Source organism: Heterodontus francisci, chromosome 27 (genome assembly GCF_036365525.1).
Source record: "Heterodontus francisci isolate sHetFra1 chromosome 27, sHetFra1.hap1, whole genome shotgun sequence".
NCBI classification, from domain to species: Eukaryota; Metazoa; Chordata; class Chondrichthyes; order Heterodontiformes; family Heterodontidae; genus Heterodontus; species Heterodontus francisci.
In genome coordinates this window covers 54,342,373-54,414,247 of record NC_090397.1, presented here as the reverse complement: position 1 = coordinate 54,414,247, position 71,875 = coordinate 54,342,373, and the positions used below count along the sequence as shown (strand labels likewise).

Here is a 71,875-nt window from a genome sequence, read left to right as displayed (position 1 = left end):
GCAAGGTTGAACAACCTGCCCCCTGATCTTGTGTGGAGGAAAATTCCTTCTTCAGAGGATTTGAACGCATGTGAAAGCAGCAGGGAGAAGAAAATCCCAAAAAGTGTGGGTGCGAGAACACAGCCCTGTTTCACACCACTCAGGATAGGAAAGGGCTCTGATGAGGAGCCACCATGTTGAATTGTGCCTTTCATATTGTCATGGAATGAGGTGATGATACTTAGTAGCTTTGGTGGACATCCGATCTTTTCTAGTAGTCTGAAGAGACCACGTCTGCTGACGAGGTCAAAGGCTTTGGTGAGATCAATGAAAGCAATGTAGAGGGGCATCTGTTGTTCACGGCATTTCTCCTGTATCTGACGAAGGGAGAACAGCATGTCAATGGTCGATCTCTCTGCACGAAAGCCACACTGTGCCTCAGGGTAGACGCGCTCGGCCAGCTTCTGGAGCCTGTTCAGAGCGACTCGAGCAAAGACTTTCCCCACTATGTTGAGCAGGGAGATTCCACGGTAGTTGTTGCAGTCACCACGGTCACCTTTGTTTTTATAGAGGGTGATGATATTGGCATCGCGCATGTCCTGGGGTACTGCTCCCTCGTCCCAGCACAGGCATAGCAGTTCATGTAGTGCTGAGAGTATAGCAGGCTTGGCACTCTTGATTTTTTCAGGGGTAATGCTGTCCTTCCCAGGGGCTTTTCCGCTGGCTAGAGAATCAATGGCATCACTGAGTTCCGATCTGGTTGGTTGTATGTCCAGCTCATCCATGACTGGTAGAGGCTGGGCTGCATTGAGGGCAGTCTCAGTGACAGCATTCTCCCTGGAGTACAGTTCTAGGTAGTGCTCAACCCAGCGGTCCATCTGTTTGCGTTGGTCAGTGATTATGTCCCCCGATTTAGATTTGAGGGGGGCGATCTTCTTGATGGTTGGCCCAAGAGCTCTCTTCATGCCATCATACATTCCTCTGATGTTTCCGGTGTCTGAGGCCAGCTGAATATGACTGCATAGGTGTTGCCAGTAGTCGTTTGCGCAACGCCTAGCTGTTCTTTGTGCAGTACTTCTGGCTGCTTTAAGTGCTGCGGATGTTAAATCGCTGGGGGCTTTCTTGTAGTTCAACAGTGCAATGCGCTTAGCAGCTATGACAAGTTCCAGCTCTTCATTATGAGATTGAAACCAGTCTGCATTTCTCTTCGCACTTTTGCCGTAGGTGGTCAAAGCTGACTCATAGATGGCGTCTCTGATGTGGGCCCACTTGGTCTCAGCATCCCCTGTGGGAGTGTTTTGAAGGGCTGTTACAAGTGAGTTTAGAAATTTTTGTAACAGCTGTGGGTGAAAAATTCTGCTCGTGTTGATGCGCGGGTGGCCCTTCTGCTTGGAATGATGCAACTTCTTTGGTCTGAGTCTAACCTTGCTGCACACCAGGGAGTGGTCGGTGTCGCAGTCCGCACTGTGGAAGCTGCGTGTGATTTGAACACTGTTTAAGGCGGCTCGCCTTGTGACAATGAGGTCTAGCTGGTGCCAACGATGCGATCTTGGGTGCCTCCATGAAACCTGGTGACAGGGTTTAGTGTGAAAGAACGAGTTGGTGATGCAGAGGTTATGATAGGTACACAACTCAAGCAGTCTCTGCCCGTTCTCATTCATCCTTCCAACGCCATAACGCCCAAGGCAGGAGGTCCATGAGTCATGGTCGGGCCCAACCCTGGCATTAAAGTCCCCCAGCAGGAATAGGTGTTCGGTGTTGGGGATGCTGCTAATGATGTTATGGAGTTGTTCATGGAACTGGTCTTTAGCTTCAGGTGGGGAGCAGAGTGTTGGAGCATAGATGCTGAGTAGGTGTACTGGACCAGAGGTGGTGAGCAGTCGGATGGACAGTATGCGTTCCGAGCCATTTGAGGGAGGCTCTATCATGCTGAGCAAGGAGTTTCTGATGGCGAAGCCCACTCCATGCTGTCTTGGTTCTTCAGGATCCCTGCCCTGCCAGAAGAAGGTGTAGTCTTGCTCTGCTAGAGAGCCACTCGCGGGGAGGCGAGTCTCCTGAAGTGCTGCAATGTCCACATTGATTCTACTGAGCTCGTTGTTAATGATGGCGGTCTTGCGAGAATCGTTGATTTGTGTAAGGTCTTCCGACAGGCCAGGACACATAGTTCTGACGTTCCAGCTTGCAAAGCGAAGGGCTGGTACCTTCTTTCCTTTTTTCATGTTGTTTGGTGCGGTGTATCAGTCCACCTTTTGGGCAATGACCCTGAGCTCCAAGCACCCATTGAAGCAGGCAGACTGTGGCGGGACAGAACCTTATTGACCGGGGGCTGCCCGGTTTGAGGCGGGCGGTAGCTGTCCAGTGAGTTGCAATGACCTCTCCCACCGACAAAGGCAACCCGTGGCGCCCAGTTTCTACGCCAATTTATCTGGACTTATAACCCGTAACTGCTGCCTTCCGTGTTGTTTTAGTCGCTGTGAGGCAACTATGGAGTGACCTCTCCATGGCGCATGCCTGGGCAAATTTATGGAGGTTGAGAGTTGCCCAGTCATCAAAACCCCCCTCTCGGCCTTTCTGGTGGAGTCCAAAGGAGTGCACGACACGACGTTTGGCACCAGTATGGCTGCAGGAACTGCCAGAAAAATGCCAAACGTGACACATGACCGCCTACGGGGTTCCGCTCCGGATTATCTGTTAGGGTTTACTCCCTTAGCCTTGGTCTCTCCCGAGACGCCCACAAGGCAGTGGGGTTGTTGGGGCCCCTACGCAGGTGTAGGATGGTGCCGGTGGGAGGAGGGGATGCAAGGGGGAGGGGTAGAGGGAGGGGGTGGGGGGGTGCAGGGGAAGGGGGTGCGGGGTGAAGATGGTGCGGGGGGGGGTGCGGGCTGGGACGGGGTTGTGAGGGGGTGAGCAGGGAAGGGGACGGGGGGGTGGAAGGGGGGTAAAGGGGGGGGGGAGTGGGGGGAAGCTGGTGCAGGTAATAAGCCATTTCCTCAGTGCCCACCATCGACGTCCGGAAAGCTCATCCACGTCCTTCGGGAGGTGAAGCATCATTTGGCAGACTTAGAGGTGATTACATTTGCTAAGGGTTTTTTTTTTTTGCAGTGGTTTAAATAAAGGCATGCAGCATTGCCGACAGTGCGCTGCAGATGCTCTCCGAGCCATCTCCCGCGGGCGCTTTGAAGTTGCAGCCGGGGGGGCCGTTCGTGGATTTTTTGGGTGTTCGGGGCACCTTTTCTCAGGACTTCTCTCGGGTCCCGCTGCTCCTACTTCACCTCAATGGACTTACCGCACGCCGTGGCTGCAGACACTCTGGGCGGTGAAGACAGCAGGATCGGAGATTGAAGAATCGGCAGCTGTGCTCGTCAGTTTCATCCGGATCAATTTCATTGAGAAAACAAAGAGCAGGTGTGGCTGGGGGAGGGCAGTGGGCCCAGGTAACATACACTAAACTAACTGTCAGCCTTTAGATAGGGCTAAAATGAACTGATTTAAAGAGCCAGGGGAATTTAAACAGTTTAAGAGGGCAGATTGGGGGAGAAAACGTTAGGGATGGGAGCAGATGGCCATGGATAGAGTTGAACAGCTAGGGAGCTTCCAGCCCAGGAGCCATCGCCCAGAATATTGGGGGAAGAACTCCCACGTCCTTCATCAAATAGTGTCACGGAATGTTTTATGTCCACCAGAGTTGGCCGATGGGGCCTTGTTTTAATGTGTCCTCTTTTTAATTGCCAATTAAAATGAGTGTGTCATCAATCAGCTATCATTTTAACATAAAGTGCCCCCTGTTAAAAGGGCACAAACAATAAACCCAAATTATAATTAAAACAAAAACATACTTATCAAAGTAAAACGTTGGCCATGTTAATTATGCCGCAGAAGGCCTCAATCATGCCAGTGGACACAACATGCTTTCCTCTCCAGGGACACCCAGGTGCAGACATAGCCAGGAAAAAGCAGACAGTTGGACCAAATAACCCCACTGAAGTGGGACCAGTAGGGCAACATTAGTAGATTATTTAGCATTTGGATACATTAACAGTCTTAGAGGGAATATGGAAACACTGTAGTTGTGGGGAACCAGGGCATGATGGGATACTTGGATATTGTTCTGGGAAAGCTGTACAACCCAGTACCTAATTCCCTCACATCTGTGTAAACATGCTGTCCTTGCTTCACGATTCAAAGAGATAAGGGTGCGACTGGAGACGGGACAGGATGCCATAAACTATGGGAACTGACAGCGTCAAGGCTGGGGAGGAGATGGCAGGAGAATGTTAGTGGGGCAATACAATCCAGTTTATTGATCAAGCTGCAGACCTGGAATGTGTCAGGGTAGTCTGAACAAATGAGTAATGGTGACTGTATCCTATAAATGTGTGTTTCAAATTCTGTTTCTGAGAAGCCTCTAGATGAAGAAGGGTCACTGATGACTCTGCTTCTCTCTCCACAGATGCTGCCAGACCTGCTGAGTAGTTCCAGCATTTCTTGTTTTTATTTCAGATTTCCAGCATCTGCAGTATTTTGCTTTTATTATACCAGATACTTCTCCCTTGCACCATGCTTGAATTAAAAACCTTTATTTACTTTAATCCCGTGGACACGAGAGTAGTTATTTTCTCCACAACACCGTCAACTGTGTTCTGCCTGAACCTGTTAATGGCCAATTTAATATCTCAACCGATAGACTCTGACAATGCACCCTCACTAGTGCACTGGAGTGTTAGTCATCTAGATCAGTATTTTGCCTCAGTTTTCACGATGGAGGACACTAGTACCATCCCAATAGTAACAAGTAATGCAGAGGGTATAGAAAGAGTGGAACTTAGAAAATCATCATCACTAGGGAAAAAGTACTGAGCAAACTATTGGGATTGAAGGCAGACAAGTCCCTAGGGCCTGATGGCTTCCATCCTAGCGTCTTAAAGGAAGTGGCAGCAGAGATAGTGGATCCATTGGTTATAATATTCCAAAATTCCCTGGATGCGGGAAAGGTTCCAGTGATTGGAAAAAAGCTAATATAACCCCCTTATTCAAAAAAGGAGGGAGGCAGAAAGTAGGAAACTATAGACCAGTTATTTTAACATCTGTCGGGAAATTGTTAGACTCCATTATTAAGGAAATAATAACAGGACATTTAGAAAGTCAAAACGCAATCCATCAGAGTCAGCATGGTTTTATGAAGGGTAAATCGTGTTTGACTAATTTGCTAGAGTTCTTCGAAGATGTAACAAATAAAGTGGATAATGGGGATCCTGTAGATGTATATCTGGACTTCCAGAAGGCATTTGATAAGGTGCCGCACAAAAGATTAATACACAAGGTAAGATCACATGGGGTTCAGGGCAATTTATTAGCTTGGATAGAGGATTAGCTAACCAACAGAAAACTGAGAGTCGGGATAAATGGGTCCTTTTCTGGTTGGCAAGATGTAACTAGTGGGGTGTCACAGGGTTCGGCCCTCGGGCCCCAACTATTTACAATCTATATTAATGACTAATGCAGGGATAGAAGGTACTATAGCCAAATTTGCAGATAACACTAAAATAGGTGGGATAGTAAGTTGCAATAGAGAAATAAGACATTTACAAATGGATATGGATAGGTTAGGTGAATGGGCCAAAATTTGGCAGATGGATTTTAACGTGGATAAGTGTGGGGTTATCCATTTTGGTCGGAAGAACAGAAAGGCAAATTATCTAAATGGAGAGAAACTTCAGAGTGCTTTGGTGCAGAGGGATCTGGGTGTCTTCGTGCATGAATCGCTGAAAACTAGTATGCAGGTGCAGCAGGTAATAAGGAAGGCAAATGGAATTTTGGCATTTATTGCTAGAGTATAAAAGTAGGGAACCGTTGTTGCAACTGGACAAGGCATTAGTGAGACTGCACCTGGAGTATTGCGTACAGTTTTGGACCCCTTATTTATTTAGAGATACAGCACTGAAACAGGCCCTTCGGCCCCCCGAGTCTGTGCCGACCATCAACCACCCATTTATATTAATCCTACACTAATTCCATATTCCTACCACATTCCCAACTGTCCCTATATTTCCCTACCACCTACCTATACTAGGGGCAATTTATAATGGCCAATTTACCTATCAACCTGCAAGTCTTTGGCATGTGGGAGGAAACCGGAGCACCTGGAGGAAACCCACGCAGACACAGGCAGAACTTGCAAACTCCACACAGGCAGTACCCAGAATTGAACACGGGTCGCTGGAGCTGTGAGGCTGCGCCGCTAACCACTGCGCCACTGTGCCACCCTTGAAGAGGGATGTAGTTGCATTGGAGGCAGTTCAGAGGAGGTTCATTAGATTGATTCCCGAGATGAGGGGTTTGTCTTATGAAGAGAGATTGAGCAGTTTAGGCCTTTACTCTCTAGAGTTTAGAAGAATGAGAGGCGATCTAATTGAGGTATACAAGGTGATTAAGGGGATTGACAAAGTAGACGTAGAGAGGATGTTTCCTCTTGTGGGGAAATCTAGAACAAGAGGTCATAGTTTTAGGATAAGGGGTAGCAAATTTAAAACAGAGATAAGGAGAAATTACTTCTCTCAAAGGGTCGTGAGTCTGTGGAATTCACTACCCCAGAGTGTGGTGGATGCCGGGACATTGAGTAAATTTAAGGAGGAGATAGACAGATTTTTAATTAGTAATGGGTTGAAGGGTTATGGAGAACAGGCAAGAAAGTGGAGTTGAGGCTGAGATGAGATCAACCATGATAGTATTGAATGGCGGAGCAGGCTCAAGGGGCTGAATTGCCTACTCCTGCTCCTAGTTCTTATGTTCTAGATTATGGGCTCAGGTCACTGGATTGGGACTTGAACTCATGACCTTCTAACTCAGAAGCAAGAGTACTACCACTTGCGTTATGACTCACACTATATATACAAGACTACATACAAGACTCAATATATTACTAGCAGATCACCCATGGGATTGCTCATAGGAGATGCTAAAGTGTAACAGGAAGTATGTATGGCACTCACAAGAAGCATATGCTACAAGTAAGATAATATTGTTATAAAAAAGCATGAGTAGACAGCACACAAAATACTCCCTTTATACATTCTTTTCCCTTATAAGAGTTGACAGGGAGAGAAAGAAGCATTGACACACAAAAAAGAAAAGAAACCATTTATTATGCAACTTTCTAGTGTCAGCTGTGGCTCAGTGGATAACAGTTTCACCTAACAGAAGATTGTGGCTTCAAGTCCCACTCAAGAGACTTGAGCACATAATCCAGGCTAACACTCCGAATGGAGTACTGAATTGTCTTTCGGATAAGATATTTAACCTAGATTCCATCTGCCCTCTCAGGTAAAAGATCCCAAGGCATTATTCAAGAAGAGCAGGGGAGTTCTCCCCAGTTTTCTGGCCAATATTTGTCCCTCAACCAACGTCACTAAGACAGATTCTTTGGCTGTGCATCTCTGTTGTTTTTGGAACCTTGCCGTGCGCAAATTGTCTGCTGCAATTCCCTATATTACAACAGTGCACTTCAAAAATGACTTCATTGGCTATGAAATACTTTGGGATGTCCAGGTTATAAAAGTCACTTTTTAAATGCAAGTTTTTTCCTTTTTTCAAATGCAGTTTTAGCAACGGTGTTCCATTTGAGATCGGAGAGTTAGTGAGACCAAGAATATCAACAGATTTTTAAAAACAACTAAAAGTAGACCCACAAAGAAATGAGACATGAAGAAATTGTGACTTTGAAGAATTGACAAAAACAAGATTTTCTTTGCCCCATTTGCAGAGATACAGTATTTCAGCCATTGCAGTGCAGAGGAGTGGAAGTTGAGTGCACCAATGGCATATGACCTGAAGGAAATTTATGACTGTAAGGTAAAGATCAGCAGAAAAATGGATAGGGCTGGAGGAGATTATTATATGAAGTAGGCTCTATGTTTCAGGTTTTTCACTCTGCTTCAGGTCTGTGATCTCACTGTAAAAATGATGCACCCCCTGACAACTATTATGACACCTCCATCTGCTGTTATCTCATTAATTAACCCAATCTGGGTACTGCATGACTTTGACTGATATGCAGTTGGTCCCAGTTGGATGTAGCCTGATCCAATCGGAAGGTGTTTGATTCCTGGTGTCTGTAATCCTTTCAAGTGCGAGCCTCAGCTGTCAATTACAGGAGTGACAGCAGAGCTGAAATGGAACCCTTCATGCAGAACCAGTTCAACAGGCGCACAACAGAAGAATAGTAACTTGGAAAAAGAATTGCCCTGAGAATCACAAGGGGAACAGAGAAGGAGTCAAGATGGATCAGTCGATACCATATAGACGTGATTTCTTTACGGGTATTACAGAAGCCATTGATTCTGGAACTGGATCTACAAGACCCAGTCCTGCACAGCTTGGGGTGGAAGGTGGCTCTCTACACAAGCTCCTGCGATCCCGGGAATACAACCTCTTTGCTCAGTCCGCGGTTTTCGAAAGTGATTTTATTCAGGTACAAACATTCAAACAAGAATCCATAATACAAAACCTGAAGCATGTGAAAGTTCCCTGATGACAGGCCAGTGACCTGAAAGCTTAACTTTGTTTCTCTCTCCAAAGGTCCTACCAGGCCTGCTGAGTGTTTCCAGCATTTTCTGTTTTTATTTCAGATTTTCAGCCTCTACATTGTCTTTCTCTTGTACAAGAAACAGGTGTCAATTGTGGCTCAGCGAGTAGCACTTTCACCTCTGAGTCAGAAGATCATGGGTTCAAGTCCTGCTTGAGCACAAAATTTAGGCTGAATTTCCAGTACAATACTGAGGGAGTCGGAGGTCGCAGTCTTTCAGATGAGATTCAAACTGAGCCCCATCTGTCCTCTTCATTGGACATAAAAGATCCATCACACTATTTCAAATAACAGGGGAGTTCTCCCCATTGACCTTGTCAATATTTATCCTTCAACCAACATCACTAAAAGTAGGAGTCATTATCATGTTGATATTTGTGCGACATTGCTGTGCGCAAATTTGTTGTGATGTTTCCTGTATTACTATAAAGTACATAATTGGGTGTAAAGCCTCCTGAGGGTCTTGCAAGGTGCAATATAAATGTAAGTTCGTTCTTTCTATGTTCATTCTAGATTGAAATATGGCACAATAAAATGGATTAGATTTGCCTGATCCACTGATTGAGTGGATGGGAATCTATTGTGCTCATTGGGTTGATTCCTGTCACTGTTGGAAAACACTGTTTTCCACTCCAGGCACCCTTGATCAGCATCAATCAATTAGTTGGACTAGCAAAGCTCTCTCTCCATACTGCCACATCAAGCACTCATTGGTCAGGATTAACATTTTGTTTCATGTTTCTGTCACTGCAAGAGGCTACCAGGTCACTGACCTGAAACATTAGCTCTGCTTCTCTCTCCACAGATGCTGCCAGACCTGCTGAGTATTTCCAGCATTTCTTGTTTTTATTTCAGATTTCCAGCATCTGCAGTATTTTGCTTTTATTATGTGGAGAAGAAGCATCTGCGACGATGCCAGCCAGTTTGAACAATGTTGACATGCCCAGGCAGCAACCAAGTGCAAACAACGGAAGGAGCGTTTGGAATTTCCAGCATCCCATTCACTCGCCTCACCAAACATCACTTGCCCCACCTGTGGCAGAGTGTGTGGATCCAGAATTGGACTATTCAGTCACCTAAGGACCCAAAACCCTGGAATGGAAGAAAGTCATCCTTGTTCCCGAGGGACTGCCTAAGAGAAGAAAGCTCCCGCTACACTGTCCCATCAAACACTCCCAGGACAGGTACAGCACGGGGTTAGATACAGAGTAAAGCTACCTCTACACTATCCCATCCAACACTCCCAGGTCAGGTACATAGATTTTCAAAAATCATTTGTTAATGACCCACATTAAAAACTTGTAACAAAGGTAATGGCAGATAAGGTTATGTGCGATTGAACTACAAGAAAAAAGATAATTGGAGGGCAAAAAGCAAAGGGTAGAAGTAAAGGAAGCTTCATAGAATGAAAACTGGTGATCCAAAGGGATCTGTGTTGGGGCTGCTCTTTTATATTTACCATATAAATGTTCTGGAACAATACTGAAATCTGCTGATGGGACCATATTGAAGGTATGACAAGTTGTGACAAGAATTGTGAATGACTGCAGGTGGGAATAAATGGAACAGCAATATGAACAGATAGGTAGCAGATTACAGTTCTAAATAAAACATTACAGGTAAAAGTTTAAATGGTTACAGGGACCTTGGTGTGCAGGTCATTAAGGGATGGCAATGCAAGTATACAAGACCATGAAAAAAGGCAAATGGAATCCTGGTTTTGTATCTACGGGCAGAGAATACAAACGCAAGGAGGTAATACGACATTTGCAAGGTCACAGTTAAAATATTGTGCAGAGTTTGGGAACTTTTTTTTATTCTTTCATGGGATGTGGGCATTGCTGGCTATGCCAGCATTTACTGCCCATCCCTAATTGCCCTTGAGAAGGTGGTAGTGAGCTGCCTCCTTGAACCGCTGCAATTCTTGGGGCGTAGGTACACCCGCAGTGCTGTTTGGAAGGGTGTTCCAGGATTTTGACCCAGTGACAGTGAAGGAATGGCGATATAGTTCCAAGTCAACAAATTGTTGAAGCTGCAGGCTGACAAGTCCCCGGGTCCTGATGGACTTCATCCTACGGTGTTAAAAGAAGTGGCTAGTGAGATAGTTGATGAGCTAGTTTTAATTTTCCAAAATTCCCTAGATTCGGGGAAGGTTCCATTAGATTGGAAAATAGCGAATGTAACGCCTTTATTCAAAAAGGGAGGGAGACAGAAAGCAGGAAACTACAGGCCAGTTAGCTTAACATCTGTCTTAGGAAAAATGTTAGAAGCTATTATTAAAGATGTTATAGCAGGGCATTTAGAAAAATTCAAGGTAATCAGGCAGAGTCAACATGGTTTAGTGAAAGGGAAATCATGTTTAACCAATTGGACTTCTTTGAGGGAGTTACGTGTGCTGTGGATAAAGGGGAACCGGTGGATGTATTGCAGTTAGATTTCCATAAGGTGCCACATCAAAGGTTATTGCAGAAAATAAAAGCTCATGGTGTAGGGGTAACATATTGGCAGATAGAAGACTGGCTAGTGAATAGGAAACAGAGTAGGCATAAATGGGTCATTTTCTAGTTGGCAAGATGTAACGAGTGTTGTGCCACAGGGATCACAGCTGGGACCTCAACTTTTTACAATTTATATAAATGACTTAGACGAAGGGACCAAGGGTATGGTTGCTACATTTGCTGATGACACAAAGATATAGGTAGGAAAGTAACTTGTGAAGAGGACATAAGCGGGCTACAAAGGGATATAGATAGGTTAAATGAGTGGGCAAAGACCTGGCAAATGGAGCATAATGTGGGAAATTGTCCATTTTGGCAGGAAAAATAAAAAAGAAGCCCATTATCTAAATGGTGAGAAATTGCAGAGCTCTGAGATGCAGAGGGATCTGCGTGTCCTAGTGCATGAATTACAAAAGGTTAGTCTGCAGGTACAGCACGTAATTAGGAAAGTGTCATGCAGGCCCCCACCTACCAAGAATGAGGCACACATTATTTTGCCACATGAACATTAAAACATAAAATTGCTGCTGGGAAGAAAACAGGGCCAATCACAAGGAATTTCCAGGGCCCTCACTGGAAAGACATTGCCATAGTAACAGACAGCACTTGGAATGGACAAAGGGGCCACTCCCTGCTCCAATTTTATCCACACTGGACTTTTGATTACCAGACATTGTAGATGAAGAGGCTAGCATTCCAGGTTAACTGCTAAGATGGCCAAATACACAAACAGACGTGGTCAGACCAGTTTAGTCACATGACTAACTGTTGAAGTTTTTTGAATTTGAACTTGCCACAGAGAATTTGAACTCAGAAAGCTGTTTACTCCTGGACTGAAAAGACCTCTCTCCAGCCTGCTCTCATCTCTTTCTCACGGAACTGAAAACCATTGAAGACACATGAACCCCAAGAGAGAATAGTCTCCTACAGTGAACAAGGTTTAAGAATAATACATGGCCCCAACGAAAAGCAAGACCATATCTTTAATCAAGGACTACAGTGAGCTCGAAGCACAGTAACAAATACCTCTCCTCAGAGATTGCCTCAAACCTCTCTATTTTATTTTTCTTCTGCTCTTTTCTGTCTCTATTTGCATGTGCGTATCGCATATGCATACTAGCATGGGGCGCGGTGTGTATCCATAGGCGTAAACCGAATTAGAGTTTAAGTTTTAATAAATTTCACTTTTCTTCTTTAAACCTAAGAGGGCCTGGTGTGCTCATTTCTTTGCCTTATAATTGGAAAGCGGTGAACAAGGATTCACCAAGGGGGAGCTCAAAACACAGTCTGTTTAAAAATTAAACCCTGTTACAATAAGACCAGGAGAAGGCTGAAAGAGACCCCTAGACACCTTTCTCACCCTGGTCGTAACAAAAGCTAATAGAATGTTATCGTTTATCGCGAGGGGAATTGAATCCAAAAGTAGGGACGTTATGCTTCAGCTATACAGGGCATTGGTGAAACTACATCTGGAGTACTGTGTACAGTACTGGTCTCCTTATTTAAGGATGTAAATGCTTCGAAGGCAGTACAGAGAAGGTTAACTAGACTAATACCTGGAATGGGTGGGCTGTCTTACGAGGAAAGATTGGACAGGCTAGGCTTATATCCGCTGGGATTTAGAAGAGTAAGAGGCGACGTGATTGAAACATATAAGATCCTGAGAGGTCTTGACAGGGTGGATGTGGAAAGGATGTTTCCCTTTGGAGAATCTAGAACTAGGGGTCACTGTTTAAAAATAAGGGGTCGCCCATTTCGGACAGAGATGAGGAGAATTTATTTCTCTCTGAGGAGTTGTCTTCCTCAAAAGGCGGTGGAAGCAGAGTCTTTGAATATTTTTAAGGCAGAGCTAGATTGATTCTTGATATGCAAGGGGGTGGAAGGTTATCGGGGGTAGGTGGAAATGTGGAGTAATCAGTTCAGCCATGAACTTATTGAAGGGCAGAGCAGGCTCGAAAGGCCGAGTAGCCTACTCCTGCTCCTAATTCGTATGTACATATGTTCGTAAATCAGGATGGTGTGTGGCTTGAAGGGGAACTTGCAGGTGGTAGTGTTCCCATACATCTGTTGCCCTTGTCTTCTAAATAGTAGAGGTCACAGGTTTGGAAGGTGCTGTCGAAGGAGCCTTGGTGAGTTATAGAAAGCATTCAAAAGCCAGTGGCACAAATAACAGTAAATGATTAGATCTAATCACCATTACAGAGACATGGTTACAAGGTGATCAAGGTTGAGAAATAAATATTCAAGAGTACACAATATTTCGGAAAGACAGACTGAATGGCAGTCTGTGCCAAACCCTCTGTTCTTTTGTTTGTGTATCACACTCTCTTTTAAGTTGCTCACATGGGTTTCTCATTGTGATGTCTGTATCTCTCCATTTGTGTCCCAACATTTACATATTCTTTCTATAGTGCTGATCCTGCTACTCCCTCATTTCTCCTATTTGCCTCCCTTTGTTTCTGTGTGGCTTTCACACATAGACTCAATGTCCACAAGGTAGTCCTCCTCATTCAAACTAGATGAGTAGATATCCAGTATCAATATATCAAATAACATAAAGTGCATTCTAGATAAAGGAATGATGCACCACAGATGCTGTTACCTAGAGCCTAAGTGTTTTTCCAGCTCTGACTGTGGAGGACCGCATTTGTTCTCACTCAATATCCAAAAAACAATCTACAGCAGAGGATCATTGGCTAGCAATCAACATGGGAGGAATCCTGTACATTGTTTTTTTTTCTCTCCTCCTACCCTGGGGATATGGAAGTTAATTGTGAGGTCCCTGTTACTGCTCGGTTGAAATCAGCTAACTCAGCACCAAGCACGAGGCTAAGCAAGGCTCAGTGCCACACCAAAATGAGTCCACATATCCCCTGAGCCGGGGGAGAGGCAGTGTTTGATCCCGTATGTCCAATTTATAGTCATAGAGTCATTAAGGCACAGAAGCCACTTGCCCAACAAGTTGATACCGGCTCTCTGTAGAGCAATCCCGTCAGTCCCATTTCCTCGCTCTATCTACGTAGCCCTGCAAGTTTACTTCCTGGAAGTGCCCATCGAATTTCCTTTTGAAACCATTGATTGTTTCTGCTTCCACCACACTCATAAGCAGCGAGTTCCAGGTCATTGCCGCTCACTGCGTTAGAAGGTTCTTCCTCATATCCCCCTGCATCTCTTGCCCAAAACATTACATTTGTATCCTCTAGTCCTTGTGCCATCAGTTCATAGGAACAGCTTTTCTTTCTCCACCTTATCTAAACCTGTGATACTCTTATACAGCTCTATCAAAGCTCCCCTCAATCTTTACTCCAAGGAGAACAACCCCAGCTTCACCAACCTAACCTTGTGGTCAAATTTATATTTTAATATCACATACAATATTTTTGTGTGAACACAATGTCCTCCAAAAGATTGTATTTATCCAACATGGAGACCATTATATTCTTAACTGATCTTAATTTCATTTTACATCTTACCTTGCTTAATAAAACAATACAGATTACATTTTATCCGTGAAATAGCACCAGAGTCATGACTGACTGCACAATTTTTATGTCACAGCAAGTGCCCAGAGGCCACAGCAGCTCTCCCCATGACATCATAAAGCAGTCTTCAGTGATTGAAATACAAACATCAGAATCAATACATTTTTAAATTCACTATTCACCCCTAACACTGTGAACAGAACACGTGATGCTCCAATTACACTGCACCTACCTGGGTACCTAGTTGAAACCATCAACTGCAACCGAGTTATAATGTGGGCTGCGAACCATAATTCTTAATGGGCGGGAGGGAGCTCTATACGTGTTCATTCACAGAGATCTACTCTTGGTTGGTGAATTTTGAATGTTTTTTGAGCTCGGCTAGAAGCTAAAGTCTACCAAGTGTCCTTCAGAACAACTGAGTTACGCTCCAAGCAGTGTTACGGGTAGGAAATTGTAGCTGAGATCAGTAATACTGCCTCTTGACTTCCTTTGTGCTTGACATGCATTTGCAGGGGCATCCTGAAGTAAGTACAATCATAAATACGTACAAATTATAAAGGTAAGGAAAAGACCAACAACAAATCGAGAGTGCCTACAGTCACAGAATTACAGAAAATATACAGCTTGTGCTGGGTCACACTAATCAGCCGAGTCAGGAAAATCATGATTACTTCCCCAGGAGCCCTGCCCTCTCACCACAAGAAAACTGACAGTCCCATGGTGCTGATGCTGTGGGCGCAGCATGTCTGGTCTGAACGGTTCCACAGAGAGCAGAATTTTTAACCAGTTAGATGCCAGGGAAATCAAAGTTTAGTTTAGTTTAGAGATACAGCACTGAAACAGGCCCTTCGGCCCACCGAGTCTGTGCCGACCATCAACCACCCATTTATACTAATCCTACACTAATTCCATATTCCTACCACATCCCCACTTGTCCCTATATTTCCCCTACCACCTACCTATACTAGGGGCAATTGCTAATGACCAATTTACCTATCAACCTGCAAGTCTTTGGCATGTGGGAGGAAACCCACGCAGACACAGGGAGAACTTGCAAACTCCACACAGGCAGTACCCAGAATTGAACCCGGGTCGCTGGAGCTGTGAGGCTGTGGTGCTAACCACTGCGCCACTGTGCCGCCATCTGACTGGGGCACTTATGTGCTAAGAAAGCCTGGAGTTACCAATAGAGTTGTAGGAGATGTAGACTCTGATTTAGGTTTGCGTTCAGTTTTTTTTAAAATCCATGACTAGTTGATCTCTCATTGTGTTGCTGATGGACAAAAGTAAAAACAAAATGACTGCCGTTTCCTGTCTTTCATTCTAATTCATCTCCCTTTTTCCCTCTATATACCCTCATTGTTTCTTTATTCATCGGGTTGTCCCTAATTCTTTTTCTCATCATTCCTTTTTCTTGATTGTGCTCAACTACAAAACCCTCCACAGTTGAACAGTCTATAAACATACTTTTTTAAACAAATTCATGTGATCTTGCTGTGAGCCAGTTAGAACTACAGTGACAATGATCGTGATTGTTGCTGTAAAGGTTATAACACATATTCACAATTACTTTCCCTGATCTCATTTCTGATATTATATATGTAATAATACCACTCCCGCCATCAGGCCCTATACTCTACTTGTTACGACCGCGGCGGGAGCAATGCACTGTCAATTCAGTCCCATCACTCCATAGGTCTCAGCATATTATTTTAAGTTTTCCACCTAACCGGAGAACAGCCAAATTAAACACACTAGTAACCCCCGGAATAAAACAGACCAAACCAGGTATTTTTAGATGGCAACAAATCAACTATTTATTAAAAAACTAAATCTTAAACACTATGAAGATAAACCTATGTCTAAAGACCTTAGAACTTCTTATTTTAATCTAACTTCCCCATTCACACACATACACTCAAAAATAACGGTAGTTAACCTGTTTTAAAAGTGGTGATTTTAAAATTAGCTGTCCCTTAAGAATAAATAAAATAAGTAAGTCTTTGTGGGTTACGTTCCTGGTGGATGAGGCATTCCAATGCAGAAATAGTCAAAGGCTACTCGAAATCTTCACGTGGACCTGATACAGTAGTCGATTCTTAATAGACATTCAACTCTTCGGCAGCAGTGGGCATCAACAGTTCCTTCAGCAATACAAACAGTTACTTGAAAAAAGGCTTTTCTTTTTTAGGCAATTAACTCAACCCATAGCTCCCTATAGAATTTACGCTGGGAGGAAATAGCTTTCTTCTTTTCAGCAGCACGCCTTGTTGGAAAGTCTCTCAAAAAACGAACTGATTTTGACCGTTTTTTGCCAGTTTTACAGAGTCAAATCGAAACATCACACCATGTGAACTCTCTCTCCTGCTGTCGCCTAGGTAACAAAAATGTAGCTGCTGGCACATTGTGCCTTAGAAATTCCAGAATTTTCTCTCCCTTAAAGGTGCACTGTTTTTAACAGAGTCTTAAAGGCACATATTTGTTTTTAATCCAAGGAGAAAAATAATTACAAGTCAGTGACACACTATTCCGGCAATGCAGCTCAGTGTTTTGCTTTCTTAATCAATTTCTGCTCTGCAATAATTGGGGGTTGTAAATGTTGATTCTATCATTTCCAGATCTCTTTCAGCCACTCCCATAGCCAGTTCAACACATTCATTCACTAATTATGTCCTCCAGTTTTCCTCCAATGTGCAACATCTTGAACTTATTTACATTGAACATTATTTGTTGTTATTGCTCACTTGCACATTTTTTCCAAATCCTTCTTGTGATCCTTGGCTGCTTCATCAGACTCAACTATCCTCCCTAATTTAGTATCATCTGTCAATTTGACCAACTTGTAGTACACTTCTGAAAAGAAAGACTTGCATTTATATAGTGCCTTTTACGACCTCAGTACATCATAAAGAACTTTATAACTAATGAATTTTTTTGAATGGTAGTCAGTTAAAATGCAGGAAATGCGGCAACCAATTTGCACACAGCAAGGTCCCACAGACAGCAATAAGATAAATGACTATATATTCTGTTTCAGTGATGTTGGTTGAATCCAGATAATTTATACAGATTAGGAACAGGAGATCCAGCACCAAACCAAACGTATCATTACATTTATCAGATGTTTCCAATCCAGAACTCAGAATTCTGTAAACCTAATTATTGCAAGTTCTTTGTTTGTTCATGAGTAAAGTTATCCCTTTCATGCCGTTTCGGTAACACTTGGTTTACGCGAGTGATGAGCAGCTTTGAGAGTGGCACTTCACGTGTCTCAATCCACTGTTTGATACTGAAAGTAGAGTCCGGAGAAGGGAGAGAGGGAGGGAGGACCCCAACAAAAATATGGCATTTTGACAATTTAAAATTTGATTCAAATCCAGGTGACTAGACGAGGAAACCTCGTGGACATCCACAACATCCCTACACTCCTGACCCTGGGAATAACAGCTTCCGTTCCATTCTTACCCCTCCCAAATATCTTGATCATTGCCAGCAGAGATACTGAATCCAAAGGAACAGAGGGAGAAGAAGGATACATGAAGATAACCAGGTGACAGTGATATTTATGGTATTCCCAAATTACTGGCTCTCTGATGAGTCAATTGGTGAATGGATTACTCGGTGCAGAACTGAGCTGAGTGGATTAACAAGGTTCCAGTTCTGATTCTCCAGGGAATAGGTATGCTACAATTAGGCTCCTATGCTGTGGAGTGGGGCGAAATAAAATCATCCAGAACTCTTCCTCCTAATTGCTCATCTTTGGCTGGAAGGTTTGTGTGTGAGACTGTTCATATGTGTTTTACCAAAGGCTGAAATCTAGAATTATTTTGTCAAAATGAGCGGACGAATGCTGAGTGCTCTTGTTTGTCTATACTAATGTGACATTAACTTATTGATGCAAATAAACATAGGAATGGGAGTAGGCATTCAGGCCCTTGAACTATTTGTACCATTCAATTAGATCATGGCTGATCTGTACGTCAACTCCATTTACTCGCCTTAGTTCTGTAACCCTTAATACCCCTGCCTAACAGAAATCTAGCAATCTCAGTTTTCAAAATTTTCAGTTGACCTCCAGCCTCAACAGCCTTTTGCGAGAGATAGCTCCAGATTTCCACTTCACTTTCCAATGGGCTCTTCTGTTAAAACAGAGGAAATGAGGGGTATCATACCAATGTGCGCTCTTAGTATATATCTCTTGATTTAATAAATAATGTGGAGAAGTCCTCTACCGCCATTATGGCAAGGAACTTGCCCACCACTTTCGCCTACTCGTCATCCAGTCCCACAATCTGGGGACACAGCCATTTGAATAACAGGGACAGCTTCCTGTATGAAGCAACAGAAGCCCCTGCCCTGCAAAGTCACTGGAGTCTTGATTGGCACCCAGCCAGAGGCCTGGAGGGCAGAAGATTAAGTCATAGAGTCATTACGGCACAGAAGGAGGCCATTCAACCTGTCGAGTCTATGCCAGCTATCTGTAGAGCAATCCAAACAGTCCCATTCCCCACTCTATCCCCATAGCCCCAAAAGTTTGTTTCCTTCAAGTGCCCATTCAATTTTCTTTTGAAACTATTTATCATCTTCAGTTCCACCAACCTTGTAGGCAGTGAGTTCCAGGTCATTACCACTCTCTGCAAAAAAAAAAGGTTCTTCCTCACATCCATCACATCTCCTGCCCAAAATCTTATATCTGTGTGCCCCTGGTCCTTGTTCCTTTAGCTAATGGGAACAGCTTTTCTTTGTCTATCTTATCTAAACCTGTCATAATCTTGTACACTTCTATCAAATCTCCCCTCAATCTCCTTTGCTTCTCCAACCTAACCTTGGAGCTAAAATCTCCAATTATTTTTGCTTCTACAGGCCTGGAAGCTTGCTAATTTGTATGGTTCAATTCTGCACAGAGTATTGCATTTGCCAATAGAGTAAGGAACAGAAAGGCCGCTCTGTAATGGTAGTCAATCCCATAGTTAGATTGTTTAGTACTGGGACCTTTACTGTTCTCAGCATGCATAGTCTGGGCTGATCAAAGAGGCCTCGAGCAAAATTTCTAGGGTCGCCCAGAAATTGCCTCCAGACACCCTCAACGTGCTGCCCAATTAGCTGAGCTCTTAACTAACCTCATCTCTCCTACCATTTCCAACCTTCATGGTGTCATGCACTATGGCATTTGGCTGTTAGATTTGGCAAAAACAAAATTCCAGATTTTTAAAAAATGAACTGAAAAAGTATCAGAAGAAAGATCTTCGAAAAAGTTTCTTTTTTGTTTTCTTTGAAAGGATGCTTCCTATGAAGTTGGTCAGATTGAGTGTCCATGAAAAGGTCAGTCGATGTTTGAAGCTGGTCCTGGCTAATCGAAGCACCTTCTACCTCCAGCTCCAGGACAAGCACCCCAATCATGTCTTCAAGCTCTGGGAAGAACTTATTCACATCATTTACGCCGGACTCTCTATAACATTCAAAGATACTAACGTCAACCTCCCCAAGCCGTCCCTGTGTGACTCAAGGAGCTCCTCGACCTCGGTCATCAGCTCTGAGAAATTCACTTACGAGGCTCAGAAACCCTGTCGGAACATTCCCATCAAGAGCAATGTCACAGCAAATTCTAAAGTAGGACTTTGGAAAAGGAACCAGCTCTTGGTTGGGAAAGAGATTCGTGATGGCTCTGATGATGTTCACAGTACTGAATCGTCAGGAAGCACTCTCAAATCGCAGCCAACCTACGGAAAGAGCAACGTCAAAGCCATCAGGAACTGGTAAGAAAACCATAGAATAGAATGTTATTTTTCTCTGAGTCACTTAGAATCCTACAGCATATTCCTGGCTGATTTCAGCTTCAAATTCCCCAGCTAAGGCACCACCCGGCGTTGTCCTGAGTGACTGTTACAGATTTGGACTTAGTATTCTCGGCTTCAGTGGAGTCAGTCACTCCTTTAAGTGATCTGTACATTCAGCCGTTTCTTGATATCACCTGGAGTGAATCGAATTGGCTGAAGACTTGCATCTGTATACTGGGCACTTCAAGAGGAGGCCGAGATGGATCATCCACTCAGTGCTTCTGGCTGAAGATGGTTGCAATCAGCCTTTTCTTTTGCACTGACGTGCTGGGCTCCCCCATCTTTGAGGATAAGATGTTTGTGGAGCCACTTCCTCTGGTTAGCTGTTTAATTGTGCACCACCATTCACGACTGGAAGTGGCAGGACTGCAGAGTTTTGTTGTGGGATCAGTCAGCTCTGTCTATCACATGCTGCTTCTGCTGTTTAGTGTGCATGTAGTCCTGTATTGCAGCTTCACCAGGTTGGCACCTCATCTTTAGGTACACCTGATACTGCACCTGGCGTGCTCACCTGCACTCCTCCTTGAACCAGGGTTGATCCCCTGGCTTGATAGTAATGGTAGAGTGAGTGATATGCCGGGCCATGAGGTTACAGATTATGGTTGAGTACAATTCTGCTGCTGCTGATGTCCCACAGCCCCTCATGGATGCCCCATTTTGAGCTGCTAGATCTGTTCGAAATCTATCCCATTTCGCACACAAACTGATGGAGGGTATCCTCAGTTTGAAGACGGGACTTCTTCTCCATAAGGATTGTGTGGTGGACATTCCTGCCAATACTTGTCATGGACAGATGCATCTGTGACAGGTAGATTGGTGAGGGTGAGGTGTCAAGTAAGTTTTTCCCCTCTTGTTGGTTGTCTCACCAGATATGTCCTTCAGGACTCCATCAGCTCTGTCAGTAGTGGTGCTACCAAGCCACTCTTGGTGATGGCCATTGAAGTCCCCCACCCATAGTACATTCTGTGCCTTTGCTACCCTCACTGCATGCAGGAATGCTGATTCATCAGCTGAGGGAGGGCGGTAGGTGGCAATCAGCAAGAGGTTTCCTTGCCTATGTTTCATCTGATGCCATGAGACTTCATGGGGTCTGGAGTCAATATTGAGGACTCCCAGGGCCACTCCCTCCTGACTGTATACCACTGTGCCGCCACCTCTGATGGTGATGGAGGAGTCTGGGACGTTGGCTGTAAGGTATGATTCAATGAGTATGACTGTGTCAGGCTGTTGCTTGTCTAGTCTATGGGACAGCTCTCCCAATTTTGCCACAGGTCCCCAGATGTTAGTCAATTAGTTAGACGCATGGTCAACTGGGCAGGGTGTCGTTTCTGGTGTCTCGGTCGATGCCGGATGTTCCATGAGGTTTTATTCTTTTTTGACTTTTCTGTAGTGGTTTGGTACAAATGAGTGGCTTGCTAGGCCATTTCATAGGGCAGTTAAGAGTCAACCATATTGCTGTGAGTCTGAAGTCACATGTAGGTCAGACCAGGTAAAGACGGCAGATTTCCTCCCCTGAAGGACATGAATGAATTTGGGTTTTTATGACTATCCAGTAGTTTCATGATTATTAATGAGAATTGCATTTTATTCCAGATTTATTAATTGATTGAATTTAAAATCCCCCAGCTGTGGTGGGTGGGTTTTGAGCTTGTGTTTCTAAAGCATTAGTCCAGGCCTCTGGATTAGTAGTATAGTAACATTACCATTATGCCACCATTGCCTAAGTGCCTGAGGCAGTGTCCTGTTCCAAAAGCTAGACTGCTTCTTGATGTCTGTGTTCAAATCTTTAAAAATCATTGTCACCGTGTCAAAAAAAGCCTGTCCCTCTCACATTCCAACAGAGATCAAAGGGTTTTACAACACGATGATGAGGAGAGGCATTTTTTCTGAACATCCAGACAAACCATTGGTAGTGGAAACATTTGGTCGCCCCTGTTAATTAAGCCCTCTTTCTTTGGCTTGGCATCCATTTTTCCTCATACCTGTATGAAGCACCCTGGGACATTTTTCCACAAAGGAGCTCAAAAGATGCAAGTTAATTAAGTAAATAAACACTTACACCATGTTCACAAAAGTGCAATGCTAAATGGAGTTGACGTGCATCAACAGCTGCTGCTTAGTGCCTCCTCCCTCATGGAACTGTGGTCATTTGTACATAAAGCAGGTAATTAAACATGCCCATCAGTACAGAGAAGTAAAGTGCTTCTTGTGTTAAAACGGGAAAGCAGGCAGCAAACAACTCAACCAGTCTGACAGTGCAAAAGACGCTGCAAATAGCTGCCAACTTAACACTGATAAGCATTACAAATGGTGCCAATCTGTTAAGGTTTGCAAATGGTGCCGATCTGGTAGACATTGCAAATAGCTACCAATCTGGTAGGGATTGCAAATGGTACCAATCTAGCACCAATTGGTAGGCACTGCAAATGGCTACTCATTAGTATTGACGAGCTTTAATTTGAGAGAGCCTCACTCTAGACAAGTGTTGACAAAGTCTTCCTCAATCAATTTGAGACAGAATAATAATAGAATGTATTTCCATCAGGGTCACTGATACGCAAGAGCCTCAAAGAATACGGACAAGAATTGAACAATTGCTTGATGTGAAAGAAGAGAAAAGCCCAGGTATGTCTAAACTCTGCTTTGTGTTAATCAAGTCTGTGGGGGAAGGGTGCAGTCTAAATAGTTGTGTGCGTAGCTACAAGTCAGAAGCATACTGTTCTGATTTACATACTACTTTCCACCTTAACTTGTACTTTCCCAGGACCTCAACACTGTGCAACTTTTCACTGCTCTCCATCTTCTCTTCCTCCAACAACTTACAGACTTTTAACCTGTTAAGTTTATTATGTGTAAAAGGAACTGTGAATACATGCAAGGTTACTTAAATTCACATGTGAAGATGCTTATGAATGTACCCAAGAGGATGGGTGTAAGGGAATAGGTGTTTGTGTCACTTTCCATGTCTCTATAACTGTATTTATGACTCTATATATGTTGTGACACTGCCTGTCTTAGTCATATTCCACCCAGCCATGCCAGTACAGTAACGCCCTTGTATTCTTATTCCCAAATGCAGGGTAGTATCTTGGCTTCAATCTAACTTAAAATTTATGACATTACTGGCCATTGCGAAGGTGAAATGGGATAACTGTTTTGTTATATAAACTATGTTGACTCAATGGGCATTGTACATGGGTAGAATACTGAATAATGTCATCCGTTTGTTCCTCCAGTGTCTCAGTCAGTAAATGCCCAGTGAGATACTAAGCCATACATGCTCCGTCCAGTCCATGAGCTTAGCCAAGTTGGTACTGGGGGCACTCAATTTAAGAAAATGAAAAATTCAACCTGACTTGCTGTTCTTAACTACAATCCTTGAGCTTAGCTGGAAAGTGCATGTGTATGGGTGAGCACAGTATTGGGCTCTGCTATGATACTCCCTACAGTTCAAAAGCCTGCTGATATTCATCATTGAGGGTGGCACATGACAAGTAACAACTTCAGTATTAAGAAATTCAAGAGAAGTATCTTTACTCAAGACAGTGGTGAGAACGTGGAACTGGCAACCACATGGAGTAGATCAGACAAAAACATAGATGACTTTACGGGGAAACTAGATATGTACATGAATGAAAAAGGAATAGAAGGATATGCAAATAGGGTTAGGTGATGTAGAGTGGGAGGAGGATCAGGCAGAGCATAAACACCGGCAGAGATCTGTTGGGCCGAATGGCCTGTCTCTATGCTGTAAATTTGATGTAATTCTATGTATGTAATTCAAAGTGATACTAGAGGGGAGCAGGTGTCTTTGGAACCATGGCTAGCAAGGATCCATGTCTGGAGAGCAGCATAGAATGCTGGAGGCAAAAAATAATCTTTGTGTACATATAAGAATATATTGAAATATTATACATAATAGAATATATGGTGGTTATGAATTCTCCTGCTTGCCAGCATAAACTTTCTTCCTGCTTTACTGCTACTTCTGCTGCATGGCATGATTTACTGATGGTGGTTTATTATAACTGTTGTTGGATCGCTCATCTTGTCACATCACAACCACCATTACCTCTGAAGATTGTCCTGGTGATAATGGCAGACATTACAGGCAGGTTGGAGCTTAATTACTTTAATCCTTTATTGGTTCAATGTCAACATGGTCACGGTATGTTATTAAAACTGAGGTTGAGCTGGAGTAAGTTGTGAAATGTTACACAGTCCCAGGTTTGAGGCCACATTCACAAGCAACTCATTGCTTGTTCCTGTGGTTCATGATGTCCTCAGAACTTCTCCTCATGATAACATTCCTTGTAGCTTCCAATGGGCCAAATGACCTCCTTCTGTGCTGTAACCATTCTATGTATAATTTATTATAGTTCTGTACAAATTATTTAATGTTAACATTGAGCATTCCAAAACCAGATACAGCACAGCTTGGGTATAAGGTTAAACTTGTACATATCCACACACTGATAGTGAGAATTCCTGGTCCCATGCTAGTTCTTTGTCGGATCAGGAATTCCATGTTCAGTTTGCTTCCATAATAAAACAACAGAGTTGGATAGACAGGGTGACCAAGGTCATCCAGAACAATCTACCCTCCAACTGTCTCTTTCCTCTTTTTAGGGATGAGTCAAAACTTCAATCTATGTTATCTGTCCAGTCCCTCCATCACCCACCCCCACCCCAATAATATAGTCCTGATGGGGTGCTCATGGTGATTTCTAACACAAGCCTGAATGCTATCATTCTGTGGCAAGGAGTGTCCCCTTTACCAGCAAGCCATCCAAAACTGAAAATTTTCTTAATCAACAAGTAAAACAAATTAGAAATTGTTTTGCATATTATATAACAACAGATAGTGACTGTAATAAAATGATGAGCACAGGCATGCCAGTTTCACTGAGTCTTACAGTCTTTAGGGCTGTTCTTAACCTCATTTAGAATATCTCAACTTCCAAGCTTTTTGACTTTGTGGGCTGCATAAGCTTACACCTCTGGGGCTACATGTAAAGTTTCAATTCATGTTCTCATTAATTTGCATATATCTTAAGTTGTTAATATTAACAGATTTTTTATTAGGATTTATCCACCAATCAGGCAACAGCACTAAGAAGAGTCCTTTCCAAATCTCCAGGCCCACATATTCAAAAAGGACAAACTAATGAGTGAGAAATAATGAGTGTATCAAGGGTTAAGTTGCCTGAGCATACAAGGCCACGTACCTAGAGCTCAGTTGACCATATGTGACCACAGTCTGGGCTCCCCTCCCTTAAATGATTCTCTTTTTTGTGCTTGAATGTGAAGACTTATTTATTACTTTATGTATTCTGCCACTTTTTCTCCCAATTTGTTCCCCCTGTTCTGTCCTGAAAGTAGTGGCTGAGATGGGGTGCATGGTTCCACAGGCATTGGCAGCCCCTCCAGTACCTTGCTAAAGTGGACATTCTTCATGTGTGAAATTAAATATTGACCATCAGTCAAAATTGGACTTTGGCGAGCATTAAAACTGAGTCCAAACCTGCTTTCACCCAAACGTCATAAGCATGCACTGTCCAGTAGGGAATGACCAGCTAGGGTTCAGGAAATGGTGAACTGTGGCTGATTTTTCTCCTCCCAAACCTAATTGTAGATTCCTCATAGCTGAAATTGTCTAGCTCAGCAGGGACCAGGGAAGAAGCTGGAAGTTTTAGTCTGTATAGCTCAGTAACACACACATACAGTTATCCAACTGAACCATTACATGTTTTGTGCATGGGAGGGTTTTTAAAACTCAGCTTGGCGTCACTACTTCTTGAATTATATGGTCTTTTATCAAGCTTGCACATGGTCTTGGCCATTCACCTGGAGTTCTCAATAATAAAAATACCAATCTCATTGTTACTGATAAACTCATTTCCAGAACTAGGCATGTCTGTGATCATTGTATTTGTTAAGAGTTGGTAAGTCTAGGAAGAGAAATTTTAGTCAAAGCACTGTCTCTTGTATAGAAAAAGCTATATACTCACAAAAATCCAAAATTTATTTTAAAATGCTTCAGTTTTTGGAATCCCTGAGAAGCAATCCTGGCCAGGTCTTCCTCTCCACGACGGTGGTCCATGAAGGCACTCAGGATAGGGGTGGGGGGGTCAGTCACTGTTTATATACTGGACCACGTCCACTGAAACCAATAGTGATACTAATTTAGACAGGCAAGCAAAACAATTCTAGAGGTAGGGGAAACCACCCTACTGATTTGGGTTAATTGCATTTTTGGTCTATATAAAAAAAATGAGTGGAACGTTGAACAGAACACATCCTTCCCTAGACTTGCCTTCCCCTGTAATCACATTGCGTTCTAGACTTAAGGTGTTAATGAGGATGAACAATAAGGCCAGAGGCTCTAATATCTGACACTCGTGTGTTTCATGATGACATCAGTACGTTTTATGTGTAGGAGACGAGTGGGAACAGATAATTGAAAGATGCTCGTGTGACCACTGCAAAACGTGCAACCAAGTCCTGACACTACACACTCTACCCTGTAAACAGAAGAAAACTGGGTCTGGAGAACAAGAGGAGGAGGAAGAAGGAGGAGGAGGAGAAGGAGAGACTAACGCCTTTGAGGCAGATGAAGACTGCACGTACTTCGGACTCTGGGAACGTGACAGACCAACACTGATGCCACTTTCCAGGCTGAGCAGCCTCATTGCTGTTGGCCTCAGATAGTTTTGAATTTATGTTTTTTTGGAAGACAGATTCTGTTTGGTTTATATTAAAAAAAAATTATCTGTATCTGATATTTTTCATATATATTATATATATTGACAATTTTTTTCTGCCATCAAAATTAGTAGTTTCAGTGCTGGATATTTTTCCCAGTTTATCAAGCAATTCCAGATCACTAGATATTCAAGGAAGTTCCCTCCACCCTGTCCCATCAAGCACTCCTAGGGCAGAAACAGTATGGTCAGATACAGAGTAAATTTTCCTCAGGGGTTCTCTTGATCTACCCTTATAACTTTGGTGTAAGATCAATGTTTACATGGTGTATCTCAATTTTCACTGAAATTACAGTTGTCTATTGGGAGAACACCCAAGGAAATTCATGGTAACAGAGTAAAGCTCCCATCAAGCAGTTCCAGTTCAGCTGCAGTACAGGTTAGATACATAGTAAAGCTCCTTCTACACTATCTAATCAAACATAGTGAGAACAGCCTTGATCCTTTTTTTTTGCCAAGTACAAAACTGGACAAGAACAAGTAGTATCTGGGCAGGATGGATCAATGTTTGAATTCTGATAAAAATGTAATCAATTACCTTAATCACTAATGCCTCCACAGTCATATTTGTGAGAAAACTAGTTTCATTTTAAAACCAGGTTCTTTAATGTCTGTTTTATACATGCAAGGTAATGTACAATGGGGAAAATTGCAATCTGACCAAATTTTTCAAACATCTTAGATATGGAAGTTGTGCCAGAGTATTGGAGGTTTGTTAATGTAACACCTCAGTTTAAAAAAAGAGAAAGGAATAAACCAGGTAACTATAGACCAGTCAGCCTAACCTCAACAGTAGCTAAACTTCTAGAGGCCATAATGCAGGGAAAAGCATGATGCAGCTCTTTGAGGAAATAATTAAGTGTGCTGATAAAGGAAATGTAGCCGATGTGTTTATGAATTTTCAAAAGATAAATTTTCACGTTGAAGCCTTTTTGATTAAAATTAATGTAGATCATTTTCAGATTATATCAAAATGGAGGAATGGGCTAAAAAGTGACAGATGGATTTCAATGGCAGGAAGTGTGATGAGATGTGCTTTGGTTTAAAAAAAACAGCAGTAATTTGAATAGTACTCTGAACAGAAGTAGACTTAGTGCTCTGAGAGACCAGAGGGATTTGAGTTTACAGGTTCACAGAACAGGTTGTTAAGACCAAGTAAAAAGCTAATGGAAACTTAGATTTTATCTTGAGAGGTATAGAATATAAAAGTCAAGAGGTAATGATGAACCTATATAAAACCTTAATATGATCTTAATTAGGGTACTGTGTGCACTATTGGGTCCCTTCTTCTTTGGCCCCCTTGTCTCGAGAGACAATGGGTAAGCGCCTAGAGGTGGTTTGTGGAGCAGCGCCTGGAGTGTCTATAAAGGCCAATTCTAGAGTGACAGACTCTTCCACAGGCGCTGCAGATAAAATTGGTTGTCGGGGCTGTTACACAGTTGCTCTCTCCTTGCACTTGTGTCTTTTTTCCTGCCAACTGCTAAGACTCTTCGACTCGCCACTCTTTAGCCCCGTCTTTATGGCTGTCCGCCAGCTCTGGCGATCACTGGCAACTGACTCCCACGACTTGTGGTCAATGTCACAGGACTTCATGTCACGTTTGCAGACGTCTTTAAAGCGGAGACATGGACGGCCGCTGGGTCTGATACCAGTGACGAGCTCGCTGTACAATGTGTCTTTGGGGATCCTGCCATCTTCCATGCAGCTCACATGGCCAAGCCATCTCAAGCGCCGCTGACTCAGTAGGGTGTATATGCTGGGGATGTTGGCCGCCTTAAGGACTTCTGCGTTGGAGATATGGTCCTGCCACCTGATGCCAAGGATTCTCCGGAGGCAGCGAAGATGGAATGAGTTGAGACATCGCTCTTGGCTGACATACATTGTCCAGGCCTCACTGCCATAGAGCAAGGTGTACTGAGGACACAGGCTTGAAACACTCGGACTTTTGTGTTCCATGTCAGTGCGCCATTTTCCCACACCCTCCTGGCTAGTCTGGACATAGCAGCGGACGCCTTTCCCATGCGCTTGTTGATTTCTGCATCGAGAGACAGGTTACTGGTGATAGTTGAGCCTAGGTAGGTCAACTCTTGAACCACTTGCAGAGTGTGGTCACCGATATTGATAGATGGAGCATTTCTGACGTCCTGTCCCATGATGTTTGTTTTCTTGAGGCTGATGGTTAGGCCAAATTCGTTGCAGGCAGCCACAATCCTGTCGATGAGTCTCTACAGAGACTCTTCTGTGTGGGATGTTAATGCAGCATCATCAGCAAAGAGGAGTTGCCTGATGAGGACCCACACTCTAGAAATAATATTGAGACTTTAAAAAGGGTATAACGCAGATTCATAGGATGTTGCCTGGTAAACATAAAAAGATCTATGGCACATGAGGAGACCATTTGGTCCATTGTGTCTGTGCCAGCCAAAAAAGAGCTATCCAGCCTAATCCTACCTTCCAACTCTTGGTCCATAGCCCTGTAGATTACAGCACCTCAAGTGCACATCCAAATGCCCCTTAAATGTGATGAAGATTTCTGCCTCGATCACCCTTTCAGGCAGTGAGTTTCAGACCCCTTCCATCCTCTGAGTGAAAAAATTACTCCTCAACTCCCCTCTCATCTTTCCACCATTTACTTCAAATCTATGCCTCTTGTTTACTGACCTCTCTGCTAATGGAAATAGACCCTTCCTATCCACTCTATTTTTTTAAAAATTCTTTCATGGGATGTGAGTTTTCACTGGCAAGGCCAGCATTTGTTGCCCATCCCTAAGTGCCCTTGAGAAGGGCATATACAAACACGAAAAGTGGGCTCTTTTTTCATTGGAACAGCACAGATTACAGGGCAATATAAAAGTAGTTGTTTACAATTATGGAAGGTTGGGACAGGACAGTTAGAAGCAGACTGTTTCCAGTTGTTGGTCAAGGGAGGTCAAGAATGTGGGGCCATGGAGACAAGATTGAATGTAAGCGTAAGAGTGAGGGCTTGTCCCGATACCCAAAAACGCCTCGAGAGTCGGCTGTCTTGTAAAAATGAGCGGTCTTTGTTTACGAGCATGCAAGGAGAAGTCCTACTCTCATGAATGATTGTAGGGGTTCTGCTAGTACATTGTTCCAGTAGTCATTTTATACAGTTTTACAGGAGGTTTACTTGATAAACTGTTTCTTAAATACATCATCCGTCATCTATTGCCTTCCCTGATCTCATCCTGCCTTGGTTATATTATTCACCTCGTCAACCTCTTGATTACCCTATTCAGAGGATTCTGAGGCTACTCATAGGATTCGTGTGTCTCCCTCCTGAGCTTATTTCAGTTCCGAAGAAGGGTCACTGACCCGAAACGTTAACTCTGCTTCTCTTTCCACAGATGCTGCCAGACCTGCTGAGTGAATCCGGCATTTCTTGTTTTTGTTTCAGATTTCCAGCATCCGCAGTATTTTGCTTTTATTTCCTTCTGATTAGGTATTCATATAATTCGGGTGTTTCCCTCCTAGCCTCATTACCTTCTGATAGGTATTCATATAATTTGTGTCTAGCAGGCAAGCTTTCTCAAATTACAGGGACCTATGTTATGCCAGTCTCCCCTACAGTAAGAGAGTTAGTATTGAAGGCAGAGAGTCGTGAGGCTATGGAATTCACATCCAGGATTAGTAGCTAAAGCAGAAACTACAACATTCAAGAGTAGGAATGGATAGGTAGTTGAAGGGATGTGGGAACAGAGTAGGTATGAATATGATTAGGACTATTTGCTTGTGTGGAGGGTAAATGCGAACAGAGATTATTTTGGCTGAATGCCTTGTTTCAGGTTATATCTTGTATGTTTTTCTGTATATGCATTTTTCTCTGAAAAAACTATCCACTTTGTCCAATCCTCTATTCTCCCAATACCTTTTTCAAATTTTCCTTTTCAAATATTTAGACATTTGCCTTTAAAAACACTTATGGATTCTACTTCCCCCTCCTTCCCCTATTTCCACATCCTAACCACCTTCTCCATTTTAAAAAAAGTCTCCTAAACTCTCCCTTGATTCTTTTGGTGATGATCTTAAGTTTATGCCCTCTACATATCAACTTACTGTGTAGTGGAACTAGTTTTCTTTCCCAATTTACCTCTTTGAAATTTCATCTCTTTAACACCTCAGATCTCCTCTTAATCCACTTTACTCTAATGAAATGAGCCCCAAATTCTCTGCTGTTTGCTCATAACTAAAGCCCTGGTGTAATTTTAAGGATGAGCTTTGATGGATCCAATGGTCATGCTCTTAAGGCCTGTAGGGCTACACTGGATGGTGTCACCAGTTTAATCACTGGGTTGAGCCCTGTCAGGTATGCTGAGTGGTAGTTTGACGGGCCAAATAATTTTCATACACTGCCAGGTTAAAGAGCTGCGGGATGAAGGAGTGATTAATCACCATACTCAACCTTAACCTAAAGAACACCCTTATATACTTTCAATTAGATTCTGATTTGCAGGGAGAAAAGTAAGCAAATGCAGTAGATTGAGGGAGTGTCTACATCTGAATGCACCACAGAGTGACCAAATAGAGGTCATTAAAATTATGAAGGGGTTCAATAGGGTAGATGTTTAGAAAATATTTCCACTTACGGGAGAGTCTAAAACTACGAGTCGCAAAATACAAGATAGTCAATAACTCCGATAGTGAATCTAGGAGAAAATTGTTTAGCTAAAGAATGATGAAAATGTGGAACTTGCGACCATAAGTAGTTGAGGGGCATAATACATTTAAGGCAAAGGTAGATAAACACACGAGGAAGAGAGGAATAAGGTATGGCACGTTTATAGCATTAGGTGAAGGAGGACGGGAGGTTGTTGAGTAGCTGAAACGCTAGCATAGACCAGTTGGACCGAACGGTCTGTTTCTGTGCTGTAAATTCTATATAATTCTAATATTCCAACAGTAACCAATTAGCCAGTTATTACTCCAGCCTTAAAATAAATACAAATTATTTGCAATAAAAAAATTGCCCCTCATATATAGTCAACAACCGTCTTTCTCCGGGTTCTGATTGTCACCTCCATCGAAGGCATTGAACTCAGGCACCGCCCCCGTTTCGCGTGACGACCAACCATTGTCCGAATGGCTGACGTAATTACGCCAGCGCGTACACTGGGACTCGCGCTTGCCCACGTAGCGAGACAACTGGGCGCGCGACGTGGCGGTTTGCGACCAATGGCATCGCGTGCGATAATGGACCAATGGGGACCGATTGATGTGGCGTCAGAAGAAAGGCGGGAATTCGCGAGGCGAGCGGTGATTGGTTGTAGGAGTAGGTTTATTTCCGTTTTGAGGCAGGGGTGGGTAATTTCCGGTAGACCTCTTCAGAGTGAGTGGATAGAAGACAGAAGAAGGGGTGAGACGTTGGTAATGACATTTAATTTAGTTATATTTGATGCTTTTTAATATTTGTGTAATATTTAGCTATTCAATTATCTGAAAGCTAGTTGTGATCCTAGCAAATATAGGGTTAAATATTTCCCCTCAATGGGTGAAATTTCAATTTAATATTTACGAAAATAATTTAGCTGCTCACTATTCGTAATGAAACTTTTATTTGTCTTTTAATTTGCCATTGGGGATAAATTAGTAGTAAATTGTATTCTCGGGTGTCTTTGGGCAAGGGCTGCCTTTTGGGAATGTCTGTTGGAGGGTTGAACTTTGTGCATGGAATTGGGTTTCTCCACTTTTGATCTTTTTAATTTGAGGGTGGACTAAAAGCAAGTGAAATAGAACTTGAGCCAGTGTGGTTAGACAATATTTTTCTTTTGTTTTCTTTATTTCTAACTTCCAAGTTAGGTAATACAGCATGAAGAAAGAACTTACATTTAGTGTTTTTCATGACCTTGGGGTGTCCCAAAGTGGTACATTTTTGATGTGTAGTTATTGTTGTAAGGTATGTAAAGGCAGCAACCAGTTTGTGCACAATGCGGTTCCACCTACAGTGATCTAAATGACCAGATAAGCTGTTTTAGTGATGGAAAGATAAATATTGGCTTGAGCACTGGGTGAAGTCTCTTTTTGAATAAATCTGTGGGATCTTCTATGTTCACCTGAGGGGGCTGATGGGGTCTTGCTTTTATATCTTGTCCAGAAGACTTTGCTTTCCTGCTTCAGTATTGTACTAAAGTGTCAGCCTAGATTATGTGATCAAGTTTCTGGAGTGCGCTTGAACCCATAACCTTCTGATTTACAAGTGAGAGTGCTACTACTGAGCTGAGGCTGATGAGACTTTGAAAGCCAAACTGACACAGTCTGACAATATCAACTTCTATGTTGGAAGCTGGGTTTGCTTCTGACATTCAGGATATGCTGCATTGAAGTAGAGTGGGGGAATGGAACTGATTGGATTGTTCTTTTGAGAGCCAACATGGACTCAATGGCCTCCTTCTGTGAGAATGCCTCTCTGAGTTCACAACTCATGTTAATATTTACAGCATGTAATCAGAAAACTGCTGTAATTGCGCCAAATTAGAACTTTTGTTTTCTTATCCAATGCAAGTATTAGTAAATAATTCTGAATGTGAAGATTTATTTTTGAGTTGAGACCAGGCTACTTATGGAGTATGGGAGGGTGCATTCGGTTTTTCATAAGTCAGTAGCAACAATATGGCTATTCGAGGCATTCTCTAGATTGCTAGCTTTTAATGCTATATTTATTTAATTGATTTACTTAAATGTTAGTCTGCTATACGTGTCCTCATCCTTCTCTTGGAGAAGGAGACCAGATTTTAATTCAAGCCTCAACCTGTATTTGTACTTGGATGATGTGTTACTGGGTCTCGATTAATTGGAAGAATTTGTTGCCCAATACGGAACTAAGTCCAACAGGCTAGCTAGGTTTTGGCTTTGATCCTCTGCTTGGTTGCCTGATCTCTGTCAGGATTCTCTAATTAGCCACAGCATCCTTGAACTAGGGAGAGGAATCTCAGCCAGGTTTTCTCTGAGCTGTGGAGTGTGCATGCATTTTGTTGAGCTTGGCTGTGATGCCTTGATGCTGACGCATACGCATAAACGCAATAGACTCATCCCATGAAGAATTGCCATCTTGAGGTGCAGATTTAGTGTCTTTTGGGGGTGTAGGTGGTTGGGGGAAGGAGGAGGTGAATTCACTGGAAAAGGAGTTCTAATCTTACCACATGTATAAGATTATCCTGTTGACAGGCTTTTTGAGTGTGTTGAGGTCTGCGACCCCGCCCTTCTGAGTAAGATTGGTTTGAAATATGGATAAGTGGAATGTGTGTGAACAGTGTGAGACAATGGCTATTTGAGAATTAAGTACTTGGGTGTTGGATGTTGCATCTCATCCTTTAACATATTGTCACCACATAAATCCATAATTCAAAGGGTGAGTATGATAGAGAATTAGTATTTGTCAGTAATATCTGATAAGAGTTGTGAAAGTTTCCATGATTTTTATGGTTGGTCACCCAAAAGGTGGTATTGAGATGCAAGTGGTCCTGCTTGAACTCTGAAATAAATCCACTCGTGATCTTTATAATTGGATATAATAAAGAAAGACTTGCATTTATATCATGCCTTTCATGATCTCTGGGCATCTCAAAGCCAATGATGTACTTTTGAAGTGTAATCACTGTTTCAATGTAGGAACAATGACTAACGTGGCTTTAAAAAGCAGATGAAATGTTGTCAGCAATAATGAGACCCTACCCTGAAAAATTTCTAACCTCTGTTTATCACCCCAATTTTCTAGTAAAACAATGGTGAGCGTTTTGAAATTGATCACAAAGTTGGAAGCACACACACCAATGCGGTGTCAAAACTTGGGTTCTGGAGAGCATTGTAAACTGTGGCAGTGGGTTATGTACTGGTGATGGAAACAATTTGAAGTGATTTGAGTGTCCGAGGATAAACATCATATTAAAATGTGATGGTTTATATTCCCCCAGTTCATTGTGAGGCTAGCAACAGCATTAGGAATTAAAGATTATTCATAGATCCAAGCTCATCATAGAATGATGCTGGTTATTAATGTTTAGCACAAACCTTTTTGAAAAAAGTCTTTTTAGTTAATTGTCACGTATTTTGCACAGTGTAGTGATGCTTAGACACATTGGTGCTAAAGTAGCACAAGGAGCTGTAATTGCATTCTTGCTTTCCCAGGTACAAGATGCACAAAAATCTGAATGTATGTTATTGTGCCCATTGTACTTTGCTATGGGGCTGGGTCTTCTCCAAGCAAGATGTAGTAGTAAAATTATGTTGGAGTCCCGGAGAGCTAGGTTATGTATGAAGCTGCATCTCATACAGTTTATTATGAGGTAGCTGTAACGTTGTAAGGAGTGTGTTTGACTTTTGTAAGTTTATCAAGTGAGCAGTATATATTTGAGAGTTGCAGTCAAGATTGATCAAGCTATCCCAAGTTTTTGGAGCATGGTGTTGGAGTAACAGGTATATATCCCCAGTGTATTTGTAGACAGGGAATGGAGTAAACCACATGAAAGAACCTCATTGTGAGAACAGGGAGAAATGTGAATGAGTTTGAAAATGAAGTAATTTATACAAGAATTGCAGAGAAATGGCAGCAGTCCAAGAAATTTGCATGATGCAAACTGAGGAAATAGTTTTTGTGACAGGATGGGTATATGCAGGAGGCTGTTAGGAAATGGGTGACATTTTTAAAAAGTGACTGGAGTTTGGGAGGGGTGGAGCAGAGGAAAGATGAACAAAAGGAGAGTGCTCTTGTGTATGGAAGGAAGGAATGGTTATGTTCAGGTAACTTGTAATGATTGGGGTTTAATAGTCTGGAAAGATTTAAATCATAGTTAATAGACACTTTTATGCCTGTATTTGGCAGTAACGTTGAACATTTCAGTATTGAATCCTGGCGAATTCTTAACCATATTGGTATAGAGTTAGCTGCATTTTTTGAGCCACCTTTTGTACTAGCTCAGAGCTCGGAACCCAGCATTTGATTAACTTATTTGATTTGTAAAAACAAAAAAAAACCTAGGCTTTGGTCAATTTTTGATTTTCTTGCATCTCTTGAAGTTGAAAAACTGAAGCAAAGAACTAAAACCCATTCTTTAGTACTTAAAGCTTAACAGTAAAAAGAGGTAAATTGGGATGTTGTGGTGAGATGATGGAATAATTTGATTTAAATCTTGAGTCATATTGGAGCATCTAACGAAACCTATTAAGTACTTTCGCATGTCTGTAAAAGAATTTATAGTAAGAACACTCTGATCAGTGATTTTACAAAGAATTTCCTTAATTATTTGAGTTTTAAAATTTGGCTGGAATTGACTTGCATTTATAAAGTGCCTTCATGTCCTCAGGACATTCCAAAGCTTTTCACACCCTATGAATTACTTATTGAAGTGCAGGCACTTTTTTTTTGTCAGCAAATGTGACAGGCAATTGCATACAGAATGAAATGTATTGACCAGTTAATCTGTTTTTGATGGTGGAGGGATAAATGCTAGTTAGGACACCTGTAGAACTCCTCAGCTCCTCTTCAATAGCATCAAGGGAACTTCAAAATCCACCTGAGTAAACAGAGCCTCTTAACATCTCATCTAAAAGGCAACGCTCCTTTGGTATTGCACTGAAGTGTCAGCCTAAGCTGACGATGGAGTTTTGATGCCAAGCTTTATTTTCCTCCCTCCAATTTTCTCTTTCCATCTCCTGAAACTGCTGTCTCCTGTGGAACCCAGTGCCCATAGGTGCCATAGAACAGTGTTAACAATGGGAGGCATTGCAGCCAAAGCTGATCCTGACCACGACTATCATGATGTGCATGCTTTCTAGCAAGGGTTGGTTATTAGATGGTAATCAGGAGCTGGAATCTTTCTGAAAGTGTAGCTGACTTACAAGAGTTTTTGTTCCACATGACCAAGAAAGAAGACACAAGTGGATTTAAAACCCAGGCTGTTTTGTGTATCCTAATAAATCAGCTAGAAGATCACTGGCACAGGTACAGCATGACTGGCTACCTTAGTGCCAAGTGAGGTTTTTTTTATTCATTCATGGGATGTGGGCATCACTGGCTACGCTAGCATTTATTGCCCATCCCTAATTGCCCTTGAGAAGGTGGTGGTGAACTGCCTTCTTGAACTGCTGCCATCCATGTGGGGTAGGTACACCCACAGTGCTGTTTGGGAGTTCCAAGATTTTGACCCAGCAACAGTGAAGGAATGGTGATCTTGTTCCAAGTCAAGATGGTGTGTGACTTGGAGGGGAACTCTCAAGTGGTTGGTGGTGTTTCCATGCATTTGCTGTCTTTGTCCTTCTAGTTGGTAGAGGTCGCGGGTTTGGAAGGGGCTATCCAAGGAGCCTTGCCGTTGCTGCAGTGCATCTTGTAGATTGTACACACTGCTGCCACTGTGTGTTGGTGTTGGAGGGAGTGAATGTTTGTGGATGGGGTGCCAATCAAGCAGGCTGCTTTATCCTGGATCGTGTCGAGCTTCTTGTGTTATTGAAGCTGCACCCATCCAGGCAAGTGGAGCGTATTCCATCACACTCCTGACTTGTGCCTTGTAGATCGTGGACAGGCTTTGGGGAGTCGGGAGGTGAGTTACTCGCCACAGGATTCCTGGCCTCTGCCTTGCTCATGTAGCTGCAGTATTTATATGGCTACTCCAGTTCCATTTCTGGTCAATGGTAACCCTTAGGATATTGATAGTGGGGGATTCTGCAATCGTAATGCCACTGAATGTCAAGGCATGATGGTTAGATACTCTCTTGTTGGAGATGGTCATTGCCTGGCATTTGTGTTGTGCGAACTTAACTTGCCACTTAGCCCAAGCCTGGATATTATCCAGGTCTTGCTGCATTTCTACACTGACTGCTTCAGTATCTGAGGAGTCGCAAATGGTGCTGAACGTTGTGCAATCAGCGAACATCCATACTTCTGACCTTCTGATTGAAGGAAGGTCATTGATGAAGCAGCTGAAGATGGTTGGGCCTAGGACACTCTCTCCTGAGGAACTCCTGCAGTGATGTCCTGGAGCTGAGATGATTGATCAACAACCACAACCATCTTCCTTTGCGCTGGGTATGACTCCAACCAGCGGAGAGTTTTCCCCCTGATTCCCATTGACTTCAGTTTTGCTAGGGCTCCTTAATGCTATACTCAGTCAAATGCTGTCTTGATGTCAAGGGCAGTCACTTTCACCTCACCAAGACTGTAATGAGGTCAGGAGCTGAATGGCTCTGGCGGAACCCAAACTGAGCGTCACTGAGCAGGTAATTGCGAAGTAAGTGCTGCTTGATAGCACTGTCGTTGACACCTTCATCACTTTTACTGATTGAGAGTAGACTGATGGGGCGGTAATTGGATGGGTGCTTTTTGTGTACAGGACATACTTGGGCAATTTTCCATTTTGCCGGGTAGATGCCAGTGTTGTAGCTGTACTGCAGACCCCTTTCCAATCCTGAGTGGCGTGAAACAGGGCTGTGTTCTCGCACCCACACTTTTTGGGATTTTTTTCTCCCTGCTGCTCTCACATGCGTTCAAGTCTTCAGAAGAAGGAATTTTCCTCCACACAAGATCAGGGGGCAGGTTGTTCAACCTTGCCCGTCTAAGAGCAAAGTCCAAAGTACGGAAAGTCCTCATCAGAGAACTCCTCTTTGCTGACGATGCTGCTTTAACATCTCACACTGAAGAGTGCCTGCAGAGTCTCATCGACAGGTTTGCATCTGCCTGCAATGAATTTGGCCTAACCATCAGCCTCAAGAAAACGAACATCATGGGACAGGACATCAGAAATGTTCCATCCATCGATATTGGCGACCACGCTCTGGAAGTGGTTCAAGAGTTCACCTACCTAGGCTCAACTATCACCAGTAACCTGTCTCTAGATGCAGAAATCAACAAGCGCATGGGTAAGGCTTCAACTGCTATGTCCAGACTGGCCAAGAAAGTGTGGGAAAATGGCGCACTGACACAGAACACAAAAGTCCGAGTGTATCAAGCCTGTGTCCTCAGTACCTTGCTCTATGGCAGCGAGGCCTGGACAACGTATGTCAGCAAAGAGCGATGTCTCAATTCATTCCATCTTCGTTGCCTCCGGAGAATACTTGGCATCAGGTGGCAGGACCGTATCTCCAACACAGAAGTCCTCGAGACGGCCAACACCCCCAGCTTATACACACTACTGAGTCAGCGGTGCTTGAGATGGCTTGGCCTTGTGAGCCGCATGGAAGATGGCAGGAGCCCCAAAGACACATTGTACAGCGAGCTCGTCACTGGTATCAGACCCACCGGCCGTCCATGTCTCTGCTTTAAAGACGTCTGCAAACGCGACATGAAGTCCTGTGACATTGATCACAAGTTGTGGGAGTCAGTTGCCAGCGTTCGCCAGAGCTGGTGGGCTGCCATAAAGGCGGGGCTAAAGTGTGGTGAGTCGAAGAGACTTAGCAGTTGGCAGGAAAAAAGACAGAAGCGCAAGGGGAGAGCCAACTGTGTAACAGCCTCGACAAACAAATTTTTCTGCAGCACCTGTGGAAAAGCCTGTCACTCTAGAATTGGCCTTTATAGCCACTCCAGGCGCTGCTCCACACACCACTGACCACCTCCAGGTGCGTATCCATTGTCTCTCGAGATAAAGAGGCCAAAGAAGCTGTACTGGAACAGCTTGGTTAGGGGCATGGCAAGTTCTGGAGCACAGGTCTTCAGTACTATTGCCGGAATATTGTCAGGGCCCATAGCCTTTGCAGTATCCAGTGCCTTCAGTTGTTTCTTGATATCATACGGAGTTAATAGAACTGTGATGCTGGGGACTTCAAGAGGAGGCCAAGCTGGATCATCAACTCGGCACTTCTGGCTGAAGATAGTTGCAAATGCTTCAGCCTCATCTTTTGTATTGATGCGCTGGGGTCCCCCATCATTGAGGATGGGGATATTTGTGGAGCCACCTCCTCCAGTTAGTTGTTTAATTGTCCCCAACATTCACGGTTGGATGTGGCAGGACTGCAGAGCTTAGATCTGATCCGTTGGTTATGGGATCGCCTAGCTCTGTCTATCGCATGCTGCTTACGCAGTTTGGCATGCAATTCGTCCTGGGTTGTAGCTTCACCAGGTTGACAACTCATTTTGAGGCATGCCCTCCTGCATTCTTCATTGAACTAGGGTTGGTCTCCTGGCTTGATGATAAGAGTGGGGAATATGCTGGGCAATGAGGTTACAGATTGTGATTAAGTACAATTCTGCTGCTGATGCCCAGTTTTGCATTGCTCGATCTGTTCAAAATCTATCCCATTTAGCACGATGGTAGTGCCACACAACATGAAGGAGGGTATCCTCAATGTGAAGGCGGGACTTTGTCTCCACAAGGACTGTGCAGTGGTCACTCCTACCAATACTGTCATGGACAGATGCATCTGCGACAGGCAGATTGGTGAGGACGAGGCCAAGTATGTTGTTCCCTCTTGGTTCCCTCACCACCTGCTCTATACCCAGTCCAGCAGCTATATCCTTTAGGACTCAGCCAGCTCGATCAGTAGTGTTGTCTTGAGCCACTCCTTGGTGATGAACTTTGAAGTTCCCCACCCAGAGTAAATTCTGCACCCTTGCCACCCTCAGTACTTCCTCCAAGTGGTGATCAACATGGAGGCGTACTGATTCATCAGCTGAGGGAGGCCAGTAGCTGGCAATCAGCAGGAGATTTCCTTGCCCATGGTTTGACCTGATGCCATGAGTCTTCATGGGGTCTGGAGTCGATGTTGAGGACTCCCAGGGCAGCTCCCTTCCTGACTGTATACCACTGTACCACCACCTCTGCTGGCTTTGTCCTGGTGGGACAGGACATACCTGGGAATGATGATGGCAGTATCTGGGACATTTTCTGTAAAGTATGATTCCGTGCGTATGACTATGGCTGTTGCTTGACTAGTCTGTGGGACAACTCTCCCAACTTTGGCACAAGTCCCCTGATAGTGAGGACTTTGCGGCGTCGACAGGGCTGAGTTTGCCATTGTCGTTTCCGGTGTCTGGGTCGATGCCGGGTGGTCTGTCCAGTTTCATTCCGTTTTATTGACTTCGTAGCAGTTAGATACAACTGAATGACTTGCTAGGCCATTTCAGAGAGCATTTAAGAATCAACCACATTGCTGTGGGTCTGGAGTCACATGTAGGCCAGACCAGGGAAGGACAGCAGATTTCCTTCCCTAAAGAACATTAGTGAACCAAATGAGTGTTTACAACAATCGACAATGGTTTTAATTCCAGATTTATTAATTGAATTCAAATTCCACCTGCAGTGGTGGGATTCGAACCCATGTCCCCAGAGAAATACCCTAGGTCTCTGGGTTACTCGTCCGGTGACAATACTACTACGCCACCGCCTCCACCCTAAGTGATACATGGAAAGGGCAGTTAGAATAAGACAAAGGCAGTTGAATAAAACTTAATTACTTGGTGTTATAGCCCAGATATATATACTCTCGAGTGCTCTGATGAAGCGTCTGACCATAAAATGTTAAACCTTTTCTCCTTCAGGTACCCAGCATTTTGTCTTTTGTTTTTAAATTTGAATTCCAACAATTTTTTTTATCTCCCAAATCTAAAGCAAGAAAAAAGCTTTCCCCCCCTCAGCACCGGACAATGTAGACCAATATTTCGGGATTTAACACTCCCCTTCTCCTTTCAGAAAGACCACAGACATGATGGGTTTGACAAAGCTCATTCTGTACCTGACCATGTGTGGTGTTTATGCTCTGAGCAAACCCACCGAGAAGAAAGATCGTACCTTCCACGAGAAAGAGCTGAGCGACAAGGTGCACGATGACTCGGACAACTTTGAATACGACCATGATGCCTTCCTTGGAGCTGAGGAAGCAAAGACATTTGACCAGCTCACTCCTGAGGAGAGCAAAGAGAGGCTTGGGTGTGTAAGAACATCTCATAAAATGCTTAACAAATAATAGTTTGCATTAGAAAAGTTTACAATTGACCAGACTCATCGGTATTCCCTGCTGGCACATAGCCAACTTTTATTTCATTGCGAGATTTGAAACTAATAAATGAGTTCAGATCTGTACCACTAGACATATGGGCACGCTCCTTGGTGCAGGTTAGGTTCTATATCATCATAGATGCAAAAACTTCCTCCTGTAGGAGTTGTATACCTCAGCATTAATGGTGTAGAGCATCTTTCATTGGGAGTCGGGTGCTTTATCCACCACTGTTGTGATAGATGACTCCTTGGCCGTCAGTCACTAGCAGCAGCAGAGTTAGAAACTTCAAATCAATTTAACTTACCTGGATTTTGCCATTCTAATATTTTTATTAAGGTTTTTTTAAAAAAAGAGAATGAGATTCCAACAATTCAGTTGCCAGCTTCTTCCTTCCTCTACAGAAACATGAACAGTTGAGTCGGTTAGCTTCTCTTCTGATTGTGTTGATGCCCTATGTTCTCTGAAACATGTGGTTTATGAAAGATATTAGTGGGTTGCATTACTCCTCCTCTCCTGAGCCACAAATGTGGATAATGGTGGGTGTGATATTGTGCTGTACCCCTCTTGGCTGCTTGGATCTTTCCCCAGAATGGGGCTTCAGATCCTGAGATTTTTCAGACCGGTAAATTGATCAGTATAAACCACAGAATGAGCGAGTGAATTGGAAAATGTATTGAATTATAACGAGGCATTCAGCAACTTTAATAGGCCATTTAATATAATTCCCTGGTGTCGGTAAGGAAAGTTGTGTAATGCAATGCTGCATTCCCAAGTTGTGTGTGTTTTACCTCCAAAGTACCTCTTGTCTCCCTGGGTCACGCTGTCTGGAGACAGGTGAGTAATCTCTCAACATCATAATGACACTCTGGTCAGCTGCTGGGAGCTGCTTTCTTTCTAATTTGTTCTTCTCGTCTATAACTATAACCCAACAGTTGAAGAACTAAACAGTTCATTTGGAATATTTTTACTAAGAAGAATGGAGATGATTTTCCCCGAGTGGCCTATTTGTAATTCTGTACAATGTCCCCACTAGAATTTCGGTCAAATGGTGGGTGGGGGTGGAATTTTCATGTTCAACTGAACTGGACACAGCACAAGAACACCCTGCAGTGCAATTCTAGATTCTGTCCTTCCAACCCAGGGGTTATTTCTGAATGGAGCATTCTAAGCTTGTGGGGGTATAGACAGCACTTTTTTTCCCCTTTAATGATGTGCTATTGCCATTGAGATTTAACTGATTTGTTTACTGTCCAGTCTTGTCTCCAAACTGAGTTGTCGACTGGATTGTGTCTGGAGTACTTTCTCAAGTTGAATCCTTTGCTGAGTTTGCTGATCTTGGCTGGGTTGTAAAAGATGTGTTGTAGGAGATGGGTTATAGCTAGTCTCTGAGCTAGAAAGGGGAGGTGAAATTATCCAAGACACCCAGCCCTGATCATTGTGTCGTGACTCCAAAGGGAACTGCTTAATCTATCAACATTTACTATTTAGATTTGTATGTGAAGAATAGCTACTTGGGTGAGATGCTGGGGGGTGGGGTGGGGAGAAAGTGGTGTGACAGGGACATGGTTTGCACGTGGAACTATATTTGAGCAAGGATTGCCACCTTCAAGTGAGGGAGTGAAGTCCTTTTACCTCTGAAGTAAACGTTAAGCAAATGCAAGTTAACTTAGTAACTTTTTTTTTAAGAAAAGCTCATTGTGTAGCAGTGAGTCCCTCGGACGTGCTAACTTGAAAACTGATTTTGTTTACTAGCATTCTGAAGTTGAGTTGTAACTGAGTGCTATTGCTTTCATTTACTTCCTTACAGATCACGGCCTTGTTCTGTAACTTGTGATTAAAACCCTTTTGTTCATCACTTGATCGTCTTGTGCTTGTGTGCAAAAACAGCCTTTTGATTTTTCTATCTGTCGGTTCCCTATCCCTCAGGGCATTGACTTTGCAAATTCTCATTCATGTCTGTCTTTCTATGTCTAGCCCTACATCACAGTTTGCATGTTCTATACTTCCAACTCTGACCTAAGTGTTGACCCAGCCCTTCCAACCATCAGTGGCAGAACAAATCTTTCCCCTGCTGCCCTCGGTCTTTGCTCCTTCTTTCATCACCTTTAAAAACCTCATTAATAAATCTACTTTAAAGTGCCTATGGTCACCTATACTAATTCCCTTCCTACTTCTGCTATTGTCAGACTGCTGGTCAAGTGCCATGGAATGTTCTGCTACATTACTGCGCAGGCATGGGGATGTGAAAAGATCATACAGCATCTAAGGAAAAAATGACAGCCTTGAAATCATCAGACGCTGCTGGTACAATTCCAGGGCAGCGATTTATGAAAACATGAGTTGGCACTCATCAACAGAAGTTCAGTTAAATTTGAGCCCAAGTTGGGCTTGGGACACGAGAATTATTTACGTGAGTTTATTGATGATCCACGTCAAATCTTGACCATTTTTTTGTTGTACCTCTTGCTCCCTTTTTGGAAATGTGTCCAGTTGTCAATATGGTCTGAGTACTGTACAAAAAAAAAAATGGGATACTGCACATTGCAGCATTACTACAATTATTTAACTTAATGTATACTTAATCATGGCACCAAGTTTTCCCATAACAGGTCAGGGTTTGTGAGAAGTTTAAAAACTCTACTCTATTTTAACAGCTTCGGAACAGCATCCCTTCTACACTATTGTGATATTTTCCCCACACTAGGAATCTGTGTGGCTTTTGAGTTATAGGTTTTGAATATTTGTGGTGACTTGGTACATGGTTGAGACTGCCTAAACTCAACATCTTTGTGACCTTTAGAGAGCAACAGACTGATTTCGCTCTACCAATCAGACTGGGTAATTCAACAGGTGAAAGATTAGATTAGTCTTTTTTAAATTGGTGCCTTCAGGTTCCCAATGGTTACTGAACCATAAAGACCAGGAAAATTCTACGGTTAGTCCCTGGTTTGTATAATTAGCTGATTCCAGCTTGGGCAGCACTAGGGACATAGCAGTTGGCCTGTTTGTCTGTGATGGAGAGATTGGAAAAACAATTAACCAAGATTGGCCCCTAAGCCAACAGTCCTAGCATGTAAAGTATGCTGACTTCTGGTGAAGGTAAGATTTGGATGTAGTGCCCCCAGTCTTCCATCGTTTATCCCTCCTAGTTAAGTAGACAGACGCTCATGAAGAATGGCCATTTGGTTAAGGTGTTGGAAGGAACCCTGCACAGAGTTGTGCCCAGCATAAGTCACTGCCTTGAGGGGAAAGGGGGCACCCTGTACAGGCCTATCTGTAAAATTGGTGCCTGGTATTATACTAACAGCATCTGATTTGTAGGCTCTTTTTTTTTTTTAGATGGTGTATGATCCTTTCACATCCCTATATCTGCACAGTAGAACTAACTGTCTTCAAAGGGACTTTTACATTGAAAGGATGCTGAAAAGGCAAGAGTTGCAGGCAGTCCTGCTGCAGCTGATAGCACTTTAAATATAAAATGGGTATCTTCTGGATGTCCAACACCATGACATCTGGTCTTCACTTAAATCCATAGCTGGATGTTTATTGCCTTTTACTCGTGAATCGCTGTACTGATTTGCAATGGCTCTTGATTTAAGGTGGCCATAGAGAAGTAAATGGGGGAGTGCACCCCATAGAAGTATCAGTTTCTGTGCAACACTCCAGCATCTCCTGCGTCGAATGTAAAAGTGCCTGTCTGTCTTCTCCCAGCTCCTTTCCTAACATTTCCCGGATTTTCTGACTCTCCCAACAGAAAAATTGTAGATAAAATCGATGAAGACAAGGATGGGTTTGTTACAGAGGAGGAACTTATGAAATGGATTAAACTTGCACAAAAGCGTTGGATTTACGAGGATGTCGACCGTCAGTGGAAGGGTCATGATCTAAACGACAATGGCCTCGTGACCTGGGAAGAGTACAAAAATGCGACCTACGGGTCCCTGTTAGGTAGGTTTTTTTGAAAACCCTTTAAGGTTCAGAGTCTGACCCTGCCATCTACACGTTTTTTGTCTCTTTGTAGAATGATAGTAGATAAAATAGATGAGGATAAGGACGGATTTGTGACGGAGGCAGAGCTGAAGGCCTGGATAAAGCGGGCTCAGAAGAGGTACATCTTCGAGAATGTTGGGCGCCAGTGGCCAGATTTCGACAGTAACCAGGATGGGCTTGTCTCTTGGGAGGAGTACAGAAACGTAACGTACGGCTACTACCTGGGTAAGGAGCAGCAGGCGGGACAATGAGCTGCATGCAAATAATGAAGGGATCGGGTTCAATGGCACTAAATGGAGAATTCCAGTGCTGAATAAACGTTCTGAGAGTGGTAGGAGTGAATCGATGTGAATTCTGATGCTCCTGTAATAACTGGAGACTTCAACTTCTAATGTACCTTTGTGGGGGTCGGTAATAAAAGTTCACAACTAAGAAAAGAAATTGCATCCATACCAACTTCATTAAACTTTTTCCGCCTGTAATTTTATCTTTGGGGTTTTTTTTAAATCCTCCCCCACCCTTTCTTGCCTCCTGCATTAATCACAGTGGCTCCTGATGGCTATGGTTCTATTGCTGCTGAAGCCTTCCTCTAACTAAACCAAGTGACAACTTTTCACACACGTGCAAAGTGATCAGTGACTTGGTTGGCTACTTGATCATAGGAACAAGAATAGGCCCATTAGCCCCTTGAGCCTATTCCATAATTCTATTAGATCATGGTCGATCTGTACCTCAACTCCATTTGCCGTATCCCTCGATATCCTTGCCCTACAAAATTCTATCAATCTGTCTTAAATTTCAATTAACCCAGCTCCACCCACAGACTTTTGGGGGAGCAAGTTCCAAATTTTTTTTTTTGTGTAGGAACAAGTGCTTCCCTATTTCACTCCTAAATGACACTAATTTTAAGCTTGGACTCGATCTTATCCTCATCAGGCCACATGAGCTTTCTGCAGAGAGCTTCCTGGATAGTCCTCAAGAATCTTTCTTCCCCTTCTCCTCCTCTTTTCTTCCCACCCCCCCCCCCCCCCCCGCCAACTCCTGCACCTTAACTTGATGCAGGGAAATGGCAACATCTTACTGATGTGTTGTTCAATGTGCACATCCCACTTTTGTTCTTGTTGCTCAGTATTAAGTCACATTGTACATTCTCTAGTTGAGCAATTAGAAGGTGCATTTTAATTAGTATATGCTCCCTCACGTTGGCAATTCAAGTCCCTATCACCTAAGGTTGGATGAAGCGCAGTTAGCATTAAATAAAATGGGGAGGGAGGAGGCATGTATGGAGAATAAACACTGGCACAGACTACTTGGGCCAAATGGCTTGTTTCTGTGCAGTAAGTTATATGTTCGCACTTGTCTAACATCAAAGTTTGTAGCCTGTGCTTTTTTTAAAGCAGCCCCCTATTTTCATCATGCACTTTTTTTTCCTATATGGTTACTGCAGCAAATGACTGCTTTCAAAGTGGCTTCTCTGGGGTTGGGGGGGCAGTGGATTAGAATGGCTGCACCTTTCTTGGGGTTGCTTCCTTCTGGCATTTCCACAGCTCCACCCACTACCACAATTCACACCTGTCCATGCAGGGCGTTGTCTCCGCTTCATTCGTTCACGAGGTAAGTCATTGAATTTTTCTTTTGTATTATACATCTGGAGACTTGGTAAGTTCAACATCTCCTTTCAGTAAGGCTCATTTTTGATGGAAGGAAATCTCCTTTTGCTTGATGTAGGGTATACTTAATAACTTGGGATAGTTTCAACTTTCTTCCAACGGGAGCTCGATTCACAGCATGCAAAGCCCCTAATTCAAAATGCAAATTGACACTCATTTGAGCAGATACAAAATGGTTGGTAGGGGGACGATGGTATAAGGGATGCTTTTCTGAGGTTGAACCAAGTAGAGGGAGCTTTAAATTTATTTATCATAGCATAAATAGGAGCAGGGGTAAGCCATTTGAACTTGCTCCGCCATTTAGTAAGATCATCTGATCGATTTCAGCTACAACTTCCCAAGTTAACCCCATATCCTTTGATTCCCTTTGTATCAAAAAATCTAATCTAACTAGAAAGAGTTCTATTTCCAGCACAAGTTAGTAAAAATGTAACCCCTCTTAGGGACAAACAGAAATGGTTAAGAGAAAATCCACCTGGTTTTTGGTAGATGCAATATTTTATACAAATGCTGTAAAGCATTGTCTTGAGCAAACCCAGTGGCTGGAATAAATGTAGTGTTAGACAGTTATGTTAACATACATAGCCCCTTTTAAAACTCTGCACTTTTAAGACTGATGGGGAAGGGTAGGGAAATTGTCATAAATGAAGCGGGTCTTCAAAGTTCTGTAACTGTGTTTGCTATTGTAGGAAATGTATCAGCCAATGGACACCTTGGTGGGATACATACACAAGGCAATTCAATGAGATGGTTTTGGCTATTGAGCCACACGCATCTATCTATTGTAATATTTGTTTAAACCACTCCTGTACATCCTATCCTGGTGGCTGTGAGCAGGAGATGAGGGTTTGTGCAGCTAAAATATTCTAACTTATGGCTCTGCTTATTGATGGCCGGCGAATTGAGTTGGTGAATCTCGTGAGAAAGTGTCTTGAGTTGTAGTTTAGGGTACATTATTACTGAGCCCTGGCATAGATTGCATTTATGAATACAGCATTCTCTTCACTCTGGAATTTAGAATGCTGTATTAGCTGATCTTTGTGTTTTAGAACAATTTCTAGAATTGAACATTTCATTGGTATACAAAGACTTGAAGTTGGGGATTAGCATGCAGGACATATGAGGGAATTGGTCTGAGTTTGGAGTGGGTGGCGAAGAGTTTGCTCTGATACCATGTGCCACTTGACATTTTAGTGATTGGCAAATCTCTACTATTAACATCTTGACGGGATGAGGACATTTCAATTTATAAGTGTGTGAATCGTGTAAATGGGTGTCTTTTCATGGTCAGTGACCTCTGTCACAACAAACTGGCAACTTATCAGTTCAAGTCTTGGGTACATCTCCCAGTGTTCACCAGGGTGGGGAGGTGGTGCTGGTGGTGTCCAGCACTTTCCTGAGACAAAACAATTTTTAATAAATGGGAGGAAAACTTGCTGGGAATGAGTAGTCATGTTTTGACATTTATGGGATACTACCATGGGATTGTGGGAACTCACCAGCTAGTCCCTTTAAAAGAATGATCTGGTTCGCCTGTCATGGCGTACATAATTATTTGAGAAAATACCAAGTTCTGTTCCCAGCAGAGATTCCTGGTATCTGGCAGCACCAAAGGCGGATGAACAAACACTTTGTTTCAGCAGTCACGGTCAGTTACAGACCTTTTATCTGGAACTTGACATTCTCTCTGGGGCCAATCAATTTGATCATTCACCCTGTGTCTGTCTTCAACCTGCTTGTTAATGTCGGAATTCTTCTGTCTCGCCCTCGTGTCTCCCCCACCCATTTGATCTCCACAGACGATGTGGATGCTGACGATGGTTACAACTACAAACAGATGATGGCAAGAGATGAGCGCCGGTTCAAAAGGGCTGACCAGAATGGTGATCTGTTTGCCACAAAAGAAGAGTTCACTGCCTTCCTGCACCCAGAGGAATACGATCACATGAAGGACATTGTTGTGCTGGTCAGTGCTTCGATGATGCCATGTTTTGTCCCATCCCCAAACTAACACAAATTATGTACTATTTACAGACCGCAAACAAACCATTAAGCCCAGCTTTTCTATACTGGCTCATGCTGCACACAAGCCTCCTTCCACTCTGCTTTCTCCAACACTATCAGCATATCTTTCTTTATCTCCATTTTTTATTCATTCTTGGGATGTGGGTGTGACTTGCTAGGCCAGCATTTATTGCCCATCCCTAATTCCCCTTGAGAAGATGGTAGTGAGCTGCCACCATGAACCGCTGCAGTCTTTGTAGTGTAGTTTGGGGAGTTCCGGGATTTTGACCCAGCAACAGTGAAGGAATGGCAATATAGTTCCAAGTCCAGGGTGGTGTTTGGCTTGGAGGGGAACTTGCAGGTGGTGTTCCCATGCATCTACTGCCCTTTTCCTTCAAGGTTGTAGAGGTCATGGGTTCGGAATGTGCTGTCGAAGGAGCCTTGGTGAGTTGCTGGGGTGCATCTTGTAGATGGTACACGCTGCTGCTGTGTGTTGGTGGTGAAGGGAGTGAATGTTGAGGGTGGTGGATGGGGTGCCAATCAAGCAGGCTGCTTTGTCCTGGTACTTATGTACTTGTCTCACTTCCCCTTCAATGATTTATTGCTTCAAGATGCAGAAGAGCTGAATCAATATATCTAGTTGGGCTAGCTGGAGTACTGTGTATAGTTCTGGTCACCACACTATAGGAAGGATGTGATTGCACTGGAGAGGGTGCAGAGGAGATTCATCAGGATGTTGCCTGGGCTGGAGCATTTCAGCTATGAAGAAAGACTGAAAAAGCTAGGGTTGTTTTCCTTAGAGCAGAGAAGGCTGAGGGGTACCTGATTGAGGTATACAAAATTATGAGGGGCAATGATAGGATAGATAGGAAGAAACTTATTCCCTTAGCGGAGGGATCAATAACCAGGGGGCGTAGATTCAAGGTAAGGGGCAGGAGGTTTAGAGGGGAGTTGAAGGTTTTTTTTCACCCAAAGGGTGCTTGGAATCTGGAATTCACTACCTGAAGGGGTGGTAGAGGCAGGAACCTTCGCAACATTTAAGAAGTATTTAGATGACCACTTGAAGCACCGTAGCATACAAGGCTACGGGCCAAGTGCGGGAAAATGGGGTTCGAATAGATAGATGCTTGATGGCCGGCACAGACGATGGGTCGAAGGGCCTGTTTCTGTGCTGTATGACTCTGACTCTATAAGCAGTTGGATTGAGGGTTCGAAGAATAGTCTGTGCTGTGGCTCCTTGGAACCATGCTGCTGGTCGGGACTGAGTAATGTGGATTATCATGTTACATTTTTGTTGTTGGGACATGAGGCATTTAGACAACCAGAAAAGACCACTGCAGCCCATTTGTCTGATCCCAAAGTATAAGCCCTGCAAAAGTGCTCTTACCACCTCAATTGCATTAGTTGTCAGCAAGCTATCAAGCTTCTTAAATTTTTTTTGAGTTTGTCACTTCCACTTTCAACATGTCCCCAAGCATCCTGTTACACACCAGCACCACCCTGCACAGTTTAAACCTAAACTGAGCTGCTTTCCAAGTGCGAGTCTATCTCCCTGGTTACAAATTGTGTGCTAGAGATTTTTCATTGTTCATTGTTTTCTTTGTGGCTGTTAATTTTTTTTTCCTGGTGGTTTTTTTTTTTAACCTGGGACTGTCCACAACAGTGGCAATTTCTATATAATTGGATGGCTGGAGAAGGTTCTGGTTGCTGTCTTGGAATCATAGAATGGTCACAGCACAGAAGGAGGCCATTCAGCCCATTGAGTCCAATTTAGTTTGTCCCATTCTCTGGCCTTTTCTCCATAACCCCGTAATTTTTTTTCCCAGTCAAGTGCTCATCCAATTCCCTTTAGAAAGCCATAATTGAATCTGCTTCCAGCACCCTTTCAGGCAGAGCGTTCAAGATCATAACCACTTGCTGCATTTATGAAAAGAAAATTCCACATGTTGCTGTTTCTTTTGCCAATCGCTTTAAATCTGTATCCTTTGGTTCTTGACCCTTCTGCTAATGGGAATAGTTTCTCCCTATTTATTCATGATTTTGAACACTTCTATCAAGTCTCCTCTCGACCTTCTCTATGGAGAACAACCCCAGCTTCACTAATTTATTCACATAACTGAAGTCCCTCATCCTTGAAACAATTCCCATTCTGCACCCTCAAGTCTTCACATCTCTTTTATACTCTTTTGTCCCTTTTAATAAAAAAGGTCAAGGTTCCATGTGCCTCATTAACTGCTTTCTCAACCTGTCCTGCCACCTTCAACAATTTGTGCACAATAACCCTCCCAGGTCTCTGGTCCTGCACCCCTTTAGAATTGTACCATTACTAACTTTCTCTGGTTATACAGACACTGACTCTGCCTAGGATAAGACTCCCAATATGGGTGCCTGCCTGCTTTGTTAGTTTTATTTTTGACTGCTATGTACAGACCAGACTTTAACAGCAAGCATATTACCTTCTGTTAGTTTATACACAGAAATGGACAATAGCTTTGTGTTTCACTGGCAGGAAACCATGGAAGACATCGATAAGAATGGAGATGGCTTCATCGATCTGGAGGAGTACATTGGTAAGTAGATCAGAGGGTAAAACTGGAGTCTAAAGTTGTACCTGTTCAATTATTGGTGGTAGCTTCTATAACACGTTTTGCTGTTGCATCAAGGGGAGAGCTTGCACAGTAAACTAAGCTGGTGAGGATGTGAACTGGGATGTGGGGTTAGAGGGAACTGGAGGATGTTGACATTCCATGTGTTGGAGTAATTGCAACAATTGGCAAGGACAGAAACATGCAGGAGTTATGAGTTGGCGCTTGGGAGGAAGCTAGTAAACATGTTGGTGAAATCATGTCAGGGATGAAGTAGGGTGATGTATGCATGTAAGTAGTCTTGGTGATGGACTAGAGGGGTCAAGCTCAGCTTGGGGTCAAACTGGACTCTTAAGGCTGTACATTGCAGCTGGGAAAGGAGGATGGAATCTGAGCATATGCAATGTTACGAGCAAGAATAGAACAGATGGCTTTGGTTTTCCCAAGGTTTAGCTACAGAAAGTTTTGGCTCGTCCATAGTTCAATAGTTGACTGCACAACAAAGTTGTGGGCTCCAATGTGTGTGAGGATGCCCCCACCCCCCCAAATGGAGATAATCAAACCAGAAGAACTGAAATTACCAAACAACCCCACTTTAAAAAAAAAAAAAATTTCAAATGGACAAGATTTCACTTTTATAACTTTTACTTTAATAATCAAACTAAAATCAACATAAATTAAATGAATTAACAGCTCATGTATGTGTATAGTTTTATTATATATAATGTTTGTGTATGTTTTTAATTGTGTTTTCTTAATATATAATGTAAAAAAAAAACCCCAAAGATCTCTCTGATTTACTGGGCAGTCCACTCAGCGTACATAGAACCAATTACAGCCACAAAGTAAGGGGCGGTACAGTGGCGCAGTGGTTAGCACCGCAGCCTCACAACTCCAGGGACCCGGGTTCGATTCTGGGTACTGCCTGTGCGGAGTTTGCAAGTTCTCCCTGTGACCGCGTGGGTTTTCGCCGGGTGCTCGGGCACCTCCCACAGCCAAAGACTTGCAGGTTGATAGGTAAATTGGCCATTGTAAATTGTAGGTAGGTGGAGGGAATATGGGATTTACTGTAGGGTTAGTATAAATGGATGGTTGTTGATCAGCACAGACTCGGTGGGCTGAAGGGCCTGTTTCAGTGCTGTATCTCTGAATACATAAAATAAAATAAAGTTCTTCAAAGCACTGAACATCCTCAGGTAGATCTCCAGCTCCTTTTTCTCCCAAGATGCAGCCACTGATTCCCATCCGACAGCACTTCCCCATCAACCTGAACTCCACGGGTACAGCCTTCACTAAAACTGTGCACTACTCCAGAACCTTCTCAGCTCTGCTCACGACCGTCTTGATCACATGGATCCACCAGTATTGCCTCCTCTGAGGCGCCAGTGCTGCGCCTCGATCCAGCCTTCACTTTCTTCAGTCTGCCTGCACTCCGCCCTTGTTATGTGCTTGAATGGTTGTGTCCTTTTTTTTACCAAGGTTCCAACCAGTTTCTGTTTCTCCAGAAACCTGAAATTTGTTTTCCTTTTAGTTAGCTATCTCGAAAAAAAAACTTTGAAACCAGGGTCAGTGCAGCTAACAGAACATGCAATAAGTCATCTGTTCAAACAATAGCTCGCACACGCTCCCCCACTGGTGTCTCAAGCCACAGAAGCCATCGCATGTGGTAGAGATGTAAAGCTGGCAGTTGAGCCCTGACTTGGCAACTATACAAGAGAACCTTTTCTTTGAAAAGGAACATGCTTTGTCTAGAGCTCAAGAGTCTCTGCAGAGGCAACTGTGCAGACACTGAAGGAGCAACAGTTGTACAAGGGGGTGGGGGAAATGACCAAGGTTTTTCTCCTGAGTTTTACCTTCACTAAGTCACCTTTGAAAGACAAAAGAAATGGGGGAGCAGCCATTGGTGCTGAGAAGGGTACTTGTCAAATATATCTGTGATTAGGTAGAGGTGCTTTTGCCAACAAGATCTGGCACGCCACTAGACTGGTAAACCAGAGCCCCAGGATTATGCTCTGGGGACATGGGTTTAGGTCCCACCACAGCAGATGGTGGAATTTGAATTCAATTAATAAATCTGGAGCTAAAAAGCTAATCTAGTGGTGACCATGACACCATTGTCGATTTTGTTGTGAAAACTCATTTCGTTCACTAATGTCCTTTAGGGAAGGAAATATGCTGTCCTTGCCTGGTCTGACCTACATGTGACTCCAGACCCACAGCAATGTGGTTGACTCTTAAATGCTCTCTCAAATGGCCTAGCAAGCCACTCAGTTGTGTCAAACCGTGACAAAGTCTCTCAGAAAAGGAATGAAACCGGACCGACTACCCAGCATCGACCTAGGCACCGGAAACGACAATGGCAAACCCAGCCCTGTCGACCCTGCAGAGTCCTCCTTACTAACATCTGGGGGCTTGTGCCAAAATTGAGAGCTGCCCCACAGACTAGTCAAGCAACAGCCTGACCTAGTCATACCATGGAATCATATCTTACAATGTCCCAAACACCATCACCATCTCTGGGTATGTCCTGCCCCACCAGCAGGATAGACCCACCCGAGGTGGCGGCACAGTGGTATACAGTTGGGAGGGAGTTGTCTGGGAGTCCTCAACATTGACACCAGACCCCATGAGGTCTCGTGGCATCAGGTCAAACATGGGCAAGGAAATCTCCTGCTGATTACCACCTACCACCCTCCTTGGCTGACGAATCAGTGCTTCTCCATGCTGAACACCAATTGGAAGAAACACTGAGGGTAGCAAGGGCACAACATGTACTCTGGGTGGGGAACTTCAATGTCCATCACCAAGAGTGGCTCGACAACACCACTGCTGGCAGAGTCCTAAAGGACACAGCTGCTAGACTGGGTCTGCGGTAGGTGGTGAGGGAACCAATAAGAGGGAAAAACCTACTTGATCACGTCATCACCAATCTACCTGTCGCAGATGCATCTGTCCATGACAGTATTGGTAAGAGTGACCCACCGCACAGTCTTTGCGGAGGCAAAGTGCTGTCTTCACATCGAGGATACCCACCATAGTGTTGTGTGGCATTGCCACCATGCTAAATTGGATAGAAACCGATCCAGCAACTCCAAACAGGGCCTCCATGAGGCACTGTGGGCCATCAGTCGCAGCGGAATTGTATTCAACCACAATCTGTAACCTCATGGCCTGGCATATCCCCCCATCTACCATTACCATCAAGCTGGGGGACCAACCCTGGTTCAATGAAGAGTGCAGGAGGGCATGCCAGAAGCAGCACCAGGCTTACTGCGAAATGAGGTTTTAGCCTGGTGAAGCTACAACGCAGGACTGCTTGCACACAAACAACGGAAGCAGCATGCAGTAGACAGGGCTAAGTGATCCCACAACCAATGGATCAGATCAAAGCTCTGCAGTCCTGCCACATCCAGTCATGAATGGTGGTGAACAATTAAACAACTAACAGGAGGATGTGGCTCCACAAAAATCCTCATCCTCAATGATGGGGGAGGCCACTGCATTAGCGCAAAAGATCAGGCTGAAGTATTTGCATAAATCTTCAGCCAGAAGTGCCAAGTGGATGATCCATCTTGGCCTCCTCCTGAAGTCCTCAGCAGCACAGATGCCAGTCTTCAGCCAATCCAATTCACTGATATCAAGAAAAGGTTGAAGGTACTAGATGCTGCAGTGGCTATGGGCTCTGACAACATTCCAGCAATAGTATTAAAGGCTTGTGCTCCAGAACTAGCCACGCCCCCTAGCCAAGATGTTCCAGTACAGCTACAATACTGGCATCCACCCAGCAATGTGGAAAATTGCCTAGGTATGTACTGTGCACAAAAAGCAGGATAAATCCAACCCAGCCAATTATGGCCCTATTGGTCTACTCTCAATCATCAGCAAAGTGATGGAAGGGGTTGTCGACAGTGCTATCAAGCAGCACATGCTCAGCAATAACCTGCTCAGTTTTGGTTCTGCCAGGGCCATTCAGTTCCTGACCTTATTACAGCTTTGGTCCAAACATGAACAAAAGAGCTGACCTCCAGAGGTGAGGTGATAGTGACTGCCCTTGCCATAAGACAGAATTGATGTCTGTATGACATCAAGGAGTCCATGCAAAACTGGAGTCATGGGAATTGGGGTAAAACTCTGCTGGCTGGAGTCATACCTACTTCAAAGGAAGATGGCTGTGGTTGTTGGAGGTCAATCATCTCAGTCCCAGGACATCACTGCAGGAGTTCCTCAGGCCAATGTCCTAGGCCCAACCATCTTCAGCTGCTTCATCAGTGATCGTCCTTCAATCACAAGGTCAGAAGTGGGTATATTTGCTGATGATTGCACAATGTTCACCATTCGTGACTACTCAGATACTGAAGTAGCCCATGTCCAGGTCTTGCTGAAGATGGACAACATCCAAGCTTGGGCTGATAAGTGGCAAGTAACATTCGTGGACACAAGTGCCAGGCAATGACCATCTCGAACAAGAGAGAATCTAGCCATCTCCTCTTGACATTCAATGGCAATACCATTGCTGAATCCTCCACTATCAACATCCTGGGGGTTACCATTGACCAGAAACATTAATGCTGTAGCTACAAGGGCAGGTCAGAGCCTGGGAATTCTGCAGCAAGTAACTCACCACCTGTCTCCCCAGTGCTTGTCCACCATGTACAAGGCACAAGTCAGGAGTGTGATGGAATACTCTCCATTTGCCTGGATGGGTGCAGCTCCAACAACACTCAAGCTCTATGCCGTCCAGGACAAAGCAGTCCACTTGATTGGCACCCCATCCACCACCTTCAACATTCACTCCCTCCACCACCAACTCTCACTGGCAGCAGTGTGTACCATCTACAAGATGCATTGCAGCAACTCTGAGGTTCCTTCGACAGCACCTTCCAAACCTGTGACTTTTGCCACCTAGAAGGACAAGGTAGGCAGATGCATGGGACCACCACCACCTGCAGGTTCCTCTCCAAGCCACGTACCATCCTGACCTGGAACTATTGCCGTTCCTTCGTCATCACTGGGTCAAAATCCTGCAACACTCTTCCTAACAGCGCTCTTTGTGTACCAACACCCCAAAGACTGCAGAGATTCCCGAAGGCAGCTCACCACCACCACCACCTTCTCTAGGGCAATTAGGGATGGGCAATAAATGCTGACCTAGCCAGCAATGCACACATCCCAGAAACGGATTTTTTTTTAAATCAAAGGAAAAGGTTTCTGACTTATCTGACCTTCCCTTCTGTTTTCAGGTGATATGTACACTGCAGACAGTGATGGCCATGAGCCTGAGTGGGTGAAAACTGAGCGTGAGCAGTTCGCTGAGTTCAGAGACCGCAACAAGGACGGCAGAATGGATAAGGACGAAACCAAAGACTGGATCCTGCCGGCTGACTATGACCATGCTGAAGCTGAGGCCCGCCATCTTGTCTATGAATCAGATGAAAACAAGGTGAGATGTGCACATTGCTTGTCCAGACTTGGATATTGGACTGTGTCAAGTGTTTAGTCCCATTAACGTTATAATTCATCACTCAGCCAGAGGCAGCTGTACCTGCAGTTGCCTAAGGCTGAGCTCTGGAATTCTCTCTCTCAACTGCTCCACCTTTACGTCTCTTCCCCCACTTTGAGATACTCTAAAACTTTGGTTACCTCTCATAAAATTCCCTCATGTGGCTTGTTCTTAAATATTGTTTAATGACTTTTCACTCTGTTAACAACCTGCATTTAGACAGTACCTTTAAAACACTAAGAAATTCCAAGCTACTTCATGGGAGTGGACAAACTTTGAACACCAAGCCACACTGATTAAGCTTTTGGCCACTTGTCCTAATATCCAAGTAGTAGGCTTTCAGGAACATATTAAATGAGGCAAGAGGTTATGGCAGGAGTTCAAAGGCACTATGTAAATGCAAGTTTTGTCATGTGCACTTGGATGGAGAAGCAATGAGGGAGGCAAAGAAAATGGGCTTTGATTCTTGTTCCTACCTGTTGTCCAGTCATATCTGATTGAAGTACCTGTGTGTGGACAGCAGCTGAGGGCATGATGGGGCTGTGGCACCTTGCAAAGTGGACTAGGACACAGATATTCACTGATCAGATGAAGAACAACCATGTGGGGAGGTTCTGGAGGCTGCTTGTTCCTGTGAAACCCTATCCAATAAATGGGGTGAGAATATGCAACAGAATTTTTCAATGAATACTCAGTGGGTGGGAATGAGTTATTTTCTGGACTGGAGCTTACCAGTGATTGGAAACTGTATATAGGCGGATGATGTTATGGTTTTCTTTTCTAAAGTTAGGAAGGGAATTGATGCAATTCATAGGTGAATTTTTTTACGCCTCAAATACTTGCAAAGACTAGCTTAAAAGTTCAAACTTATTTCAGCATGGGTATTGAGTAGACATCTTTCACTCAAATGGAAATTATTGTGGAGGACATTGAGGGAAAGGCATGAAAATGGAGAATTCAATAAGTTCGAGGTAATTGAATGCACTTCCAGAGAGAAGGGATTGAGTGTCAGATATGTTGGTTGGGATTGATCCATCCAAGAAGTAAAATTGCTGGTCTAATGGTCTTTTCCCGTTCTTAACTCAGGAGAACAGCTTTTTGTGACTCCCCTGTAACTTTTTGTTTGCTTTCCACTTTGTTCCAGGATGGAAAACTCTCGAAAGAAGAAATAGTGAAAAAGTATGACCTGTTTGTGGGGAGCCAGGCCACAGACTTTGGAGAGGCCTTAGTAAGACACGATGAGTTCTAAGCAAGTAGCTAACTACTGCAGAGAACGAACAAGAATCCATTCCACAAAGAAGGGATAATTTATTTTTTACAACTTGCTGTTTAACTCGGTGTTCTGTTCTCAGGTTGTTAACTGAGCTTTACTCAGAAGCAGAGAAGGGGTGTTGGTCGCAAAGAAGTGGCCATCTTGTGCCTCGAGAGCAATGTGTAATTACTGATATATTTACTTCATGTATGTGTAGAACTTTACATTTATTTTTGTAATTTTTTTCCTTTTTACTTCCTTGATCAGATGACTTCAGAACCTCTAATTCCACGTAGAGTCAATTTAAGTTGCAGAAAACTCCAAGGGCTGGTTTATAGCAGTCCAGAACAATTGTTTATTATGCATAAAATTGAGAAATGCTTTGATTCTAGAAGTGTTTTTGATCAGATCATTTATTTCATATCTTAACAACAGAATAATAAGGGGAACACTGTGCAGTTGCCATCTTGGGGCTGAAGCCAGCATGTGTGTCCACATGCAGGGAACCAGATGCACCTTCAGTAAACTACCTTGGCCATTGTGTTGTACAGCATTCGTCCATCCTGTAATGTACTGCCACAAGCTGAGAGGGAGTAGAATCTTCCCATTAACATAAATGAAATTGAAGGCAGGAAAAGAAACTGGTCCATTAAGCCTGCCCCATACTTCATGATGGCTGAAGCATCATGAGTAAATACTTCCCAATATTCCTAGACACCATGTAATTTCTCTGTCTAGGAGATCGCATGGACCAAGTGTTCTCTATAAAGACACTCGCCCCCTATATGATGCAAACTCTGACCCAGTCAAGCTGCTCCATGAAGGTGTAATAATTGTATAGAGTATTGATCACAACCATTATGTACCTTTTTTCTCCCCGTCTCTTTCAGCCTTTCACTAGCCTCATGCTGTCTACTATTGGTTGAAGTGTAAGAGTCTAGAAATAAACAGTATTCTTGAGTTTTTAACCCAACTGGCAAATGGTTTAAGGCAGGTTACTCTTTCTGGGATGGGGGCAGCTGCCCCATTCTGCAGATCATTAAACTATGCAGGCATCCCTCAGAGAATTCTAACTTTGTCCAAAGTTAACATGAAATATTGCCCTGTAACTCTGGTCATTTTTTATCCTATATTTACCATCATTGTGTTTTGAGGAGAAAATATATACTTGCAGAGATTTAATATAAATGTTCACAGAAGTGACACTATATTAAAGCACCTACATCCAGTCACTAAATTCAGTGTTATATTTGTACATACAATGGGACATGTGGTGTTGATTTTTCTTCGTATTAATGCATTGAGAGAGTCTTGTGCAGTCTGCTTAATTGAATGAAAAACACAAAATGCTGGAAACACCCAGCAGATCAGACAGCATCTGGAGAAAGAAAGAGTCAATGTTTTGGTGGATTATCCATTATCAGAACTGGAAAACAAAAGTTGGCTAATATTGATGGTGTTTCTGACTAGATTTTCATGAGGAGTTGGGGGATATTATGATTTACATTATTTGCATTTGACGTTCATGGGTTTTATTGCCTTGTAAGATCTGGAGAATAAAATGAGTGCAATGAATTCTTCCACTCAAGTTCATAAGTAAAAATTGATTATGGGAGAAGAGGAAAGGAGAAATGCAGCAAAGCTACTGCACAGCAGTTTAGTGTGTATGATGGAAGTTAAACTCACCACCAGTGTGGTGTGGTTAGCTTGCAGGCTACAGAGGTGTGTGCTTAAACTTCTTAGAACCTTGATGTTTAACCACACAGCATGCTAGAAGTAGATGTAATCTGACCTTTTCTCATTGCAGTCTGTCAAGACTATTCTGAGCAGTGTTCATGTATTATTTAATTGATTTGTGAAATTCTCTCCTACCTCTGCTCCACCAGCTACACATCAGCCAGCATTTGAAAGAAAAGGCAGCTAACTTTTTTCCAATGCGACTCTTTATCAAAAAATCCCCACTGGTTGTGAGCTTAAGATCTATAATTTTCTGCCTTGCCTTTTTTTGTTCTATCACAAAATGAGCAGTGTTTTTTTTTAATGTATGCTGTAATGCTTTTAAACTTGTCCTGTTTTGTCTTTCATCCATGCACTTTCATGTCCAGTTCCTGCACCAATATAATCATCTGACCTTGATTTACATAGAAATTGCAGCACCGAAACAGGCCATTTCGTCCAACTGGTCTATGGCAGTGGTTGAGGAGTTATGGCTGTGGTGTTTCCATTTAAAAACACAAATCAGCACTATGCTAAGTATGACATTTTAGCCATAGACTGTGTCAACTGCTGCCTCTTCCTCATCCCCACAAAGTCTTCTGTTACCCACACCCTCCAGTCAGGTGCCCAATTCGGAGCATTGGATGCAGTCTCCACATTCACTAAAGTTCTTGAAGGAGAAATGGGATTTATATTCTCCAGTGCACTATGCAGTTTTTTTTCCACTCTGCCCCTGTCAACTGACGTCAAATATTGACATCTGATCTGCGTGTTTTGACAGTTGGAGTCATTTGTGCCTGTTCACAGTTTCTAACTGAGTTTTATGTGGCTCCTGGTGGCATCTAATTGTTAATCATATTCCACTTCACATTGAGCTGGTTGTATAATGCCAATCTTAATGGACATCATCTTCCTCAGGTGCCCAGCTTGAGATTCTGGGTTTAGCCTCTAGTGCAAGTCCAACTCTTACTGTTGTGCTGGACCACAGTAGTTTTGAAAGTGTGCACAATTCAGAGTATTTGATTTTTTTTCCCCCGTTCCCTGTTTAACTAGACAGCAAATATTTGGATTTTTTTCAAATATTATAAGTGGGCAATAAAATACAGTTATAGGCTAGAATCTAATCAAGGGGTTCATGTGATCTGTTTATATATAGGATAAAGGATACCTGTGAGTGAGTTATCAGCTGGAATCTAATTGAGGGGTTCAAAAGATACCTGGAATTGTAATAGTTAAATTCAGTGGGGTAATTTTATAGTTTATTGCTCTGTTTTTATTCCAACAGCACCATCAAGTTGGCACATCACTGAAGCCTCATATCTCCACCCCCAGAACTTCCTCACTTGCCCAACCTCCCTGCCATACAGCACACATGGATTAGATTAGATTTCATTTTGGATTTTGTAAAAATTTCCTTTTTAAACATAACTAAATTAAAGTCCAGTTGTCACAAACCTTTCCATTTATTCAAAATCTGTGTGAATTGTGAGATTTGTGGGGGGTTTTTTTTTTAAGAAAATGATCAGAAATCAGGTTCCATCCAATAAATGAGGGAAATTGGATTATCTGATGGACTGGTTTGGGCTAGAATGTGATGACTCCAGAGTTGAGTAGCCCACCAACTCTTGATGCCTCAGCCAACACAGTGGTTACATGGTGGGCAATAATTGCCTTTCAAAACATGTACCAGGAAGAACCAACACCTTGTAAGATGTGAAAGACCAACAGATAGGGTCCAAACCTGCTGCTCAATCTAATGAAAATGCTGAGTACATCACATGCTGGGTGAGAGGGCCAGATGCACATGTTTGTAAATTGAACTACTTTGATCATGTGACAGGGGAGGGGTGATCTTGCAGGAAAGTCAGCTGCAGTTCATCAATGGGATATTCACGTGTTTGTTATATATTTTCACAAATCCACTTAAACATTTAGTTTGGTTTGCTGCCTGTGGCCATAGGGCAGATCTGAACTGTCACTCCCATTGTACTTGAAGTGCCAGTAAATTGCATGGCCTTGATAAGTCTACACTTGTATATTTTCTTTGTGAAATATTTGCCTGTGTCTGCTTCAAAATTGAATTCTAACCCTCCAATAAAGTGTTTTTTTTTAAATAAGCAATTTGTTTTGTTTGTTTTTACTTTAAGTTCCCAGTTCTGTCATGTGCTCTTTGTCTTGGAGGCAGTCAATTACAGCAGAGGAGGCCATTCAGTCCATCGAGTCCATGACTGATCTCCACAGAGCTATGCTGTCAGTCCCACTCCCTGGCTTGATCCCTGTAGTCCTGCAAGTCTCTTTCTCTCAGGTGGCCATCCAACTTCCTCTTGAAGTCATTGTCTCCACTTCATAGTCTTGCATGCCTTCACTCTGCAGTTTTACCTTTGTTAGCAGTTCTCTAGCATTATGGATCACCAACTCTCACTATTTCAATTGTAATTCTTGCATCAGACCTCCCACCCCCAGTCTTAGCAGCTGTACTATGCACTGTGCGCTCAGATACATGATGGGCAATTGCCTCATTTGCTTTCTCTACTTATCCTTTACTTGTGCTCTGCTTGCAAATCAATATAGCAGATGTCACTACACCAACCAGAGGTTTCCAAAGTAAACAATACAAATATAAAGTGCAACAATCATCAAATACCAACAGGAGTAACTATTATAGTGTTTGACAACAAATGAATTACTTTAGAAGCCCAGTCACTGATGTAGTTTTCTTTTTTGATATTCTAGTCCAACTCCTGTGGTACACACAGGAAGTAGAGACCAACTGTAGTCTTCGGGCGAAGCAGAATTAGAGGTTGAGAATATTGGGTACTGGTGTGTGCATAGAATTCAGTCCCCATGTTAGTCATACAATTTCTCATTTCATTTTAAGCTCCTATGTCTTTTAGAATGTAAACTTGTCCTGCTATAATTATACCTCCCTAATCAATGGTGTAGGATACGGTGTAATAACTGTGACAGGTTTAGAGTAGCAGTTTCAATTATAAATGTGAATGTGGGAATTTATAATGAAAAATTATATTTTTGACTACTCGAGGAATGAGTTCATTGTCTTTAGATTTAATGTAAATGTCAAATGAATACTAAATCCCAAACATACAATACTATATCTGAAATTTCCGTGTGTAACCTGTTGGCAATCCTTCTGAATCTAAAATTAGACTTGCTGTTTCATTAGTTCTTGTTTTCAAGATATCTAACTGGACACCTCTTCCGATTTGTCCCATAGACTCTAGTCCTAATAATAAATCCAAATTGATACAATCACAATAGGAGTACACCGACAGTGAAATGTAACTTATCTCCGTGCCAAAATAGTCAAAAAGGCAGTTAGATCCAGGGACAGATCAACAAACACTATTTTACAAGATCTGATTTGTTTATCAGCATAGTTAAGTACTGAAGATTCTTTCTTCTTTTTGGGCCTCCTTATCTCGAGAGACAATGGATACGCGCCTGGAGGTGGTCAGTGGTTTGTGAAGCAGCGCCTGGAGTGGCTATAAAGGCCAATTCTGGAGTGACAGGCTCTTCCACAGGTGCTGCAGAGAAATTTGTTTGTTGGGGCTGTTGCACAGTTGGCTCTCCCCTTGCGCCTCTGTCTTTTTTCCTGCCAACTACTAAGTCTCTTTGACTCGCCACAATTTAGCCCTGTCTTTATGGCTGCCCGCCAGCTCTGGCGAATGCTGGCAACTGACTCCCACGACTTGTGATCAATGTCACACGATTTCATGTCGCGTTTGCAGACGTCTTTATAACGGAGACATGGACGGCCGGTGGGTCTGATACCAGTGGCGAGCTCGCTGTACAATGTGTCTTTGGGGATCCTGCCATCTTCCATGCGGCTCACATGGCCAAGCCATCTCAAGCGCCGCTGACTCAGTAGTGTGTATAAGCTGGGGATGTTGGCCGCTTCAAGGACTTCTGTGTTGGAGATATAGTCCTGCCACCTGATGCCAAGTATTCTCCGAAGGCAGCGAAGATGGAATGAATTGAGACGTCGCTCTTGGCTGGCATACGTTGTCCAGGCCTCGCTGCCGTAGAGCAAGGTACTGAGGACACAGGCCTGATACACTCGGACTTTTGTGTTCCGTGTCAGTGCGCCATTTTCCCACACTCTCTTGGCCAGTCTGAACATAGCAGTGGAAGCCTTACCCATGCGCTTGTTGATTTCTGCATCTAGAGACAGGTTACTGGTGATAGTTGAGCCTAGGTAGGTGAACTCTTGAACCACTTCCAGAGCGTGGTCGCCAATATTGATGGATGGAGCATTTCTGACATCCTGCCCCATGATGTTCGTTTTCTTGAGGCTGATGGTTAGGCCAAATTCATTGCAGGCAGACGCAAACCTGTCGATGAGACTCTGCAGGCATTCTTCAGTGTGAGATGTTAAAGCAGCATCGTCAGCAAAGAGGAGTTCTCTGATGAGGACTTTCCGTACTTTGGACTTCGCTCTTAGACGGGCAAGGTTGAACAACCTGCCCCCTGATCTTGTGTGGAGGAAAATTCCTTCTTCAGAGGATTTGAACGCATGTGAAAGCAGCAGGGAGAAGAAAATCCCAAAAAGTGTGGGTGCGAGAACACAGCCCTGTTTCACACCACTCAGGATAGGAAAGGGCTCTGATGAGGAGCCACCATGTTGAATTGTGCCTTTCATATTGTCATGGAATGAGGTGATGATACTTAGTAGCTTTGGTGGACATCCGATCTTTTCTAGTAGTCTGAAGAGACCACGTCTGCTGACGAGGTCAAAGGCTTTGGTGAGATCAATGAAAGCAATGTAGAGGGGCATCTGTTGTTCACGGCATTTCTCCTGTATCTGACGAAGGGAGAACAGCATGTCAATAGTCGATCTCTCTGCACGAAAGCCACACTGTGCCTCAGGGTAGACGCGCTCGGCCAGCTTCTGGAGCCTGTTCAGAGCGACTCGAGCAAAGACTTTCCCCACTATGCTGAGCAGGGAGATTCCACGGTAGTTGTTGCAGTCACCGCGGTCACCTTTGTTTTTATAGAGGGTGATGATGTTGGCATCGCGCATGTCCTGGGGTACTGCTCCCTCGTCCCAGCACAGGCATAGCAGTTCATGTAGTGCTGAGAGTATAGCAGGCTTGGCACTCTTGATTATTTCAGGGGTAATGCTGTCCTTCCCAGGGGCATTTCCGCTGGCTAGGGAATCAATGGCATCACTGAGTTCCGATTTGGTTGGCTGTATGTCCAGCTCATCCATGACTGGTAGAGGCTGGGCTGCATTGAGGGCAGTCTCAGTGACAGCATTCTCCCTGGAGTACAGTTCTAGGTAGTGCTCAACCCAGCGGTCCATCTGTTTGCGTTGGTCAGTGATTATGTCCCCCGATTTAGATTTGAGGGGGGTGATCTTCTTGATGGTTGGCCCAAGAGCTCTCTTCATGCCATCATACATTCCTCTGATGTTTCCGGTGTCTGAGGCCAGCTGAATATGGCTGCATAGGTGTTGCCAGTAGTCGTTTGCGCAACGCCTAGCTGTTCTTTGTGCAGTACTTCTGGCTGCTTTAAGTGCTGCGGATGTTAAATCGCTGGGGGCTTTCTTGTAGTTCAAAAGTGCAATGCGCTTAGCGGCTATGACAGGTTCCAGCTCTTCATTATGAGATTGAAACCAGTCTGCATTTCTCTTCGCACTTTTGCCGTAGGTGGTCAAAGCTGACTCATAGATGGCGTCTCTGATGTGGGCCCACTTGGTCTCAGCATCCCCTGTGGGAGTGTTTTGAAGGGCTGTTACAAGTGAATTTAGAAATTTTTGTAACAGCTGTGGGTGAGAAATTCTGCTCGTGTTGATGCGCGGGTGGCCCTTCTGCTTGGAATGATGCAACTTCTTTGGTCTGAGTCTAACCTTGCTGCACACCAGGGAGTGGTCGGTGTCGCAGTCCGCACTGTGGAAGCTGCGTGTGATTTGAACACTGTTTAAGGCGGCTCGCCTTGTGACAATGAGGTCTAGCTGGTGCCAACGACGTGATCTTGGGTGCCTCCATGAAACCTGGTGACAGGGTTTAGTGTGAAAGAACGAGTTGGTGATGCAGAGGTTATGATAGGTACACAACTCAAGCAGTCTCTGCCCGTTCTCATTCATCCTTCCAACGCCATAGCGCCCAAGGCAGGAGGGCCATGAGTCATGGTCGGCCCCAACCCTGGCATTAAAGTCCCCCAGCAGGAATAGGTGTTCGGTGTTGGGGATGCTGCTAATGATGTTATGGAGTTGTTCATAGAACTGGTCTTTAGCTTCAGGTGCGGAACAGAGTGTTGGAGCATAGATGCTGAGTAGGTGTACTGGGCCAGAGGTGGTGAGCAGTCGGATGGACAGTATGCGTTCCGAGCCATTTGAGGGAGGCTCTATCATGCTGAGCAAGGAGTTTCTGATGGCGAAGCCCACTCCATGCTGTCTTGGTTCTTCAGGATCCCTGCCCTGCCAGAAGAAGGTGTAGTCTTGCTCTGCTAGAGAGCCACTCGCGGGGAGGCGAGTCTCCTGAAGTGCTGCAATGTCCACATTGAGTCTACTGAGCTCGTTGTTAATGATGGCGGTCTTCCGAGAATCGTTGATTTGTGTAAGGTCTTCCGACAGGCCAGGACACATAGTTCTGACGTTCCAGCTTGCAAAGCGAAGGGCTGGTACCTTCTTTCCTTTTTTCATGTTGTTTGGTGCGGTGTATCAGTCCACCTTTCGGGCAATGACCCTGAGCTCCAAGCACCCATTGAAGCAGGCAGACTGTGGCGGGACAGAACCTTATTGACCGGGGGCTGCCCGGTTTGAGGTGGGCGGTAGCTGTCCAGTGAGGTGCAATGACCTCTCCCACCGACAAAGGCAACCCGTGGCGCCCAGTTTCTACGCCAATTTATCTGGACTTATAACCCGTAACTGCTGCCTTCCGTGTTGTTTCAGTCGCTGTGAGGCAACTATGGAGTGACCTCTCCATGGCGCATGCCTGGGCAAATTTATGGAGGTTGAGAGTTGCCCAGTCGTCAAAACCCCCCTCTCGGCCTTTCTGGTGGGGTCCAAAGGAGTGCAGGACACGACGTTTGGCACCAGTATGGCTGCAGGAACTGCCGGAAACATGCCAAAGGTGACACATGACCGCCTACGGGGTTCCGCTCCGGATTTTCTGTTAGGGTTTACTCCCTTAGCCTTGGTCTCTCCCGAGACGCCCACAAGGCAGTGGGGTTGTTGGGGCCCCTACACAGGTGTAGGATGGTGCCGGTGGGAGGAGGGGATGCAAGGGGGAGGGGTAGAGGGAGGGGGTGGGGGGGGTGCAGGGGAAGGGGGTGCGGGGTGAAGATGGTGCGTGGGGGGGGCGGGCTGGGACGGGGTTGTGAGGGGGTGAGCTGAGAGGGTGGAGCAGGGAAGGGGACGGGGGTGGGGGGGGGTGGAAGGGGGGTAAAGGGGGGGGGAGGGGGGGTGGAATCTGGTGCAGGTAATAAGCCATTTCCTCAGTGTCAGCTTTCAAGATGGCTCCTGGGCTGGAAGCTCCCTAGGAAGCTCCCTTGCTGTTCAACTCTATCCATGGCCATCTGCTCCCATCCCTAACGTTTTCTCCCCCAATCTGCCCTCTTAAACTGTTTAAATTCCCCTGGCTCTTTAAATCAGTTCATTTTAGCCCTATCTAAAAGTTAACAGTTAGTTTAGTGTATGTTACCTGGGCCCACTGCCCTCCCCCAGCCACACCTGCTCTTTGTTTTCTCAATGAAATTGATCCGGATGAAACTGACGAGCACAGCTGCCGATACTTTAATCTCCGATCCTGCTGTCTTCACAGTCCAGAGTGTCTGCAGCCACGGCATGCGGTAAGTCCATTGAGGTGAAGAAGGAGCTGCGGGACCCGAGAGAAGTCCTGTGAAAAGGTGCCCCGAACACCCAAAACATCCACGAACGGCCCCCCCGGCCGCAACTTCAAAGCGCCCGCGGGAGATGGCTCGGAGAGCATCTGCAGCGCACTGTCGGCAATGCTGCATCTGAAGATTAGTGGTTGGATATTAAATATCCATCAATAGAGTAACTCATACTCCAATATTCAAGGCTACAGAATGAATTTACCAAGATTTAGTTGTTTGTTCATTCAACATATTGCAGATTATTTGTAGTGCCAATTCCCTGATGAGCTTTAAAACACAAAGCCTTGTCCTTTAAGCAGTTCTGACTTCTGGAATAGTTGATCATTTCAAGGATTGCCTGTAACCAATATTTAGCCATAGTTCTTGTCATAACTCAAACTTGTTATTCCTTTGCACTGTTATACTGTTGCACTCTGTGCTAAGACGCAAGCTGTTCAACACAGTAGTGACATACTTTGTGGTTTTAAACTTCCGTTTGATTAAACATTTAATCTTGGTTTACCAACTTCCAGCTCAACATTTTTGTGGCTTTGGAAACCAGCTTGCAAAGTTTTTCCACGACGTCGTCACCCCTTCAGCTATGGATGGGAACACAGCCTCATATCCTCAGCAAATCCCATAAGGGCACAAGACTATAACCAAGTAGAACAATCACATTGGTTTATGGATTAGGAACTGGACCAAAATAACAGTCAAGCTGATGTACATAGTTAAAAGTTGTTCTTTGGCCCTTTTAATTTGCACTAGGGCTAGATAGAGATTTTTAATCACCATTCTCTGTTGAAGCTGAACAAATCAATCAAATGGACACTGTTTCATTGTGTAATTAGATTGGTTAAAGATGTCAATGATAATTCCCTGATTTTAATTAATGAAGTCAAAGTGTCTCAAATAGAACTCTTTAATTTCCTTCACTTGCACTATGTCCCATTTACCCATTGCCCCTTTTCTTGTTGACCTTGTATAGGCACTTGGTCTGGCAACGCCTTGATTTTTAAAATTCTCAGCATTGTTTTCAAAACCCACCATGGTCTCCCCATCTCTGCAGCCTCCTTTAGCCCTATAATCCTCTGCAATCTCTGCTCGCCTCCCATGTTGGCCTCTTGAGAATCCTTTATTTTAATCACCCACCATTGGTGACAATGCCTTCAGCATTAGCTCTAAGCTCTGGAATTCCATCCCTAAACCCCTCCCTCTCCACCTTTGCAATGGTCCTTAAAACTTACCTCTTTGACCAAGCTTTTGGTCATATGTCCTTGCATTTCATTATGTGGCTCAATGTCAAATTACATTTAATCATGCCTGTGTAGCGCCTTGGGATGTTTTACTATGTTAAAGGTGCTATATAAATGCAAGGTGTTCAAGTAACACCATCTATTGATTTATAAAGAAAAAAAACTTACATTTATACAGCACCTTTCATAACCTCAGGATGGCTCAAAGCACTTTACAGCCAATGAAGCACTGTTGAAGTGTAGTCATTGTAATGTAAAAAATGTGGCAGCCAAGCAAGGTCTCCAAGAGCATTTAAAAAAACGACCAGCTCATCTGTTCTTAGTGATGTCAGTTGAGGGATAAATAGTGGCCAGGACACCAGAGAGAACATGCACACTCTTTGAAATAGTGGCCTTTGGATCTTTTACTTCCACCTGACAGGATAGACTGGGCTGGAGTTTAATGTCTCATACAAAAGATGGCACCTCTGATGGTGCAGCACTCCTATACTATGCTGGAAGTGTCAGTCTGGGAACCTGGGAAGTCTGTGCCCAATTGGAGCCTTCTGATTACAGCCCTGACTGAGATCAGCTGATGCAGCAGAGACCAGGAGTCAAACTATCAAATGCATATATCTTAGTGCTAAACCCAGCAATGTCTTTAAATGCCTTCAACCAACACCTAAAAGTAGATGATCTGGTGATACTGCTCTTTGCTGTGTGCAAAATTGGCTGCTGCATTTCCTACATTACATAGTGATTATGCTTCAAAAGGGCTTCATATGCTGAAAAGCATTTTGGGATATCCTGAGGCCATGAAAGAAACTATATAAATGTGAGGCTTTTTACAAACCAGAATATTGAGCGATACAAATTATCTTCACAAACTAGTAGTTGTTTTTGAATACTGCGGGATGCTGGAAATCTGAAATTAAAACAGAAAATACTGGAAAAACTCAGCAGATCAAGCAGCCTCTGTGGAGAGAGAAACAGAATTAACATCGAAGCTCCATGACCTTTTGTCAGACCTGGAAGAAGTTCGAGACTCAACAGTTTATAAGCAAGCAGGGAAAAGGGAGGGGTGAGGAAAGAACAAAAGGGATGGTGTGTGATAGGGTGGAAGGCAGGAATGAATAAATGACAAAATGGATGATAGTGCACGGTAAAAGGATTGGTAGCGGAACAAGAAAAGAAAGTGACAACAGCAGAATCATTACCAGCTTCCGCCATCTGAGAAAATGGGAGCCGTGGTTATGACCTGAAGTTGTTGACCTCATGGTTGAGCCCAGAGTCTATAAAGTGCCTAATTAAAAGATGAGTGCTGTTTCTCAACTTTGAACTTCATTGGAACAGTGTAGGAGGCTGAGCTGCAATCATTCCCATGAGCTGACAAACCAATATCTCCACTTCCTCATTCAATAGTTTAAGTGGTTATTAGATTAGATTAGATTAGAGATACAGCACTGAAACAGGCCCTTCGGCCCACCGAGTCTGTGCCGAACATCAACCACCCATTTATACTTTTCTTTCTTTTGGGCCTCCTTATCTCGAGAGACAATGGATATGCGCCTGGAGGTGGTCAGTGGTTTGTGAAGCAGCGCCTGGAGTGGCTATAAAGGCCAATTCTGGAGTGACAGGCTCTTCCACAGGTGCTGCAGAGAAATTTGTTTGTCGGGGCTGTTGCACAGTTGGCTCTCCCCTTGCGCCTCTGTCTTTTTTCCTGCCAACTACTAAGTCTCTTCGACTCGCCACAATTTAGCCCTGTCTTTATGGCTGCCCGCCAGCTCTGGCGAATGCTGGCAACTGACTCCCACGACTTGTGATCAATGTCACACGATTTCATGTCGCGTTTGCAGACGTCTTTATAGTGGAGACATGGACGGCTGGTGGGTCTGATACCAGTGGCGAGCTCGCTGTACAATGTGTCTTTGGGGATCCTGTCATCTTCCATGCGGCTCACATGGCCAAGCCATCTCAAGCGCCGCTGACTCAGTAGTGTGTAGAAG

At 43.7% G+C, this 71,875-nt stretch overlaps 2 protein-coding genes across 4 annotated transcripts; both read left to right on the top strand.

Moving 5' to 3' along the window:
* Nucleotides 1-8,254: 8,254 nt before the first annotated feature.
* On the top strand, nt 8,255-27,091 carry LOC137384831 (Golgi-associated RAB2 interactor protein 1A-like). Its single transcript, XM_068059383.1, has 5 exons — nt 8,255-8,446; nt 17,924-18,093; nt 19,823-20,299; nt 22,926-23,005; nt 26,820-27,091. The coding sequence occupies exons 1-5, from the start codon at nt 8,255-8,257 to the stop codon at nt 27,089-27,091; spliced, it is 1,191 nt and encodes a 396-aa protein (XP_067915484.1).
* A 5,335-nt stretch (nt 27,092-32,426) lies between these two features.
* Nucleotides 32,427-62,912, top strand: LOC137384829 (calumenin-like). Of its 3 annotated transcripts, none has more exons than XM_068059377.1 (7): nt 32,427-32,526; nt 41,772-42,008; nt 46,100-46,293; nt 49,538-49,704; nt 52,252-52,312; nt 57,568-57,767; nt 58,972-62,912. In XM_068059377.1, the coding sequence occupies exons 2-7, from the start codon at nt 41,785-41,787 to the stop codon at nt 59,074-59,076; spliced, it is 951 nt and encodes a 316-aa protein (XP_067915478.1). In that variant the 5' UTR covers nt 32,427-32,526; nt 41,772-41,784; the 3' UTR covers nt 59,077-62,912. The 3 variants fall into 3 exon arrangements, with proteins under 3 accessions (XP_067915478.1, XP_067915480.1, XP_067915479.1); XM_068059379.1 differs by lacking the exon at nt 46,100-46,293 and adding an exon at nt 45,833-46,026; XM_068059378.1 differs by having other exon boundaries at nt 32,478-32,515.
* Nucleotides 62,913-71,875: the final 8,963 nt, after the last annotated feature.

Excerpts from the sequence above, each read along its gene's own strand:
- LOC137384829 (XM_068059377.1), top strand. The coding sequence starts at position 41,785 with ATGATGGGTTTGACAAAGCTCATTCTGTACCTGACCATGTGTGGTGTT. Across the intron at positions 49,705-52,251 it reads TGAAGGACATTGTTGTGCTG|GAAACCATGGAAGACATCGA; the intron begins GTCAGTGCTTCG and ends TTTCACTGGCAG. Across the intron at positions 57,768-58,971 it reads ATGAATCAGATGAAAACAAG|GATGGAAAACTCTCGAAAGA; the intron begins GTGAGATGTGCA and ends ACTTTGTTCCAG.
- LOC137384831 (XM_068059383.1), top strand. The coding sequence starts at position 8,255 with ATGGATCAGTCGATACCATATAGACGTGATTTCTTTACGGGTATTACA. Across the intron at positions 8,447-17,923 it reads TCGAAAGTGATTTTATTCAG|GTGACTAGACGAGGAAACCT; the intron begins GTACAAACATTC and ends ATTCAAATCCAG. Across the intron at positions 20,300-22,925 it reads GTCAAAGCCATCAGGAACTG|GGTCACTGATACGCAAGAGC; the intron begins GTAAGAAAACCA and ends TATTTCCATCAG.